Source organism: Elephas maximus, chromosome 7 (assembly GCF_024166365.1).
Source record: "Elephas maximus indicus isolate mEleMax1 chromosome 7, mEleMax1 primary haplotype, whole genome shotgun sequence".
NCBI classification, from domain to species: domain Eukaryota; kingdom Metazoa; phylum Chordata; class Mammalia; order Proboscidea; family Elephantidae; genus Elephas; species Elephas maximus.
The window spans coordinates 55,800,680-55,872,768 of record NC_064825.1 but is presented as its reverse complement, the minus strand read 5'-3'; the positions used below and the strand labels follow the sequence as shown (position 1 = coordinate 55,872,768).

The window sequence follows — 72,089 nt, the reverse complement described above, 5'->3', positions numbered from 1 at the left end:
TATGGACTCTAAAATGAATCATTTACACTGCTGGTATAGACATTGTGTACCTTTCCAACTTGTAGAAAATTCCAAATAATCAGAAATTATTCTTCTCTGAAGCAGAGTAAGTAAATGAGGTAAAATCATGACAGTAATTTATGCATTTATTCATTCATTTGATAAATATTTAGTGATCACTTGTTATGTGCCATGAACTTATCTGGCCATAAGGGATAAAACCATGAGCAAAACAAACAAAATCACTTTCCTTGGTAGATTTCACAACTAAGTAAGGAAAGACGTTTAATAAAAATAATGTACACTTATGATAGAGGGTTGCTAGGAGTCAAAATCGACTTGATGGCAATAGATCTGGATTTTTGGTTTATTATGATAAGTCTTTCTTAAAAGTATTTAATGCTGTTCATTTCTTCTAGTCAAAATCTTTGACTGCATCTCACAGATTTTGATTCCTGATTTTTTCTTCACTTTTTCTTTGGATACAGAGAGGACAGTCTTGAAGTCTTGGCTGTATTTCATTTCAGTTTTATAAGTTTTTGCTTCATACTTTTTGAAGTTTTTCTGTTAAGTGCATATACATTTCCTATGGTTATGTCTTCCTGGTGAATTAACTCTCTTATGATTGTTTATATATATATATATATTTCTTTATCCTTGCCAATACTCCTTGTCCTGAATTATATTTTCTTATATGAATATAGCCACTTCAGCTTTCTTTTAAATACTGTTTGCATGGTATATTTTTCCCATCCTTTTAAGTTTAACCTATCCCTGTTTTTATATTTAAAGTGGGCTTTTTTTCAAAAACTAATAGTTTGATCTTGCTTTTTTATTGGATTTCACTATCTTTAATTGGTGTTTTCAGACCCTTTCTATTTAAAGTAATTAATAAGGTTGAATTTATGTAAGTCTCACCTGTATTTTTGTTTGCTTGTTTATTTTACTCTTGTTTCCCCCTTGTTGCTTACTTTTAAATTTGAATTTTTTAGTATTTATTTTCATGTATCTTTTGGTTTTTGCCCGTGTCTCTTTTATTTTTTAGCGATTGTTAAACCTTGCCACTATTGCCATTTTTGGCCATAGATAATACTTAGTTGTGAAGCTGCCCTGTGCAGTGTAGAATATTTAGCAGTATCTCTGGTTTCTCCTTACTAGATACCAATAGCAACCAAAACTGTCTCCAGAAGTGACCAAATTCCCTGGGGGGACGGGGGGGGGGCAACATCTCTCCTGGCTGAGATCTTCTGCTCTAGAGATTACAATATACAAGTCTAACATTTCACAACCTACTTAAAGTTAACATTTTACCACTTCGAGTGAAATGGAAAAAAACTTACAATTTTAGGGTCCTTTGTCTCTGTATTTTTCTTTGTAGTTGTCATATGTATTACATGAAAAACCCACCAGACAATGTTATAATGTTTGTTTTCAAGAGTGATGCACAGTTTAAATAATTTAACTGTGAAATTAGCCTCTTACATTGAACCATTAAGTTATAATTACTGTTGCTCTGACCTGCCAATTTTCCCACTGTTACATAATCACTGTTCAACCTGAAGAATCGATCAATCAGTTGAGGTCATACCAGTGACCTCAACTAAGCTTAAATCTCTTCTGAGATATATAGAATATATATAAAACAGCATAGACATAGACACGTACACACAAGTGTGCGTGTGTGTGGATGTGTGTGAGGGGAGACAGATGGTATGTGAGGATCATCTACAGGCCAAGGAACCAAAGAGAGAAGAAACTAACTTCAGGGAAGGATTCAAAATGGCCAAGACCCTGATTTGAATTTGTAGGCCCCAGAACTGTGAGAAAATAAATTTCTTTATTTAAAACTTCCCACTTGTGGTATTTCTGTTTCATCAGTAGTAGGTAATTAAGACACTAGGACTCACTGGGCAGGACTAGTAGAAAAGCACAGAACAAATAAGGAATTCCCCTCTTACTCTCCAACTGAAAGGATCCTTTCTCCTTTTCCTGTGGTCAGAAATACAGGATTAGTCTTGCAGTTTTTGTTTTTGCACAACCTGTTGTATATATGCTGGAGGCTTGCCCTCAAATCAATGGAAGGAAAGAGATAGGGAAAAAATTAGAATCTCAACTGTACAAATCACTTGTTTAAGTTTGACACCCTATTTCAACCTGCCTGATTTGCTTACTTTATAGAGTACCCCAGGTAGCTGGTTTCTTTATTTTATTTTATTTTGTATTTTTAAATGTTCGCTATGGTTGGAAGTCTGCCCATATATGTATATTTATTATTTCTTTTTTTACTTTCATTTCTCTCTAGCATATATGAAATATTTTTTTTGTGTGTGTTTCTGCAATTCCAGTATAACTCTCAGTAACAACATAAAAAGAATTAAAGTGTACACAGAGCTCAATTTTCATTAAGAAGTTCTACTGTAAGCTATTTTTTAATGACTGAATAGGAAGATTCAAAATAATTTTTCCAATTTGAAATCGTTCCCAAACCATATGAGTTTGGCATAAAAATGCACTATACAGAATATTTAAAATAGAGTAAAATCAACAATGATACTCTCTATGTATCATAGCATCATTTCTGTATGTCAAGAAATGTCTGGTTATGAATTTCAGATTGGTTTAAATTTTTCTTCTTGTTCATGTCCACTCATCTTTTGCCATCTTTTCCATATTTAGAGTCTGGATATTACTAGCACATACACCTGCCTCAGCTTTGAATTGTAAAACTCTATATCTCTGTCAGACTGCACCACACACATTTCCAGCCCCCTCAAAGCTTTGTGCTCTCACAAATGTCTCTGGCTCAAGTTCTGTAGCCCCCAGCTCATTCTTTTTCTTCCAAATTGCTTACTTCATGAATCTTTCACTTCATCTATCCACTGGATCCCATTCCATCACTGCGTTTTCTTTCCATTGACTCTGCAGCCCCTTCGTTCATCTCTGTCAAACCTGTGTGCCTAAATCTCAGTCCTGCAATCTGCAACCACTTTTCTTCCAATAAAAACAGTTGCAAGACATTCACTGCATTATTACAATTGAAGCCTCCTTAACTGGGCCATCTAAAACTACATGTAAACCTTTCTTTTGTCCTTTAGTTTCCTTGATCATTTCTTCAACAGCTATTTTAAACTTGCACATGGTAGCATATGTATGCACATTCTTCAATGCTAAGCATTTTCTCTAGTCTCCCTAGAAAATTAAGACGATCATGCTAGCAGTATTTCCATTCTTTCAACTCTCATGCTAAGTAGTTATAGAAGCATTCTTACTCCAGCCTGAGGTTAATATTTTCAATGTTTGCTTTGGGTCTTATTCTTTCAAGGCTGCAGATAGCTCTCTTTATCCTACATTCATTTTCCCCTCTCCTCCTTCCCTCACCTCTCTTCTCATCTTCATCTCCATACCCATCTGCATGTCCATCTCAGTCTGTCCATTTCTCTCTTTTATTTTCAATTTCTCCCGTTATCAATTTCTCCTCATATTCTTGAGAGATGTTAACCATAATATGAAAAAAAAAATCAATATTCTTTAAATCGTTTCAATTACATTTCCATTTCCTCCTATGTCATTCAGTACTTGATGGCCAGCAAAACTGGTGTTTCTTTAGTGAATAGCAACAATTTATGTCTGTAATTATATGAGATATCAGTTTATACTTTTCTTTCAATGTCTTTCTCTGGTTTTATTGTCAGGGTAATACTGGCTTCATAGAATGAATTAGTAAGTGTTCTTTCCTTTTCTATTTTTTGCACAAGTTTATGAAAAATTGGTTGTTATTCTTCTTTAAGTGTTTGGTAGCATTCACCAGCAAAGACATATGGGCTTTTCTTTGTGGAAGTGTTTTGTTTATTGCATGAATATATTATTTATTTTTATAGTTTATTTAGATTTTCTATTTTTTCTTTAATCATTTCAGCAGTTTGCGTAATTCTAAGTATTTTTGCATTTCATTTAGGTTCATACTACCCTGTTTTACTTTTATTTCTTTAAGGTATTTAATAATGCCCCCTCCCTTTTATTCCTGACTTTAGTAAATTGATCTTCTTTTTCATTTTTTTTTTTTCTTGTCAGTCTAGGTATAAAGAATTCTCAGTTTGTTGATTTAATTTCATAGAACCAACATTTAATTTTTCTACTGTTATTCTATTTTCATTTCATTTCATTTATTTCCACACCATTATTAATATTTCCTTTTTTCAACTTTCTTTGGGTTTAATTTACGCTTCCACATCTAATTTCTGAAGGTGGAAAGCTAAGTTATTTATTTGAGATTTTTCTTCTATTTTAATATAAACATTTAGAAGTATACATTTTCTTTTACGAACTGATTTTGCAGCATCCCACACCATTTGGTATACCATGTTTTCCTTTTCATTCATTGTAAGTATTTTCTAATTTCTTTGTGATTTCTCCTTTGATCCATTGGTTATTTAAGAGTGTGTGATTTAATTTCCACATATTTATACATTCCCCAAATTTACTTAGGCTATTTACTTCTAATTTGCAAACTAAAGTAGAATTGATTCAAATAATTGTATTGTGTATAAACCCAGTAGTTTTGCCTAGTTGTTTGCCTAAAATATATAATCATTTCTGTATCCACTATTTAATTAACAATAATAATAAAGAAGACAAGCTTATACAGATACACCAAATTTCTTTTTTTTTTAAAGGACAACTTTTCTTATATTGGGCTGAAATCTCATCCTTTTATACACTTATATCCCAAATTTCAAGTTCAAGTTTCCTAGAGCCATACAATTGTGAATATGCTAGCCCAGAACATTCTTGTTATCTTTGCATGGAATGTTGACCCAGAGTAGTGTGCTTTTACCTGCTTCACTGGATAGGATAACATGAGAGCTAGAAATAACTTCATGTAACAACTCTGGTTTCATTACCCCAGAGCCTGAACTAGGCTCTTCAGGCACATGGACTGCAAAGCGAGTTCCAAATACAATTCTCCACACATCCCACTCACTAGTTTGTGTTTATGTTTGTGTATAGACAGATTTCATGAGGGACAACACAGATCTAAATAGAAAGAGGGTGAAGTAAATGATAGAGAGAAAGAATAGAATCAAATGAACAAATGAGAGCACTCATTTCTGATGACCCAGAGATCCCTAAGAGTTCCAGAGTGCTAGTTCTCCAAAATCAATATTGCTTCTTCTATCTACGACATTTTCTCCAAGATAAGTTACTTTCTGGGGCACTTACTATACTCTCCCGTTGTGTTGTTTTTTGTTCCTCCTGATTTTCTTTTCCTTCACCCTTTGTTTATCTGCATGGTTTCTTTCCTTCTCTGATCAGCTTGACATTTTACAGATTTTCTTGCAGACACAGAATTGATTGACAAATAGCATGCAGGCGGCAATTTTCTCCTGGGGAAAGTTAGAAATTATGGCTTAGAGAAAATTGAGAATGGTAGGCTAATAATAGGTAGAAGGATGGCATCCAAAATCGTGATGCATAGGTCAAAGTCAGCCTGCAGAATTATATGATACTAAACCATTGTTGTTGAGTCGATTCCAACTCATAGTGAGCCTAAATGACAGAGTAAACCTGCCTTATAGGGTTTCCAAGGCTAAAAGCTTTAGAGAAACAGACTGCCACGTCTTTCTTCCCCTGAACAGCGGATAGATTTGAATCATCCACCTTTCAGTTAGTAGCCGAGCTCTTAACCACTGCACCACTAGAGGTCAACACTAGAAACTCCCTTTTTATCATATCTGTATATCATATTTTACCAGTGACATAGGAACATCATTATCCTAGTACATAACCAAACCCACTGCCGTCGAGTTGATTCCGACTCATAGTGACCCTACAGGACAGAGTAGAACTGCCCCACAGAGTTTCCATGGAGTGCCTGGTGGATTTAAACTGCTGACCTTTTGGTTAGCAGCTGTAGCACTTAACCACTGCGCCACCAGGGTTTCCTATCCTCATATACTCTGGACAAAAATTAATATTTTACTGGTGTCCACAATCTTCTCTCACAATGAGAAAAAGAACTTCAATAATATGTTGAAAGTGAAAGTGGAAATTGCACACAAGAAACATTGAGTGTGAGTTTAGTAGCCCCTAGGAATGACTGAAGTAATGCCTGAGGGACCATTAAAAAAAAAAGAAAGAAAGAAAAAGAAAAGTTATCTTTGAGTTGATTCAACTTATAAAGATCTTATTGGATAGAGTAGAACTGCCCCATAGGGTTTCCAAGGATGTAATCTTTATGCACAGAACTGCCACATCTTTCTCCTTTAGAGCTGCTATGGATTCAAACCTCTGACCTTTTGGTTAACAACTGAGAGCTTAGCCATTGTGCTACCAAGGCTCTTTAAGGGACCATTACCTAGTCTCAATTTTGGACATTTTTAAAAGATACACATGCTGAAGGATAACATGAAAGAATTCATCAATATCTGAAAACATTTAAGTCACTCTTTCTTTACAAATATTTTCACAACTCGGTCCCGAATTTGCTTTGTCCTGACCCCATAAATGACTGGATTTAAACAAGGAGGTACAACTACATACAGATTGGCCAAGAGGATGTGAATGTAGCGAGGAACATTTTTACCAAAACGATGAGTCATAAAGGAGAAAAATGCTGGTGTGTAAAAGGCCAAGATGACACAGACATGTGAACCACATGTGCTAAGTGCTTTGAGCCTGGCATCCCTAGAAGGAAGATGGAAAACAGCATGGAGAATCTGAACATAAGAGAGGGCAATAAGGATCAAGTCAAAGATGAGGACGGCAATGGTAAACAAGCCATAGATAATGTTGACTCTTATGCTAGCACAGGCAAGACGAGCAATTCCCATGTGTTCACAGTAGGTATGAGGGATAATGTAGTGTCCACAAAAGGGCAATCGCTTGAGAAGAGGGCAGAAGGGCAAGACAAGGAGGACTGAATTACCCACTACAACAGAGGCCATGAATGCTACCGCCTTGTTGGTGAGGATGGTGGTGTATCTCAAGGGGTAGCAGATGGCCACAAAACGGTCAATCGCCATGGCCAGGAGCACAACAGATTCCATACCAGTGTAGGTGTGGATGAAGAACATTTGAATGAGACAGGCTTCAAAGCTTATCTCCCTAAGATTGAACCAGAAAATGGCTAGCATCTTGGGGATGGTCGAAGTGGAGAGGCCTAGATCAATAAAGGAGAGTAGAGCTAGAAAGTAAAACATGGGTTGATGAAGACTCTGCTCAGCCTTGATCACAAACAGGATCGTGACATTCCCCACAAGTGCTATGAGATAAACAACAAAGAAAGGGTAAGCAAACCAGACATGGAAAGCTTCCAGACCTGGGACACCCAGCAGAAGAAAGGTGGAGGGATATGAGGCAGTGCCATTGGTAGAGGACATCCTGTTGAGGACTCTTGGAGAATACTGTCTTCTTCAATATTTCTGGGAAAACACAAGGAAATATATGATGGTTGAATATAACTAGATATAATAGCATGCTGATAAAACTGTTGAGACATAATGGAAGGGACTAGGAGCATAATAAACTATCAGAGACATTCAATTTGCCTTTCACATTTAACATTACCGTGGGAATTGAGAAGGATTGAAACAGCCTTTTCTAGCAATACAATGTAGTGATTCATTATGGTATTGCGCTTATTCTTTTGTGAAGTGCCTATACCTCTATGATCATTTGTACCAACAGAAAACTCTTTCGGTGGCCAGGACTTTTCCAAAGTACTTCAAGTTACTTTGTTATTAGTTGCAAGACACTTAAGGGAAAACTCCCCAAAATGCTATGAAATGAGGAGGAGGGATTGAAATAGGAGGAAACGTGGGATGTGAAGTTCAGGAAGATATCCACCTGTGACGTTCATCTGCCTTTCGTAGTTTCCTCTTTTTAGCCATGCCTGCTCTATTTATGTGCCTTTCTAAGATTGTGTTGATATTCATTTGGCAATTAAACCGTACTTATATTCCTTGACTCACTATTTCCTCATTAGTCAAAAATATTACAATTAACCATAGAAACAACACAAAAGTCACATAAACATCTTAATAGAGGTAGAAAAAGAAAAAGCATTTAATTAAATTTAGCATCCATATATGATATTAAAAAAAAATCTCAGAAAACTATGAAAAGGAAAACTTGCTCAGTTTGGTGAAAAACATCTATGAAAAACTTATAGCTAGCATCATGCTGAGTGGTAAAGCACTGAGTGATTTGCATACTAGGATTAGGAGAAGGCAAGAATATCAACTAGCATCAATTTATTTGATATTTTTACTGGAGATTCTAACTATTCAATATGGCAAAAAAAAAAAAAAGACAAAGATTGGAATGAGAGAAGTATACTTGCCCTACTCCTAAATGGCAAGTTATGTTTATATAAGAAAATTGTGTTCTACAGCTAACCATGTAGCTTACTTATTACTTATCTGTATATCAGAATGAATATTTCTATATACTATTAGTAAACAAATGGTTCATTTTTTAAAATTTTACAAGAACATGTACAATGACATAAAAAACTGAAGTATTTAGGAATAACTACTGAAAATTATAAAACACGGATAAAGAAATGAAAGAAGGACTAAATAAATTTTCAAATGTACCATATCATATCAATGGTTTGCAAGATTCAAATTGCTCTTAGTATGTCAACTCTTTCAAAATTGGTAAACACATTCAAAACAGTTTCAGTTAATACCAATAAATTTATGTTGATTCTAAACTAATTATGTGAATACCCAAAACACCTTGGAAAAGGAATAACAAAGCTGATGTTTTATATTAAAGATCTTCAAAGTTATAAAGGTACAGCAATCAAGTCAGTGTAATTATTTCACAATGATAAGCAAATAGATAAATACCTATCTACCTAAAAAAACCTACCTACTTAAAAAAAAAAAAAACAGTGCCTACTAGAGCAGGATAAAAATTAATCAATATCTATGCTCAATTAAATTTTTATAAACACTTCAATATAGTAATTCCACGAGGATAGGTAAGTTGTCCGTCCAATGGTGCTAGTGCAACTGAATATGCCTAGGAAAACATGACCTTTGGACTCAACCTCACAACACACATAAAATATTAATCATATTTCTGTCATAGACTTAGATAAAAATATCAAACTCTAGTCATTAACATACTGCATAGAAGAATATATGTGCAACCCAGTGGAAAGCAATGGTTTCTTAAGACATAAAAAGCAATAACCAGACAAAAACTAATCAAATAGATGTCATCAAATTAAAAACTTTCCATTAAGAAAGTGAATTTAGAAGGTACATGCTGAGAGAAAATATTTTCAATCCCTATTTCTGACAATGGGCTTGTGTCAAACTTGTATAAAACATGTTCACAACTAAAGAAGCCCAGTGGTGCAGTTGTTAAGTGCTCGTCTGCTAACCAAAAGGTTGGCTGCTAATCAAAAGGTTGGCAGTTCAAATCCACCAGCTGCTCCTTGGAAACCCTATGGGGTAGTTGTACTCTGTCCGACAGGGTCACTATGAGACGGAATCGACTCGAAGGTAATGTGTTTGTTTTTGTTTTACAACTAAAAAATAAGAAAAACAAATCATAGAAAAGGAAGCAAAGAGACCTAAATTGACACTTCACAAAGGAAAATATACAAATGACATAAGATTGTCAAAGTTACTAGTCATCAGGGAATGAACAGTAAACTGAAATGAAATGTCACTAAAAGTAGAAAGAATGACAGCACCAAATTCTGGCCAGGATGTGGAGCGGTAGGAGCTCTCACACTGATAGTAGAAATTGACTATAAATTGAATATAAAGCAATGTTGGGGGATAAACAAGTCATTTCTTAAAAATTTCTCATAAACCACACCAATCATTGTATACAACAGTTGAATTCCTAGGTTTTACCCAAGATAAAATAAAACTTCTGTTTAAACTAATTGTACACAATTGTTCGTTAACAACTTTATTTTATGATTTTCCTAAAGTGGGAAAACAAACACAAATGTTCATCAAAAGATGGGTAATCACACAAATTTTGGAATATTTACCCAATGAAATTCTATTCAGCAATAAAAATACATCAACTGCAGATAACAGCAGATCGACAGCAGAGATGAATCTCAAAATAGTTATGCTAACGATGGCGGCTAGTTACAAGAGTCTATATTAACTTCTAGAATATGCAAAAAAATCTATGGTGAAAAATATCAGGTCGGTGTTTGTGCCGTAAGAGAGAACAAAAGTTCACTGAAAAGGAACACAAGAGGATTTTTTGAGGTGATGGAAAAGTTCTAAATCGTAATAGAGTACGGGATAAATGCGTATATTCATTTGTTTAAAATGTGCACTTAATATATGTGCATCTATATGTGCACAAATTTTATCTAAAATAATCAAATCCAAGCCTACAGAGAATAGAAGAGTATTTATGGTTGTTGAAATTAAGTGATGGGTACATTATAATACTCTTTTTAGTTGTATATGTTTGAAGTCCTTCATAATGAAATGCTATAAAGAAATCTACCTAGTAAGAGAAAAAAAGGTTTTTTTTTAGAGAAAAAGTGAAACTTCGATTTAACGAATTATTCAATTTGGATCTTATTTTAGCGATGATATTCACTTTGAATGAGACATTAAATAATCTCACCAAATTAATACAAAACTCCAGAATCCTAAAATAAGTACCATATTTCATAATCACATTCAAAGAGCATAAAATAAACATTTGTGAAGATCAAATATTATGTAATGACTTCCATTATTAATATGATCTAAGCTTTTTATTCCTCATATTTTCCTTCTTATACACACTCATCAGCTTCTCAGTGAAATGCTAACCATAGTACATTATTTATGACTGTTTGCAACAAGCTCATTGATAACCGCCATTCCTCTGAATGATGATGGACTGCGTAGAATTACAAAGCCAGACCAAAGGCCAGAGTAGTGTCTTAGGCTGTGCCCTACAGTTCTCTCCAAGATTTCTTTAGAGTTTACCCTTTATTTTACAAGAGTTACAGTATATATTTATTCCAAATTGAACAAAATTCTATATTACCTTTAGAAAATTCAAATCTAATGTCTGGGAGCCAACGGTTTTCTCGATGGGAAATAACCCAATTGGATGGCCTCCAGGGTGCATTTTTTTCCTCCACTTGAAATATAAACACTCTCGTTGTTCTCTTTCGTTTAATTGAATCTTTATTCTAGAAAAAGGGTCCATCAAAGACAATAATATTTGCCAAACACTCTGCTAAATTATTTATACAAATATTCTCACTCAGATTTCGTAACAACCAACTTTACATAAAAACAGCTGAGATTAAAGGAATCTAAAAAACTTGTCTAACGTAACTCATAAAAGTCAGTTGTACAGCTGGGTTTCAAAAGTGGCTTTGTCTTCATATTATTAAATCTCATAAACTTTGTTCAATATTTCTTTTGATTAAGTAGGTCTAGAAGGATGAAGTAATTCTAAGTTAAAAAGGAAAAGAGTCTATTTTCCATTGCACAGTTATTTAAAGCCTATATATCCAGGACAATTATGGAAATATTTTTATAATGTATTAACATGCTTTCACTTATGAAAGATGTTTAGCCTGGGACGAATATACAAATTCCTGGGAAATAACCCTGATACATGGACTCTGTTCGTTGGAACAAAAAACAGAAAAAAACAGGATTCTTTAAGTCAGAGTAACTTGTATTTTGTGTCACTGTACTGATGACAAGCACATTTACAGAATCTGATCCTCAAACACGCCTCAGACTCAGGTGAACTGGTACTGTCACTCTTGGTTTGTAGCTCAGAGTATGAAGAACTTTCCCAAAGCTGTACGGCTAATAAGATCCATAAACTATCTCAAAGATGTCACTCTACTGAACAACACATTGTTCTCCCTGACACAGTCTATAGTTCTGGAATCTGGTCATTCGTTATGCTCATATCTGCATTGAAAGTATATCCATCTGTTGTCTGAATGCTCCTAGTCTATAGTGTTAGCTGTCATAAAGAGACCCTGGCACTTAAATCTGCAAAATATCTTAAGTGATACTACCTGATGTGACTTCCAGAAAGTCTCCTCAATGTCCACAGTGCTGGTCTGCCCCACCTGTTAGAGCCTTCCTGTTGGGGGATAACCACAATCACAAACTATGACCTGGACTCCCTTTCCAGGTACAGCATTCTGCCTGTCCCTGCAGTGTCAGGCTGGCCCTGCTTAGGACCCCTCAAGAGGAACCCTTTATGCAGGGGATGTAGCTCCCTTGGGAAGCATGTCCTTTGCTAGTCTCTCTCGGGAATAAGAGCATTTGAGAGTTTATGCTAAGCATTACGAAGCCTCTCATCTCATCTCATTTCAAACCGACATTACTGGAAATCTATTTCCTACACTCTCCTATGATCATGTCTACTGTCCTTACTGGCCAACATAGCAGCCTATCTGGGCATAAACTCAGCTATAAGGAAGGGGAACACAAGATTGGATCCAGAAGTAAATGACTAAATGATATTTTTTTCCATTCCAGTAAGTTTACTAAGCTATGGGTGAAGGCAGTTCAACAATATATGTATTTTCAAATATCCAAAATTTCTCTTTTATGTGTTGATTCTGGAATGGGGGATTATCAGACAATATCATAAATACCACATGTAAGTAAAATTGTGCTTAAAATCATTCAAAAGCAGTTGCAGTGGTACAACAGGGAATTGCCAGAAATTCAAGCTGGATTCAGAATTCAGAACAGGGTTCCAAACAGGCGATATCATTGTTGATGTCAGATGCATCTTGGCTGAATGCAGAGAAAACCAGAGAGATGTTTATCTCTGTTTTATTGTCTATGCAAAGGCATTTGACTTTGTGGACCATAACAAATTATGGATTTGTATCCAGTTTGTAGATCCAGAACACTTAACTGTACTCATGCAGTACCTGTATGTAGACCAAGAGGCAAGCGGTCATTCGAACAGAACAAGGGCATACTGAGTGGTTTAAAGTCAGGAAAGGTGTGTGTCAGGTTTGTATCCCTTCACCATATTTTTTCAATCTGTATACTGAACAAATAATCTGAGAAAGTGTACTATATGAATAAGAAGGGGGAATCAGGATTGGAGAAAGAATCATATGCGATATACAGATAACACAACTTTGCTTGCTGAAAGTGATAAGGATTTGAAGCAGTTACTGATGAAGATCAAAGACTACAGCCTTCAGTATGGATTGCACCTCAACATAAAGGTAACAAAAATTCTCACAACTGGACCAATAAGCAACACCAAGTGTAAAGGTAGAAAAGATTGAAGTCAAGGATTTCATTTTACTTAGATCCGCAATCAGCGCTCATGGAAGCAGCAGTCAAGAAATCAAAAGACACATTGCGTTGGATAAATCTGCTGCAAAAGATCTCTTTTAAGTGTTAAAAGACAAAGATTTCCCTTTAAGTACTAAGGTGCACCTGACCCAAGCCACAGTGTATTCATTCTCTTCATATGAATTCGAAAGCTGGACAATGAATAAGGAAGACCAAAGAAGTGATGCCTTTGATTTATGGTGTTGGTAAATAAAATATACTGTGGACTACCAGGAGAATGAACAAATCTGTCCTGGAAAAAATATAGCCAGAATGCTCCCTAGGAGCAAGGATGGCGAGACTACGTCTTACATACTTTAGATATGTTGTTAGAAGGGACCAGTCCCTGGAGAAGGACATCATATGGTTAATAATAATAATAATTTTAATAGGCTAGTAAAGTTTTCCATTGGATTCTCCAGTACACAAGCTTACTCTGTTAAAGGGGATACCCACTCCACTGGAAAATCATGAAGAGAATAGACTTGAGACAAGATGGTGTGTAGCTGCTTTCTTTTGAAGACTTTAGCAGTTTTAGTGGTTCAAGAATTCTTGGAACTATTGTTATATCTCTAGGCAGGAGAGTCTATGAGAAGGGATTGACTCACATTTTTTCTCTTCAAGGCACCTCTAGTTCTACATTTCCTGTCATGGACCCAGGTACACGTCCGGGTCACAAAGAATCTGAGATGATGGTGTAAGGGTTAGGCGGGTCATCTCTACTTTTTGTTTTCCCCAGTATATGGTTGCTTACACTGATCTTCTCTAGCCACTTTTTTTTTCTAAACTTACATACCTTCTTTATCCCATTCCAATGCTAAACCCAAATCTACTGTAAATATAATCCTGGAAAAAAAAATAATGCCAAAAGAACTAGGTTTAAAATGACCATCTTTCTGAAACTGGGGAGTAGAACATTCATTGGAAAAACTAAACGGGGAGTGATTATATATTAAAACAAAGAACATTTGTCTGGACGCACCACAAATCCTCATTCCTCACTGGTTGTAATTAACAGAAAAGCAAAATTGCTTTGTTGATGGTGGTTGTGGTGGTCGTGGTGGTGTTTTTTTTTATTTTGTGTTTCTTTTTTCTAGGAAAGGGACAAAGACTTAGAGAAAGAAATGTGAAATACAGGGAAATGATTTAATGGAAAGACTCTGAGTCAGACAATATGGGTCTGAAACTCAGTTTGTCTGTTTACTGGATATGTGAGTTTGGGCAAGAAATTTAAATGGTGTCTCCATTTCATCATCTGTAAAATAAGCAGAATAAACACCTGGCACAAATATTATTGTGAAGGTTAAGAATATATATATACTTGTACAGCACTTAAAACATCCTGATACATAGTAAGAAATTCATACGTTTGTTGATAATGGCTTAGTTGTGTCATTTGTTTATAGCATGTGTGAAAATATGGAGTAGGACAATGGTATAAATTATGTGAGGGAGGAATTGGAAATGTAATATTTTAAATTACAGGCAGACCCTGGGTTATAGACAAGATCCGTTCCCAACAGTGTCTTTAAGTAGAATTGTAGGTGAGTTGAAATAGTAGCACAGAGTTCTTATTTAGCCTTACTTCAGTGCAAGAAAAAGGCTCAAAGCCTTTTCAATTATATAAAAGCTGCATGTGCTGCGAGTGAAGGTGATTGTGATGAACAATTTGTTTTGACTTGTGATTGGTTCAATCATTTCAAAGTCAGGGCAAGTTTACATAACATTAAAGGGCAAGTACAAGGCATCTATAAATTGGACATCCATACCCCGGGGACTGCCTGTAGTTATGCTGCACATATGAGGTATAATGTTATTTGAAAGTACACTCTAATACATTCAAAAATATGTTTTAAACTCTATCTCAGCCACTAAAATGTTTATTAAAATAGTAATAAATAATAAGTCAATAGAAGAAATAAAATATGTTTGGTTAGGAAAAATGAAGGCAGAAAGGAGGGAAAGAGAAAGAATAGATGGAACAATTAGGAGATAGCTATCAACATGGTCAGTTTTAACCTAGCCATATGAATCATCACATTAAATATGAATTATTTAAACAAAGCAGTCAAAGTCTGAGATTGTCAGGCTGGATTAAAAAAATAAGACTTCATTATAGATGGCCTTTAAGAATCCTTCTTTAAACATGAATACTTAAATATGTTTAAAAAACAGATAAATGTAGATTTTGCTAACAATAACCCAAAGACTGGAATATCTATATTAACATCAAATAAGAGAGATTTTGGGATAATTAATATTTTCAGAGATAAAGGATAATAAAGAAATAATTTTTAAGAAAAAATAATTTTAAATAATCTTCAATATACATGAACAAAAAAAAAATTTAAGAACTAGTGGAACTAAAGGAAAATTAGACACATTTGTAATTATACTTAGGATTTCCTAAGTGGTGAAAATTTTTAAGCTCTCGGCCACTAGCCAAAAGTTTGGTGCTGCAGACCCACACAGAGGCACCTCAGAAGACAGGCCTGATGACATATTTCCCAAAGATCACACCCTTGGAAACCCTATGGAGCAATTTTACTTTACACATATTGGGTTGCCATGAGTTGGAACTGACTGGAGGCAATGAACAGCAACACGACAATAATTATAGTTGGAGGTTTCACCTAGTATGACCAACCACACAGCTTTGCCTAGCACTGAGAAATTTCCTGGGGGCACGGAACTTCCACTGATAAATCTCGGAAAGTCCAGGGTACTCAGAGATGGTTGGTTGTTCACCTTAATTTACTCCTTTCTCAGTAATTGAACAAACATGTAGACAGGTGCTGTAGAAAACCTGAATAACATTATCAACCAACTAGACACTGTTGACATTTATAGATTGCTCCTTCCAACAACCTAAGAACATAATTTATTTTCAAGCACACAAGAAAATTTACCAAGACAGAACATCTTGACCATAAAACAAGTCTCAACAAATAAAAATCATACAAAATATGCTCTCTGACAATAAAGGGATTAAACTAGGAAACTAGAGAAAAGGTATCTGGAAAATCATCAAATATTTGTAGTTTAAATGACATATTTAAATAGCTCATGGGTCAATAAGGAAGTCTCATGGGATATTAAAATAATCTGAATAAAATGAAATTGAAAATGCAACATATTGAAATGTTGGGATGCAGCCAAAACCATATTGAGAAGAAAATTTATAGTCTAAAATGCATACATTGGAAAAGAAAAAAGGTATAACACCAATAACTTATACGTTTTCACCTTAAGAAGCCAGGAAAGTAAGGGGAAATGAAAATTAAAGTTTTGATAAGGAAAGAAATAACATTTTTAGTGTGAAAACCAATAAAATAGAAAGTGGGTGGGCAGAAGAGAAAGTAGATAAACTCAAAAGTCAATTCTAGGAAAATATCATTTTACATGATAAAATCATTCCTAGACCGATTAAGACAAAAAGAAAGCAGAGGTAAATTATCAATAGCATATCAGGAATGCAACAACAATGTTCACTTTCAATCTTTTTATTCACCATTGTATTGTCCTTCATGGAAACCCTGGTGGCATAGGGGTTAAGAGCTACAGCTACTAAACTAAAGGTTGGCAGTTCGAATCTACCAGGTGATCCTTGGAAACACTATGGGGCAGTTCTACTCTGTCCTATGGGGTCGCTATGAGTCGGAATTGACGACGGTAATGGCTTTGTTTTTTGTTTTTTTTTTTCATATTGTCCTTCATAACCAGTGAAATAAGGTAGGTAAAATAAATAGAATCTCATGCTTGAAGCAGATAATTCTAAAGAACTACAGACACTTTTATAATACTGATGAATAAATTTAGCAAGTTTGGAGAATACAAGATCCAAACTCAAAAATCAAATATATTTTATATATTTTGTTGCTGTTAGGTGCCATCAAATTGATTCTAAGGCATAGTGACCCTATGTACAACAGAAGGAAACACTGCCTGGTCCTGCACCATCCTCATAATTGTTGTTATGCTTGAGGCCATTGTTGCAGCCACTGTGTCAGTTCATCTCATTGAGGGTTTTCCTCTTCTTTGCTGACCCTCTGCTTTACCATATGTGATGTCCTTCTCCAGGGATAGGTCCCTCCTGATAACATGTCCAAAGTATGTGAGACATCCTCACTTCTAAGGAGCATTCTGGTTGTACATCTTCCAAGACAGATTTGTTCATTCTTTCGGCAGTCCATGGTATATTCAATATTCTTTTCCAACACCATAATTCAAAATTTAGCAGCTATAGCTCTTAACCACTACACCACCAGGGTTTCCCAATTTTTCTTTAGCCCTCCTTATTCATCGTCCATCTTTTGCACGCATATAAGGCTAATGAAAACACCATGGCTTGATCGGGTGCACCTTTGTCCTTAACATGATACCTTTTTAAAGAGGTATTTTGCAGCAGATTTGCTCAATACAGTGCATTATTTGATTTCTGGAATGCTGCTTCTGTTGGCGTTGATCGTAGATCCAAGTAAACCGAAATCATTGACAATTTCAATCTTTTCTCTGTTTATCGTGATATTGCTTATTGGTCCAGTTGTGAGGATTTTGTTTTCTTAATGTTGAGGTATAATCCATACTGAAGGCTACATCACAGCAACACGCAAGTCACCATATTATGACAATCTGACAGAGGCCTGGGGTTATATATTTTAGCAATAAATAATTAAAACTAGAATTTCAAAAATCAGGTCCCAATAGAAAATAAGACATGAAATACTGGGAAACATTTACAAAACATGTTCAAAATGTGTACACTGAAAACTATAGAACATTAGAGACAGAATTTAAGAAAGACCTACACAATGCATAAATGCAGACCAATATTATACCTATGGATTGGAATATCCATGTTTTGCTGATTAGATAGCACACTTTTCATGGTTTGTCTATCTTCTTTCTAAGACTGTTCTTGGTTTAGAAAATGTGTTTATTAACAAAATAAATAATAATAAATAATAATAAATAAAAGATGTTACTTTTATGTAGAAAAGTATTAATATAAATGACATCAGAAATATGGAAACAAATTATAATAAGACTGTAAAAAAGAGAAACATGGGATTTTTTTTGGAAGAAAGATTGAGATGAGCCTTGAAATATTTAGAATTACTAATTTAGAAGAAGCAATAATACGAATTATAGGAAAGTCTTCATGTTTAAAAATAAAATGAATATAAACCAGGTGTGGATTGTCCTGGATGAATTTTGTATGCCTTAGTAATAAAGGCTAGGGTGATAGTTGGAAAATTAAGATGACTTGAAACATTTACTGATAAAGGACAAAGACTAGAGCCTTCAATATGGATTACCACTGACCATAAAGAAAATGAAAATCATGACAAAAGTTGAAGAAACTGAAATTGTCAAGGATTTAATCCATGAAACCAGCAGTCAAGAAAAGAAATAAACAAAAAAATGGATTGCATTGGGCAAGCCTGCTACAAAAAAAACCTCTTCAAAATTTTAAAAAGTAAAGAGATGACTAAGGTGTGACTGACCCAAGCTATGGTCTTTTCAGTCACCTCATATGCATGCAAGAGCTGAACAAGGAAAACAGAAGACAGAAGAACTGTGATGTTGGTGAAGAATATTGACTATACCATGGACTACCAGAAGAACAAACATATCAGTCTTAGAAGAAATATAATCAGAATATTCCTTAGAAACAAAGATAGGGAGACTTTGGCTTACTCACTTTGGACAGGTCATAAGGAAAGACCAATGGCTGGAAAAGGACATCATGTTTCATCAAGTAGAGGGTTAGAAAAAATGATAAATACCCTCCATGAAGTGAATTGACATGGTGGCTGCAACAATGGGCTCCAACATACCGAAGATTGTGAGGATAGCACAAGACAGGACAATGTTTCATTCTGTTCTACATTATGTCTCTCTGAGTCAGAGCTGACAGGATTACAACTCACAACAACAAAAGAGTTGAAAATTTAAGTGGCATATGGGTAGAGGTCTTAGCATTTTAAAATTCATTATTTACACAATTCCTAGAAGAACGTCTCACATGTAACTACTGCCGTATAAGTATTGAATAAGTGAATGCAAAATAGTTTGTTTAATGCATCTTAGCAATTTTTCTGCACTGAAAAAACGAAACATTTAAGCAAGGTCATTTCATATTCAAATGTTTATCAAATATTTATTGTAACTCAGTTCAAGAATTCTTAAGAAGTGTTTATTGATGACGGGGAGATACTTTGTTGTTTTTCTTGTTTTTGCCTTGTTCCTGTGTTGCTCCTTCTTTTCCCATTTTCTGGTTCCTGAGGCTTTTTCTTAAGCTCTCAGTAAGTGATGAGAAAATTAAGGCCTCAGATGGTATGGATAACTTTGTAGAAAGAAAGAAATATTATGTCTCTAGAGTACCACCAGATTCCTGAGGGAAGTGTCCTCTATGTTATAAACCCCACTCAGTCATGATCCTTGCTGACCTGAGACACACTTCTCAGTGTCACACAACACACACACATGCATTCCTTTTCTGAAGTTCAGATTTGTGTGAGTATTTTAGCACACACTAGAAGGAGCATTTAGACACTCAACATGTTGTGAACAGTTGGTCTGTTCCTCACTGTAATAGAGAAGATAAGTAGAAGAGAAGTGATTAGCATGATAGCGATTAAATATATGGATATCAGTGCACAGTGCTAAACAAGGGATATGATGAAGAACCAAAGCGTAAGTAACTGTGTTGATGCACTCAGGGATATTTGTCCCGGTTTATGCTCCTTTCCTGACACACCAAGGTGGGCTTTGAAACAATACTTTGAAAAAACTGAAGACTCTTGTATGTAAGAAAGACAATATTGATAGAAAATTGTATATTTCTAGCTGCATTGATGTCAGCTTGATCTTGTTTTAAATCTCACTTTAGTCAATTACTAGACATATGATCAAGTTACTTAACTTCTATGAAGGAAAAATTTCATGGTGATAATACCTCATACACAGAGTTGATATGTTTACAATTATATGCTATGAAAAATGCAAATTCGTGTAAAGCCTGTAACACTGTATTACACACTAACTCTGTATTTTTGACTTGGTAATGATAGGTGCTATTATTGTTATTTTAAGCATAACCTTGTAGAATTATAGATTCCTTTTGGTTTGAAACCATTAGGCAAGTGTTGAGATTTCCAGATATCTCTTTATGGTAACCTGTTTATCTCATTCTGTTGATGCCTGTCATGCCATGAATATTATATGGGAGGAAGTTTTGTTCTTGTCCTTTTCAAGGCTATATTTCTAAGCATTTGAGTAGTGCCTCAGAAAGAAAATGTATAATGAATTTGTTGTTCGTTGATTGAAATAATGGATAACTCATTGAGCTAAATTATAAGGGGCAGTATTCAATGACTTCCAAATTCTCTTCCCAATTCACATCGGAGTTGAAATCTACTGTTCTACATGTAAGTACAGCCTGGTCTGTTTTCCTTTAGTCCATGTTATTACATTTACTTTTTATCAGCCATCATCATTAACTCATTTGTAAATTAGAGTTCTTAGGAATCAGAAACAATAACACGTTGGGAGAGATAGAACTCATAAACATTTTATTGGTGGTAGCTTTATTGAAAACGCTGGTTTTTCTGAAGTTTCACTGTAGTTTTTTTTTTTTCTTTTGCGTAGAGAAACACAAATTTCTGCCTGACCTGTTTGATTTTTATTCTTCTTTTGAGTGTTTTTAAATTTTAATGCAACACAATAAAGAAACACTAATAAAATGTCCCAAAATCCCACAACCTAGAAATTTCTATCATTCCTATTCAATGTAATTTAATACAAATTCAATGTAATTCCTGTCAGTTTTCTTGTGCAAGTATGTATTTTTCATTAAAGTTATCATACTATATATCCAAAGACAGATTCATCTAGTGATTAAATGTACTCCCTCTGGCATTTTGGATAAAAGTGACCTCACTGCTGGTTACCTGGGAGACAATGCCCCAGCTATTTTACTTCCCTGTGGTTCATTTTTATCAATTATAAAATTGGACATTGCCAGTTATAGAGTAAGAAACAAAAACATATTAAGCATTTGTTAGTATTCTGATTCTTTATAAAGATTGTCCATGATATTGAAACACTTTGTTAGTGGCTAAGTTCATCAAATGAATATAACATAATTTAATTCTGCAATCTGAAATATCTGTTGTTATTGTTATTTGCTGTCTAGTTGATTCTGACCCAGGGTGACCCCATATGTTGCCGAGTGGAACTATACTCCATAGGGTTTTCAAGGCTGTGACTTTTCATAAGCAGATCTCCAGGCTTTACTTCTGAGGTGCCTCTGGTTGGGTTTGTACTGCCAACCTTTTGGTTTATAGTCCAGTGCTTAACCATTTGCGCCATCAAAATATCCAAACAACATCCAGTTGCCCCTCTCCTTATCCACAAAGACATATAGCACAGGGACAACTTCAGACTAATTTAAAATATTTATTCATGAACATTACTTTTTTTCCTGATTTCCTATTTGTACATTACCCTAGTAGACGCAGTAGAAATAAACATTTGTGTATTTTTAGCTTTTACGTAGATTAGAGCCAGTCCAAGCTGTGTCTGTCTTATTCAGCATTCCAAGTATAAAGCCCTTACCTTCTAGTCAGTTCTGACTCCTGGCAACCGTATAGGACAGAGTAGAACTGCCCCGTAGTGTTTCCAAGGAGTGCCTGGCGGATTCAAACCACCGACCTTCTGGTTGGCAGCTGCAGCTCTTAACCACTACACCACCAGGGCTTCCATTCCAAGTATAGGCCACCCCTAATTTTTCTAGAGCCCTTGTTCACTTATATGAAGAAGTGGCATATAGCCCCCCTCTTTTTGTTTTGTTGCTTTGACTCCTTTCCTCAAATATCCCTTTAAAGTGGGCAGAGGGAAGGCTCTGCTCAAAAAGAGAGGAAACAAACTTTTGTAAATCTGTGATCTTCTTGGTGCACTGTCCCATTTAGAGTTGTGTGGGCAGCAGAAAGTGAAAAGAAGATAAAATTTGCCATCTACTGCTACCAGAGCACCATTATATAGTGGCAATATAATATTACCATACCAAAACCAAAGCTGTTGCCGTGAATCAATTCCGACTCATGGCAGCCCTATATGTTACAGAGTAGAACTACTCCATAGGGTTTTCTTAGCTGTAATTTTTACAAAAGCAGTTCACCAGGCTTTTCTTCCACAAAGCCACTGGCTGGGTTTGAACCACTAACCTTTAGGTTTGCAACTTCACAAACAGCTTGCACCATCCAGTGACCTTAGGGCCTGACAAGGTCTTTCCTTCACAATGCTGAGATGAACAGAGAAAAGCAAAAGCTCTGTTACTATGTTATCACCTTTACTTTGCAGATGACACAGTAGAGACCTATAGGGTCGCTATGAGTTGGCATCGACTCAACAGCAACGGGTTTCGCTTGGTTTTTTATAGGACAGAGTAGCGTTTCCAAGGAGCGGCTTGTAGATTCGAACTGCAGACTTTTTGGTAAGCAACTGAGCTCTTATATTTGAAAAGTTGAATACTCAGAGAAACTAGAATTGTTCTTGAGGGAAACCCATTGTCATAGAGTCGATTCCAACCTATAGAGACCCTATAGGACAGAGTGGAAAACCTGGTGGTGTAGTACTTAAGACCTGTGGCTGCTAACCAAAAGGTCAGCAGTTCTAATCTACCAGCCACTCCTTTAAAACCCTTTGGGGCAGGTCTACTCTGTCCTATAGGGTTGCTATGAGTCTAAATTGACTCGACGGCAATGGGTACACAAGGAAGAAGAGCAGAAAACAGTTAAAAAGTGTAACTATTTTATATTTTAATGGATATTATTTAAAACTCATCTTTATATATTTGATTTGGTATATTTTTACATTTTACAAAATAAAACATATGCTTCAAATCATTAAATTTTTAATATTTTTAATACTCTTTAAAGCAGAGACATACTTGAAAATTGGAATATAAATTATTTGAAGGAGTCACTGCTAACTTTTATCTTCATTGTATTTTTGTACATATGTTTTATTTAAGGACTTTTTCAAAAGCTACATAAAATTACATGGTATTTTACTTTATCTTACAAAAATCCTTTAAAAAATTCCCTTCTTAATGAATCAGTTGAACTTCAGTTTAGCATAGTAGGATGCAATAAATTACATTATTCTCCGAACTATGTTCCAGCACTATGGATGCTATTAATAAATTATGCATTCTTTGTAACTAGACTTGAAGTCTGAACGGATTTACCATCATTGCCCTGTCATGCCACATACCAATGACACCTTCTTCAAGCCGTCTATCTTCACACTAATTGGAGTTCCAGGCCTTGAATTCATGCAACACTGGATTGGGATCCCATTCTTCATCTCCTTTATCTTGGCCATGATTGGAAATAGCCTCCTCATCACCATTATCCGCACTGAGCGTAGTCTCCATGAGCCCATGTATATCTTTTTAGCTGTGTTGGCAGCAACTGACCTGGGTCTGACTCTTTGCATTACCCCTAAAATGCTGGCTATCTTTTGGCTACAGTCAAGGGAGATTCGCTTTGACTCCTGTCTAATCCAGATGTATTTCACTCACACTTTCCAGTGCATAGAGTCTGGCATTCTCCTTGCCATGGCCTTTGACCGATATGTTGCTATTTGTGAGCCTCTGAGGCATTCTGCTATCCTCACTAAGAAAGCGTTAATCAGCATTATATTGGTGGTGATCATACGAGCGTCTGTTATCATCATCATGTGTCCACTTCTAATAAAACTGCGTCTGAAGCATTTCAGAACTACAGTTATCTCTCATTCCTATTGTGAGCACATGGCTGTGGTAAAGCTGGCCGCAGAAAATGTCAGGGCCAATAAAGCATATGGATTGTTTGTGGCTTTCTCAGTCCTTGGATTTGATGTAGTCTTCATCTTCTTGTCCTATGCCTTTATCTTCCATGCTGTCTTCAAACTGCCACAGAAGGAGGCACGATTCAAGGCATTCAACACATGCACAGCCCACATCTTCGTCTTTCTCCAATTCTATATCCTCACATTTTTTACATCCTTCATACACAGATTTGGCTTCAATGTTGCTCCTTATGTACATATTCTACTGTCCAATCTTTACTTGCTTGTTCCACCCTTGCTTAACCCTATTGTCTATGGAGTAAAAACCAAACAGATCCGAAAGAGGGTTATCAAAATGTTCACTACCAAGAGTTAAAATGATACACGCTCCAGTGCTGCATTCACTCTTCATAGTGCTATGCCTACCAATTCTTGTCATACATAGTGTTATTATAATAGCCTTTGTATTTTTTAGCTCACATAGGGTTAGTTATAAGTTTAGTAAAAAAATTGCCAGTAACTCATATACCAGTTTTCAGACACCATTTCAGAACCTTGAACCCCTTTCAACATGATATTTACCATGAAAAGTTTCATTAACGTTATAAGATATATATATATAGATAGATATAGATAGATATGATATCCTCTGTCTTTGAATAAGGCTCGATGTCACAGAATGTTACCCTGAGTTTGCCTGGTTTTCACCTGGTACAACTATCATACTTGTTCTCATACTTTTTACTACTAGATTCTGAAGTATGGATGCATAATGACAGTGTTCATATTTTAATTACTAGTAAATTCCCAATTCTCTGAGATCCCATTGCTATCATAAATTTGCAAATAACGTGGTATAATATGTATGTAAATTTCTTATCTCATTTCTGATCTTTTTGTACTCACTGTGGGTTCTATATTCTTTGTTGGAATCAAATGTTTCCTGTGAAAGCAAAAACTAAATCTTGTTAAATCTTTTTTTTTTTTTTTTAATCACTTAAATTTTCTGGAAATGACTTCTCGTCATTGAAATCTTTACATTTATTCTACTCAGTGTACCCTTACAAAGTTGTGTTTTTGAGAAATTATCAAGAGATAAGAGCCATGTGTCTTTCTAGTATACCACCTAATAAGCCCATGAACATGGGAGCATCACTTACTCTCTCTGTGTTACTATAATCATTTTGCTGAGTTGCTCAGAAAGCTAATTGTTCATGTATCAGTGAACGCATTTCTCAATGCTCTCAAAGATTATCACTCTCATGTAGTGTAAACCAAAAAACCAAACTCAGTGCTGTCGAGTCGATTCTGACTCATAGCGACCCTATAGGACAGAGTAGAACTGCCCCACAGAGTTTCCAAGGAGCACCTGGTGGATTTGAACTGCCAACCCTTTGGTTAGCAGCCGTAGGAATAAACCACTATGCCACCAGGGTTTCGTCATCTAGTACATGTGCATTAAAATAATTTGAATTATTGATGTTATTCTTATCTTAAATTTCTAGAAGGCACACATTTGCCTGATTATTGGATTATCAGTTCCTGCACTCAGTGAACACTTAATGAGTGGAAATATGTTTAAAAAAAAAAAGGATGGTCAAACTGTAGTGAAGTAATGCCTCAGAATGCACATTTTATATTTTTCTCTTCTAGAAGTTCAGGATAACGGTAACATACTCTTTTTTTTTTTAATTTCTATCAACATCTTTTTACCACTGTCATTTAACTTCTCTCTTTGTCTACTCTCCCTTTGTATATAGGCTAAAAATGCACATTTTTCACAAAGCCCCCTTTAGAAGGGCTTCTTTTGCATTCTGCATATGTCTCCTAATTGCTACAGTTTGCTTACTGAACAGCTAAAATAAAATGATAAGATTTAAATCAGAAGATTCCATTTCTTATTTATATCTTATGTTTTAGAGTTTGCCTAAGCATGGTATTGGTTCTCATACCATATTTTTAGACAAATAACACACACCTCCTTGATTGCCAACTGCGCCCTCCCCACCACTCCCCAAGGTATTTTTGTAAGTGCTGCTATGCCAATTTTTTTTTATATGCTGCTGTAAAAAAATTAGCATAATATTCTTAAGAAAATACCTCTGTCGGGGGAGGGCACAGGTGGCAAACAAACGTAGAAGGCATGCATTATTTGCATACAAACACAATATTTGTCCATGGCCAATAAAAAGATGTTCAAAGTTTTCATGTGATTGTGTTTCTGTGAGTGCATGTGTTGGTACAGAGTGGGTCTGAAGGTGAAAGACTAGTTATGAAGAAGTAGATGAGTATTAAAATTCCAAGGAATGTTGACATTTAAGGGGCAAGTGTAAAATCAAACCAGGAAAAGAGACTGAGAAACATGTTGAATTCAAAGTGATAAAAAAAAATTAAGAGTGAAGAGAAAAGCACTTAAAAATGCTGGAGAGAGGCAAATAATAATGATTTTTTTTAGTAGAGGCAATTTGCAAAGGTTTAATAAAATGATGTGGATTCAATATGTTTTGTCGTGAGCTGAGAGATGAATGTTAGTTATTCAACCACACAAGCAAGTAATCACAGGCTATACCTAACATTTTGAGATGTTTAGGTGTATAGAGACTGAGGAAGATAGAGGGTAGACAGAGACAATCGAGTAAAATAAAGAACAATTACATGATTAAAAATATGAAGATATTTGGTGAGGCATGGACTAAATACAGAACACTTAGGTGTATTTAGGCCCTTTATGAGGAAATCAATTGTAGAGCATCACAAGTATCTATAATACTCATCATGAGTATTAGTGTTACTAAAATTGGCTTATCCATTCACCAGTAGAAGGACATTTAGATTGTTTTCAGTTTCTAGTATTTATAGATAAGGCTCCAATAAACATTAAAATAAATAGGTCACTATATGAACATGAGTTTTCATAGGGGATTAAGCCATAACGCGGTATCTGCCTACTGAAATTCTTTCAACCCTTCTACACACTAAACTATTGGGTTGTTGTTAGGTACCATTGAGTCAGTTCCCACCCATAGTGACCCTATGTACAACAAAACGAAACACTGCCCGGTCCTGCACCATTCTCACAATTGTTGCTATGTTTGAGTCTATTGTTGCAGCTACTGTGTCAATCCATTGTGTTGAGGGTCTTCCTCTTTTTTGATGATCCTCTACCAAGAATGATGTCCTTCTCCAGGGACTGGTCTCTCCTGATAACATGTCCAAAGTACATGAGATGAAGTTTCAGAATCCTCGATTCTGAGGAGCATTCTGTCTATACCTCTTCTAAGACATATTTGTTCCTTCTTCTGGCAGTCCATGGTTAGTCAATATAAACTACCATATCTTCCATGAAGTCTTCCTGATCAACCTGGTACAAAGTGATCGGTCCCACTTCTTTGAATCCATAATACTGAGTTTCTCACTTTTGTTGATTTGTCATAAATTACTTCTGAAGAACATTGCAATATTTTCAAAATTTTATAATAAAGTAATTATAAAACGACAATATTTATGGAAAACAATTTTTATTTTTACGTTTTACACTATCACTTAGAGTCTGGAAACTTGACAATTTGGTCAGTATTTAACTCCCACTCTTCTTTCATACTAACTCTAAATTCTGCACAAATATTGCTAGTGATTGCAGCATCCAAAGAAATATGGCATCAAATCTAAAATATCAGTCAGCATAATGTATGTTCAGAGCTGATATATACATGCAAATTAGTAGGAATTTTTTAGATAATTATTTTTATCATCATACTAAAAACAGTATTATCATCATTTCTGCTTAGAAACCCAAAAATGCAATATTAACTTCTAAAAACTGAGGCTATAAATATAACCATTTATGTTTCTTTATTTGAGATGAATTTGCAGGAAACAAATGGAAAATATATAGAAAATACATTTAACAATACAAATAATAATACTTATATAATTGAGTGGCTCTGCTTAGTTTATAAACATAATCTCTCATTGATATTCACTGTAACATATAAGGTAAATAACAGTAACTTCCCATATTCAGGTGAGAAAATGAAGATTTAAGACAATGACAAACTTGCCTTAGGACCTGCTGGTCATTATTTGTAGACCCATAAATCTAAACCAATTTTTTCTGCTTCCATAATCAAAGCTATTTATCTCTTACCTATAATGAAGGGAAAATGCTTTGAGTTGTCTACAGCAGGGTTATGAATTTTCCAAACTTGAAATATTTTTGGAACAAAAAACAAGCTATGGAAGTATATGTCAACATTTTTAGGGATATTTGGACTAGAAAGCTGTTCTATAGCTTCATAGATTTACAATACAAAATTTTAAACTAGGATATATATCTTAATTTTTCTAAAACTTACCCAATATTACCTTTGTTTGCAGTGATGCCTAACCAAAATGTGCAAATATCCACAGGCATGAGACAAAGTGACTAGCACACAAAAGAATATGGAAAACTCTCTAAATCAAAATTTAACTCTATGAATGTAGTGATCAAAATGCACATATAAGGTTCTCTGTTGTTATTTACCATATAATTGGATATTAAACCATATATTTTCAGTCTGTAAAAAAAAAAAAAAAAAAGGTTGCCATTGAGTGGATTCCAACTCATACAGACCCTATACCCATTAAATACTTACAGAAGGAAGCCAATATAAACAAGCCTTTCTGTTAAGTACAACTAAACCTAGTTACTACGACAAGGCATTTCTCTTCCCAAAAGGTCCATCTCATATGTATTTGGTTTTATTTCTCTTTCCCTCTTTATTTCTGTAATAATATTATCTTCGCATGGTCATAGATCTGCTGGGTTCTGACTCCATAGATAACAGGGTTGAGCATCGGTGGCACTATGACATAGAGATTGGCCAGAAGTATGTGGATATAGCGGGGGACCTCCTGGCCAAAGCGATGTGTCATAAAGGAAAAGAGGGCTGGGGTATAGAAAGCAAGAATTACACATACATGTGAACCACATGTGCTGAGGGACTTGAGCCGGGCTTCACGGGAAGGAAGACAGAAAACAGTATGGAGTATCTGGACATAAGAAATAGCAATGGCTATGATGTCAAACACCAAGATGGAAATAGCACCCAGGCCATAGATAATATTGACCTTGATACTGGCACAAGACAAACGAGCAAGACCCATGTGTTCACAATAGGTGTGGGGAATGACGTGATTCCCACAGAAGGGTAGTCGCAGTATGAGAAATACAAATGGAATAACAGAAAGAAATGATCTCACTAGTACACCAAGACCAATCACAGAAACGACCTTGTTAGTGAGGATGATGCTATATCGGAGTGGGTTGCAGATGGCCACGTAGCGGTCATAAGCCATTGCCAAGAGAACTGCTGACTCCATGCCAGTGAAGCTGTGGATAAAAAACATCTGGGTGAGGCAGGCATTGAAGATGATCTCTCTAAGGTTGAACCAGAAGATACTGAGCATCTTAGGGATGGTAGCTGTGGAGAGACCCAAATCAATGGTGGCCAACATGGCTAGGAAGTAGAACATGGGCTGATGGAGGCTGTTCTCAGCCTGGATCACAAACAGAATTGTGAAGTTCCCTAAGAGTGCAGTCAGGTATACAGCAAAAAAAGGAAAGCCAATCCAGATATGGAAAGTTTCTAGTCCTGGGATTCCCAGCAGTAGGAAGGATGAGGGATAGAATTGGGTGTCATTTGTAGAAACATCCTGCCTGGTAATGCATAAGTCCATGGTTCTTGTAAGTATGTGGTTGGCCAACTTTTATGGCACTAGATAGAACCCTGAAGCTTTGGAGACCTAAAGAGAAATAAGAATGTCATATGTTTGTGTAAATTCTCGTCCATAGTTAATTCACACATTTAGAAATGTACTATGTATAGGGAACAGTGAAGAAGGGATATCTCAGTGAGAAAGCTCTGGAAGAAGTTATGTAATAGATTACAATAAAAGTCCTCCATGATATATATTTATTTTTGTTAGTATCCTTCTTCTCTGTTTATTTGCATTGGCCTCATCACTTCATTATGCCTTAATAACTCCTTATTATTTCCCTTCTGTCATCATCCTGAACAAAACCATGTTCAGTTTTGACAAACTTAGGTCTTTTCTAGACCCTATACATAGTGACCTCTATTGATTCCAGTTGGTTGGATGATAGCATAGGTGTTAACACACAGCATTGGTAATAACTTGTCCATGAACACACGGACTCATTAAAATGTACCCTATAATATTAAATATCACTTTTTAAAGGATTAAAACTGGCCCATGTGTTACTACAATATACCTAACTACCACTTATCGAGGGACTACCTAATATTTGCAATTCTTTATATCAGAACCTGTGCAAATGCAATCTATAATATTTATAAAAAGGTATACGAGGACGTATTTTAGCCCTATTTTGTGTACAGGATCTGAATCTCAAATAGTTTAAGAGAATTGGCAAATAGTCAAAATGCTTAGAGTAATAGAGATTGGAAAAGAAGCTAGGGAAGAAAGAAATTAATTAAAATGGAGGGAGAATAGAGAGTGAGCAAAAAGACAATTCATGCCTTATTCATGTCACATATACACAGCTTCTCTTCTCCCCCCACATGTTCACTCAAACACAAGATCTTTTTTTTTTAACTCACATCCTTTTGAATAAGGCATATTAGTATCTTTATTATGAAGTTGAAGCAATTCAGATTTTAAGAGTTTAAAACACATGGCAAAAGTTTGAAGAAAAGACTAGATGGAAAAAAAAAAAAAAACCTGAGCGTTAAATTGTCAGGAGCAAGCCAAATCTATCATTTTCAAAGTTACCTAAATGGTTCTTACATGTTTTCATACACCTTAGTGTTTGCTAGATGGGTATTTCCAAAGCATTTAATCATCCAGTATGTGCAACTATTTTGTAGTACAAAATTATCTCTTCTGATCACTTCAGGTCACGTGAGGATTCCATGGGAGCCATATTAATTATGACCACAATTTTAAGATGATCAGGTGATTACCTAGTCATTGATATGTGGGAAGCAAAGCCAAGAAGAGTAATAGAAGGAATAGGTAATAGAAGAAACATACAATGTAGATAGGGAAGCAGGAAACTCCTAGTAGGAAATGTTGAACATTAGCAAAGCTAAGAGCAGGAGATGCTATTTGCAGAAGACACCTTGTGGAAGTTCCATAGGAACAGAAGTTTATTCCATAATTTCCTGGCCTTTTAATGGAATACTAAATATTTTTAAAAGGTGTAATGAAGGATAACAAAAGGATTCACTCATTGAGGCAAAATTTTCTGAAAATTATTAATATAAGTATCAATGACAGGCTGTCTTATTAATTAAAATTTTCTGTATTCTTTGAATGACATCTCTGAAGACCATAAATCTAGACATTAGTCTGAGAAAGTTATAAACACTAGTGTTTTTCCTTTTTTCAGCATACATATACACAGTAGATTCTCAGTTCATGGAAAATTTAGGTAACATTTTTTATGCAGAAAAGGAGAAAAATAAGAAACGGCTCTGGTTTTTTGTAAGAGATAGAAGCCTATAATCTGTGTTTGTAAGTAAAATATGGGGAAATTATGTCTCTCAATTCAGATAATTATATTCTAAAATGGGGCAGTATCTGAGCAGTTGGTATACAGGGAGAGCATTATATGAATAACCAAGCAGAAATAATTGGAAGATAATTACAGACCGAGGAAATTTTGAGGTTGTCTGTTTTATGTCATTAGCATTTAGTGAACTGACTAAATCAGAATTCTGAACATATGTCTTCCCCACTTCCCATACATTCAAAAGTATACTACTGATTTCACTTCTCCAGTATCTTTCAAAAGACTCCAGTCCTCCTGGAGCCATGAAGGTTGGAATAACCCCTGTAAGTATTATCCTGAGATAATCATTAAACCTTAAATCAAAAATATCCACCAATGTCTTCTTAAAACCAAGCAATAGTTTAGTATAAAATGCCTGCCTTAAGCATTATGCTGTTTTAAGAACTACTTACACAGGATCAAAGTGACAACAGGAGCTCAAAAGATTAGATGGAAACCTTAGGGGGCAGTGAATTTGTATTAATGGAGGAGCAATAACTCAGAAAAGGAGGGTGAGCATTGTTGCACAACTCAAAGAATGTAATCAATGTCACTAAAAAGTACTTGTAGAAACTCTTGAAGTGGTATGTTTTGTTGTGTATATTCTCAACAAAATATTTTTTTAAATAATAAAAATTACCCAAAATAGCCAAAAACTCAAAAAAAACACAAAAGTCCATCAACTGATAAACATAAATAAAACGTGGTGTACCCATACAGTGGAATATCACTGAGCAATAAAAATAAGTAAAGTACTGATATATTCTACAACATGAATCCTGAAAACATTTTGCTAAGTGAAAGAAGCCAGACACAGAGAGAATCACATATTGCAGGATTCCACTTATATAAAATGTCCACAATAGGCAAATTCACAGAGGTATAAAGTAGATTAGTGGTTCCCAGGAGATGAAGTGGTGTAGGGGATTTAGGTGTTGATGGCTAAGGAGTGTGAGATTTCTTTCAGGGGTAATAAGTTTGTTCTAAAATTGATTGTGGTGATGAATTCACAACTTTGTGAATACACTAAAAGCCATTGACTTGTACACTTTAAATTGTAAATTGTACCTTAATAAAGCTACTAAAATAAATAAATTTATCATCAGAGCAAAAAAAGAAAATGGTACATCTGTCTCATCCTAATGGGCTAGTTTAAAGCACCATCATTTCTTGCGTTGATAACAGCACAGTATTTTCTAGCGCTTCAGACCATGAGCTCTGCGGTCAGACAACTCGTGGTGAAACCCAGTTTTACTAGATTTTCATGTGTAGTTGAAGAAAAGTCAGTAACAAACATTACATTTTAGCTATGGGAACTTTCAAAGTAAATTAACATCTATATTCCTAAAGTTTTCATTTATAAAATACAGATAATGAAGATAAATAACCAGTATATCCGTTGTTAGTTTTAAAACTGGTGATATTTTAAAATCTTTATAACAAAAATGTTATGTTATCCATCATTCTTTAGAGAGCAGACAGACTGTTTCTTCTAAAACGTGTATCAAATAGATTCAGGCTGAAATCCAAATGCTTTCAGTAGTGTTAGGGTCCTTTTTACTTGTGATCCTATTCATTCCCCAAGCTTTATCCTTAGTCTTCTTTTCCCAAAGCTTGCCCCTTGTTTCCTCTCCTCTTCTATCCCTTCTCTTTCCCTTTGTCTGTCACCAAGCCCTAGAAGTGCCCCAGTGAGCTGGGAGCCAGGGAAGACTCACCAGACTGAGCACCAGGCTAGTGTCCTGTCTCCGTTTTGTCTCCCTCTCCTCAGTCTTTATGAGGACACTGCACTTTGCCTGGGAGAAATTTTCACAAGAAAATCCCCTAGAGCTAGTTTTGTAAAGGTCACAGAGTCTCTGAGGATTCTGATTTCTAATCTCGCTCTTAATCAGGGACAGAAGGCCATTAGGGAGCCCTGGTTTCTAAGTAAGGGGTCATGGTGGTGCAATGGTTAAGCACTTGGCTGCTAACTGAAATGATCACAGTTTCAAACCCCCCAGCCTCACTCCACAAGAGAAAGATGTGGCAGTCGACTTCCTCAAAGATTATAGTCCTGGAAAATCTATGGAGCAGTTCTACTCTGTTCTATATGGTCATTATGAATGGGAATCAACTCCACAGCAATTAAGGAAACGAAGGCAGAAGAGCGATGCTTCATGATCATCTTGGATATGTCCAAGGATCTTTTGTTACTCACTCTGTGTTAGAGCCAGGGCTTCTAACCTGTCCATTCTGTTTTGACACCCTGTTGAGAATTTGCATTTCCACCCCAGATATACTGAATCAGAATGTACATTTAACATTCTGTACATAATGGATATATAAGAATCACCTGGGGATCTATAAGAATTACCTGAGGATCCATAAGAATCACCTGGGGATCTTGTTAAAACGTAGATTTTGATACAGTATATCTGGGGTGAAAATGCAAATTCTCCTCAGGGAGTCCAACTGAAATGAATGAGTTTTAAACGCTGCTTAGAGCACACAGTGATTGACACAGCACATTATCTCACCATCCCTGACCATCATTTAGGGATGTGTGTTCAAGAACAAGGGCACCTGAGCAGAAGTTCTCTGTTCTGCTTGTAGCTCTATCATTTTACTAACTAAAGTGGCATTGGGTAGGTAATAATTTCTTAACTCTGCTGCCTCTCTCTCTTTTTTTTTTTTTTCCTGTCACTCCCTTTTTATGTCTGGCTAACCCATTTCTCATTTATGGTTAACCTCAAATTGCAATCATTTACTCTTCCATATATTTTAAGGATTTGTAATGCTGTGATTAAATTTGTAGATGTTTTCTAATGTGCAAAAATAACAGAAAAGTATATAATCAATCCCTATGTACTCACCACTAAGTTTAAGCTGATGTTGCAGTTTGTTTTATTTGTTTCAGCAAACACTACTTAACACTGAAAAAAAAAAAAATTTACAGGGGCATGTATGCCCCTACAGTCTTTTTCCTATTCCTTCCTCCCCAGAAATGATAACCTACCAATATATATCAAAAGTTGAGTGTATATGAATGTACCCAATTGGCAAGACTCTTTCCAAAATTGAACAATGTACTCTGCCTGGAGTATTATCCTGTCTCCCTTTATATCTTATACCTCCTTCAGTTTTTTTTTTTTTTTTCTTAAAGTCACTTTCTCATGGACTCTCCGTAGTCCTTAAATCTGTGTTACACACCTATGTGCATTTAAGTTTAGAGGGTAGCTCTCTATTTAAAGCCAGTTACCTCTTGTCCGTTCTGACTCCTGTTGACCCCATCTGTGTCTAAGTATGACTGTACTTCATAGAGTTTTCAATGGCTAATGTTTTGGAAGTAGATTGCCATGCCTTTCTTCTAAGGTGCCTCTGGGAGGACTTCAACCACCAGCTTTTCAGTTAGCAGCCAAATATTAACCATTTAATATTGGTTCTCCAGATTCCTATTTATTTACCCAATTTTCCCTTAGTCCTCACCTTGACCTACTCTGAAAAATTCAAATAAAACAAGAAAAAAGCAAGAAGCCAAACCATATATCCAGTTCAAATAATCTTGCTTATACTTAAATGCATCAGAGTATACTACCTATTTTCCCCAACTTAGAACTGAACCTGGTCACACCATAAAAAAAAGAGGCCAAATTGACTCATCCATGTGATCAATTTTGTAAGATGAATTGATAGGTCTATGAGAGAAGACTTAGCTGGCCTTGACAGATAGGATCCACTTACTTTTTTTTTTTTTTTTTGGTTTATTTCATGGGGACTTAAAATAGATCTGTTTACAAGACATGTGTGAGAAATACATGCCTTAGCCTACATTTCACAGGAAAAGTAAAACAAACAAAAACAAGCAAACCAATAAAAACTGAGTTCTCGGGCTCCTTTAAGGTATACAAGTTTAGGAACAAAATGAAAAACACTGATTCATAGGACAAGGAGGCATTAGAAAGAAGCCCACAACAGGTGCAAAGGATAGCTCAATTTCTGAGACAATCACCTGAGAGTTCTTCTCATGATTGTACAATAGAGACAAAAGTGGTGAAAACAGATAGTGATTTAAGCAGCCAAGCCTGCCTCCAATTGGCCGAATTAGTTGCACTGGCATGATTTCCTCCAGACTTCCTGACTGCCCTTAAGCACTGGGGGTAGTCCCAAGATGTCACCAACAAAGAAGCTATGACATGTGAGACATAAGGTGCTTGGTTCAGGTAAAAGGTGTGGCTATTTCTGGTTGCAGTTGTGTGAAGTGAGATGGAGCACATACCGTGCTGGTTGCTGCAGTGGTGGATGGAACAAAAAAGTGGTGAGAAAACTATTCAGAAAAACAAGGACAGAGGTTCCTTATGCAGTACATTCCTTGTACCACTCAAACCGACTTTTTCTTTTTTTGCATTATATTGGAATCCATGCTACAGCATGGGGCCAAGTTTTTGTGAAAACAAGATGTTCTCACTTGTTTTCCAAGAGTGGGAGTACCAGTCTATTTAGTCATAGAGTCTTCTTCAAGTTAGCAAAAAAAAAAAAGTAGTCTAAGAATCAAGGCAGAAGTTTAGTGAAGTAAACTGCATTCCTTGCTCATACATAGGGTAATAAGGGAGTAATTATTATTATTCATCTCCCTCCCCCTCCATTACCCATTCTAGATTTTCGTGACCCAGAGCTGGCAAGTCCAACAATCTGGGTTGTTTGCATGGTGGGTGCCACTAGTTAGGCTGTGGGGTTGGCAATTGCCCATTGCCTGCAATCATTGGGCATGGAAGCATCAAGAAATATCCCAATGATTTCCCAGAATTTCAGACATACATCTCTCTGTCCCTCTTATGTAGCAGCAATTCTGGCTTCTTATGAAAATTAGGGTTAATTACCACCACCTGTAGAGCAAATCCTTTACTTGTCTTTGTCCCTCGGTGGTGCAGATGATTTGCACTCAACTACTAACCTAAAATTTGATGGTTTGACCTACTCAGTGGCACCATGAAGAATGGCCTGGCAATCTGCTTCCATAGAGATTACAGCAAGAAAATCTTATAGATTTTCCCAGTAACACGTGGATCCTCTGTCACACATGGGTCGCAATGAATCAGAATTGACCCCGTGGCAATAGTAAGAAGTGCCCTATCAGACTAACCCATAAAACCCATTGTCATGAAGCTAGTTCTGACTCATAGCGACACTACAAGACAGAGTGGAACTACTCCACGGTGTTTCCAAGCAGCACCTGGTGGATTCGAACTGCTGATCTTTTGGTTAGCAGCCAAAGGCTTAACCACTGGACCACCAGGGCTCCACCTAATCAGACTAGGTACTAATAACAGCTTCAAGTTCCTCCTGACCCTTCCTGCATTTCTTGGTGAATGTAATCACCCCCTGGGAATCAGAATCTCTAGTCAACAAAACCTAAGGTTTTAGGGATAGGAGGAAAAACCCTGGTAGTGTTGGTGAGAAGGGCTGATCCTACCTGGAGCTCTTGTTTCAGATGCCATGCATTCTCACACACACACTGGGGACAGAGCACCACAGGTCAGCTGTTGGCTGACAGCTCCCCAATGCCTTTCCGTCCCCGACTCAGAGCCAGATTAGAAACTAGAATTCTCAGAGTCAGTGGCCTTTACAAAACTAGCTCTAGGGAATTTTCTTTTGAAAGCTCTTCGCAGGCAAAGAGCAGTGTCTTCATAAAGACTGAGAAGAGGAAGACAAAACGGAGAGAGGACTCCATCCTGGTGCTCAGTCTGGTGAGTCTTCCCTGTATCTCAGCCTATTGGGCACCATTAGGTCCTGTTGATGAACAAAGGTAAAGAGGAGGGGAGATGGAAGAGAAGGTGAGAAGACAAGGGGCAAGCTTTGGGAAAAGAAGACTAAGGATGAAGCTTGGGGAATGAAGAGGGTCACAATTAGAAAGGGACCTAATACTACTGAAAGCATTTGGATTTCAGCCTGAATCCATTTGGTGGGCATTTTAGAAAAATCAGTCTGCCTGCTGTCTAAAGAACGATGGATAACAATGTCTACAGAATATAATTTGAAGTGCTTTAAAGAGATTATCTGTTTTAACATTAACGATTAGTTAAAGGGTTGTATATCTCTATTATTTATATTTCACAGATAAAGAAATTGAGGATTATAGGTGTTAACTTCCTTGTGAAAGGTCACACAGCTAATAAGCAATTCCTGTTATTTATTTTCCTTTGACAACAGAGAAAATAGTGAAACTGGGCTACAGCACAATTAGTCTGACTGCAGACTCTTAAGCATTAGAAAATACTGTCCTGTAATCAACCAACAACAAACAACAATCAACCAAAGAAACGACTATAGTTTAAACCAATCCCATTAGGGTGGAGACAAATGTACTTATTTTATTGATCAACAGTATTTTTCTTCAAATGGATGGTTGTTATTCGGTACCATCAAGTTGGTTCCGACTCATAGAGACATATGTTCAGCAGAATGAAACACTGCCCTGTCCTGTGACATCCTCACAATAGTTGTTACACTTGAGCCTATTGTTGCAACCACATTGTCAATCCACCCTGTTGAAGGCTTTCCTCTTCTCTGCTGATCCTCTGCTTTTCCAAGCATGATGTCCTTCTCCGGGGACTGGTCCCTCCTGGTAACATGTCCAAAGCACATGAGAGGAAGTCTCATCATCCTCGCTCCTAAGGAGCATTCTGGCTCTACTCCTTCTAAGACAGATTTGTTTTTTCTCTGGCAGTCCATGGTATGCTTAGTATTCTTCACCAACACCATAATTCAAAGGCTTCAATTCAAATGGGTGGAGAAGGGAAAAGACGATTTTCATATGTCTGAATTGTACAATTCATTGAATGGTAATGATGTTTGTTTAGACAGACAACAGCAAAAGTAAAATTAAATTTAGGATTGGGTTTGTCAAAGGCACGGTGAGAAATTAAATTTTAGAAGTATTTAAGTTGTAGTAGTTTTATGAAAACGTGATTATAATTACAAGGGATGTTTCTGTATCATTTCTCATAACTCCATATGTAATTATCTCATTAAATTTCATTAAAATAAATAAAATGCAATTCCCTGTTTGAACATAGTGAATATTTGTATAATCAGAATCATTTCCGTGAATGTTTGGCACAGTGGCAAATACCAGGTCCCCAAATATATAATGCATTCTGATAAAGACCTCAGGGCTCCTTTATTTTCCTAATAGCCTATATGAATATTTGGAAAGCTCTGAGTTCTAGAATCAGGCTTTGAGACTACTGATTTGTTGTTGTTGCCCTCAAGTCAGCTCTGACTTACGGTGATCCCATGTCTAACAGAACATAATGTTGCCCAGTCCTGCACCATCTTCAAGGTAGTTGGCATATTCAAGTCCACTGTTTCAGCTACTATGTGTTTTGAGTGTCTTCTAACACAGTGGATTCATCTTCCAGTACTATACTAGACAATATTGTGTCATGAAACCCAGGGCTTATTTGGCTACTTTTCAGAAGTATACTAACAGGCCTTTCTTCCTAGTCTTAGTTTGGAAACTCTTCTGAAACTTATCCATCTTGAGTAACCCTGCTGGTACTTGAAATATTGGTGGTACAGCTTCCAGCATCATAGCAACACACAAGCCATCACGGTACAAGAAAGTGACAAATGGGTTGTGGTATTCTGTAATGATCAAATATTAAAAGAGGACCAATTTTAATTATTTAAAATGATTTTTAACATTTTGGTATAAATTTTTACCAGCCTGCACATTTATTGAATATTTATTATACATCTTGTATGTTAATCCCTGTGTACTGTTATTCAATCAACCGAAAATAATGGCCACCTCTATATTTAAGACCCTGGTGGCGTAGTGGTCAACAGCTATGGCTGCTAACCAAATGGTCGGCAGTTCAAATCTACCAGGCGCTCCTTGGAAGCTCTATGGGGCAGTTCTACTCTGTGCCATAGGATTGCTATGAGTTGGAATTGACTTGACAGCAAAGGGTATTCTTTTTTTTTTTTTGGTTTTATATTTAGGGGATAGGAGAATATCAAGTTATTCAAAATTTAAAAGGGATTTTGTTAGTGATGATGTTGGTGATTAGAGAAGATAACTAAAGAATGGAATGTTCAGGAAAAATTTTTGTGTAGTATCAGTGATAAGACTTTTTTATTAAACTAACAGAAAAGAGGATGCTAGCAAAATTGAAAGTACCGTGTAGAACATTTTATTTTAATTCACTATACAATTTTCTTTAGGGCCTTATCCTTGAGATTTCACTTATAGCTAGTGCTCTGTACATAATAAATTTCAAGTTGATGGAATTGTCTGCAGAAGAGAATGTACATAATTTTATGATGTTATTATGTTATCTTTACGTCTCTGACACTGCAGGATTATATCTGGTGCCTTGCAGACTGGGTGAGCACACATTTCTGACAACTGAAACTTATGCATTACCATATAGAATGTTCCCTATCAATGACACTCAATTCCACCCCTCGTCTTTCCTGCTGCTGGGAATCCCAGGAATGGAAACGTTCCACATCTGGATCGGCTTTCCCTTCTGTGCTGTGTACATGATTGCACTCTTAGGGAACATCACCATTCTGTTTGTGATCCGGGCTGAGAACAGCCTCCATCAGCTCATGTTCTACTTCCTAGCCATGTTGGCCACCATTGACTTGGGCCTCTCCACAGCTACCATCCCTAAGATGCTCGGTATCTTCTGGTTCAACCTTAGAGAGATCATTTTTAATGCCTGCCTCACCCAGATGTTTTTTATCCACAACTTCACAGTTATGGAATCAGCAGTTCTCTTGGCAATGGCTTATGACCGCCATGTGGCCATCTGCAACCCACTCCGATATAGCACCATTCTCACTAACAAGGTTGTTTCTGTCATTGGTCTTGGCATATTAGTGAGGTCATTTGTTTTTGTGTTTCCATTTATATTTCTTATTATACGATTGCCCTTCTGTGGGAATCACATCATCCCCCACACCTATTGCGAACACATGGGTCTTGCTCGCTTGTCTTGTGCCAGTATCAAGATCAATATTATTTACGGTTTATGTGCCATTTGTAATCTCCTGTTTGACATCATAACCATTACTATTTCCTATGTCCAAATACTCAGTGCTGTTTTCCATCTACCTTCCTATGAAGCCCGCCTCAAGTCTCTCAGAACGTGTGGTTCACATGTTTTTGTAATTCTTGCCTTCTATACACCAGCCCTGTTTTCCTTTATGACACATCGTTTTGGCCAGAATGTCCCCCACTGTATCCACATACTTCTGGCCAATCTCTATGTCATAGTGCCACCGATGCTCAATCCTGTTATCTATGGAGTCAGAACCAAGCAGATTTATGACCATGTGAAGAAAATATTAATGTAGAAAAAAGGAAAACACGAGGAGTATTATTCGATATGGATGAGATTCGGTATGCACTTTTATGGAACTTTAGGCAGAGAAATGATTTGTTATAGAAACATATTCAGTGGGTATTTATGATTGCTGCCTTCTATAAGTATTTCAATGCACCAAATTCCCATTTGTATTTCCAACTACTTTTCTTATTACTTTTGCTACATTCTCTTGACCATATTCTATTCCTTTTATTTGACCATTTTATTCGTTTCAATGCCTTTTTGATGTTTTGATATCAACAGATTTGAATGGACACATTGTTGCTAGATTAATTGGTTTTTCGTGGAGCTTTTTTTCTTCTCCCAATATAATTAAGATCATTTTTAAAGTGTCTCTTTTTTTTCAGAAGTGCAGTATAGTAGGAATACAATGGTGACTATGTTGCTTTCCTGATTTTGTTGAATTTACAGAGTTTAAAATTGATCAGCCATCTTAACTTATAAACATCCATATTTTCCTTTTAGCATTTTTTATATAATTATATTTTATTTGCCTCCCCTTACAAAAAAATAAAGCAGCATTGAATTCCTATTTAAGGCAATCTAACAGTTTTTGTCTTTTAAATGTGCTACTTTAAAAAATTTTTTTTTACTTTTAAAAATAGACTACTTATGTACATTTAAGATAGTTACTCGTGTTTTCTATCTAATATCTTACCTTATATATTTACAGTCTGTTACACCCACATGACCTGTGAGCCATTGTCACAACGATGATTTTCCATTTTAGGATTATTTTCTTATTGTTACTACAGCATACCCCTTTGCTTTGATTTTATACATCATTTTACACTTATTTTAGCCACTGTCATAGAGATCCCCACATAACTTGTCAAACAAACAACGTCTAATATAAATTAGTAGTATTACCTCTTTGGGTGAAGAAAGGATCTTAGAACAATTTTAGCCCATTTACCCACTTTCTTACATATAATATTGGTGGAGCATTTTGCTTCTTATAAAGTTTAAACCTTAAACACATTATAGTTATTGTTTTATATAGTCAGTGCTCATTTCAACGGTTGTGCATATTTACTTCCCCATTGTTACTCATTCCTCCCTGATCTCTAAACTCCTATCTTGTAACAATCTTACTCATGCCTGAGAAATAAACTTTGATACTTCCTTTGATATTATTTTGCTGGTAATAAATTTTGTTTGCCTAAAAATGGCTTTATTTCATCTTTATTTTAAAGTCATTTTGATGTTATAGAATCCTAACTTAGATTTTTGGTTTGTCCTTTCTTTAAGAACTTTGAAAATATCATTTTCTTGCATTCTGGCTTTCCTTTTTTTGGTGAGGTGTCAGGTGTCAATTTTAACGTTGCTGTTTTAAAGATAATATATCTTTTCCCTTTGTTTGCATTTATAATATCTTTTGTGGTGTGGATTTATTTGTATTTTTCTTTTTTAAGTTTTTATTCCTTATTGAATATTTTACTTAATTTCTTTTGAAAGTTTCACTAAATGCTTAGTCATTTTTTCCATAAATATTCCCCCATTCCATTTTCTATGTGTTTTCCTATTTGACTTACAAGTTCACAGATAGATTTCATTCTCTCCATTACTCTATCAACATTTTAAAATTCCCACCCTTTTGTATCTGAAACTCTAGGTACATGTTTTATAACTCATATTCTATTTTCCTAATTCTCACTTAACCTGTGTCTAATATGTGGTTAAACCAACCTGTTTTATTTTGAGATATTTTCCTAAATCCTTTATTTTACCATAGTTCCAAATCTCTGCCAATAATTTTAATATTTTATTTTCTGTAATTTAAATACATACATTTTAAAAATCTGTTTTCTCTGTTATACATATGACCTGTGCATATAAATCTATTGCTTATGTTTTCTCTTTTTGATATATTATTATTATTATTGTCTCATTGTATAACTGGATTTTTTAGGTTGTTCTAGATATGGTATATTAAAAATACAGACGTTCTTTGAGACTTAGAGGAATGTCATATTCCTTCAAAACATCTTCATTCTTGCTTTCTTGTAGAAGACTAGAGGACTCAGGTTTCCTGAATCACTTCAGCCTCTGTAGGGGCTGAACCATTTGGCATCTTCCTTACTCCTGTGGTTTAGCCCGGCAGGGCTCAGGTCCAACACCTGGGTTGTTTCCCAGATGCTGATTTCCAATTTTAATCACCCCTGTCCAATAACTCTGTACAAATTTCTGCTCAGCCTTTCATCCTCTCAACTTGCTCTTTTGTAATTGTCCATTTCCCCTAGAGATAATGGTATCCTACTTGCTAGACTTAACTCTCTGTGTTACTGTTCTCCTATAACTTGACTCTGTGATTATTTAATGCTTTTATTCCTGTTTGCCTTCAGAGACTTTTAGCTTGGTTTCTAGTTTTTTCTTGGTGTAAAAACTTATGTCACTTATCTATTTCACCATCATTAAATTATCTTCTTCTATCAAATCAGCATCACAACTATCTATATTTACTAGTCTCATAACTTATGAAGTGTTTCTGAACTGAAACATCATGGATTGCTATCACACCATGATTTTCCCCTTCTGCATTGCTCATTAGTATGTTGTTGTTATTAATTGCCTGAGCTGTCCCTGACTCATGGTAATCTTATGTACAACAGAACAAAATGTTGCCTGGTCCTGCACCATCTTCACAATCATTGGTATGCTCAGGGCCATTGTTTTAGCCACTGTGTATTTTGAGTGCCTTCCAACCAAGAGGTCTCATCTTCCAGCACTATATATCTGCTGTGATCCATAGGGTTTTTATTGACTATTTTCTAAAGCAGAAACCATGGTGGCATAGTGATTAAGAGTTCGGCTGCTAACTAAAGTGTAGGCAGTTCAAATCCACCAGGCGCTTCTTGGAAACCTTATGGGACAGTTCTACTCTGTCCTATAGGGTTTCTATGAGTCACAATCAACTCGACAGCAATGAGCATTTTCCAAAGTAGATGACTAAGGTGTTCTTTCCTAACCTGTCTTAGCCTGGAAGCTCTACTGAAACCATCAGGGGTGACCCTGCCGGTATTTAAAATACCAGTGGTATAGGTTTCAGCACGATAGCCAGAGGCAAGCCACCACAGAACAACAAAATGGCAGACAGGTGGTGGTATGGTAATATAATGAGCAGCATAATAAAAACATTACAATAAAGTTAATTAATTTAATCTCTTGTACAGGACTGAAATATTCTTTTATTTTTTTAACTTTAGAATTGAAACTTTACTTACATATAATTTAGATATACTAGATAGTGTGAGGTATATCAGGAATTATATCAAGGTACCTTTGAACTGGCTTATTTAAAAATCTGAATATACAGAGGAAACCAGCAGTAGTGTCTCTAGATAATGATACAGAAATATGTTTCTTTGAGTTTTTGCAAACCTAAAGTTTCATCAGTAAGATCCATAACAAATAATGAAAAGAAGGCTTTTCTTGAAGGGTAAGTACAGAAATTGAAGAAGTAATCTAATATTCCATGGACAAACATTTGTTGAGTACTTACAATAACTCAGGAACTATGTCCCATAGAAAGCATAAGAGGTGAAAAGGCCACAGCTGTATTAGTTTTCTATTGCGGCATGATAACAAATTACCACAACCCCAGAGTTTAAAAAAACAAAATGAAACAAACAAACAAAAAATAAAACAGCCATTAGTACCCCACAGTTATATAGGTGAGAAGTCCAGAAGCTCTGGGCTCTCTGCTTAGGGTCTCCTATAGCCAGAATCAAGGTATCAACTGGCCTGGGCTCTCATCTGGAGATTTGGAGAAGAATCTGCTCATTTAGGTTCTTGGAAGATTCTAGTTCCTTGCAGTTGTATGACTGAGGCAGGACTGAAATATTCTTAAAACTGTACTTGATGGTAGGCATAATATAGTAAAACTGTTAATTGTTGAATCGAATGTGGAAAAATGAAAGAGTATGTGAAGGCTTGAAGTGAAGAAAATGCTGTTTTATGGAGATGTCTCAGAACATTAAAAAAAAAATTTTTTTTTTTTTAGCTGTCTCAAAATTTATGGTAAATAAAAAAACATTAGTTTTTAGTGTTTTTTTTTAATGTAGCATGTACTATAGTATGTGTTGTGCAATAAGTATATTAAAAAACATTTGAACAACTCTAATGGTTACTGTTATTATCCTGATATATGAAATGAAAAAATATAAACTCAGAAAGGTTAAGTAATTTGGCTACACAAGAGGTGATACAACGCTTTATTATGATGAAAAGCTTACATTCTTTACCATGGCAAGCGTCATTTCTCCTCTTAATCAGTTTTATTACCTCCTGAAACCTTTTCTAAAGATATCATTCAATAAATGAAATACTGTTGTCCCTCAGTTTCCTCAGGGGATTGGTTCCAGGACTGTGGATACTAAAGTCTCTTGTATAAAATGGCATATAACCTACACACATCATCCCATATACTTCAGATCATCTCTGTATTACTTATAATGCTCACTACAAGGTAAATGTTATGTAAATAGTTGTTTCATCACAATTGAAGACTTGCTGTGGAAGATAGCCTTTCTTTTCTCTGACTTTCTTGAGCTCTCTGGAAAGGCTGATGCTGTGATCTTGAAGTTCTTGAATTTCTTGAAGCTGTAGAACTTTACATATAACTAGCTAGCCACCTCTTAGTAGCCTGAAACTTCTTCTAGCAATTTGCACTAAACTAAGGGTGCACACGACTCAAGTAGCAAATGAATGAGACTTAGGTGAACAATGCTCAAAGAAAAGTGCTGGAGATTGAGGATCTGTGAAATAAGAGGAGGCTACAGCAGGGTATGTCTATACATGACTTCATTCATGTGGATTCAGTGTAGTGCTCACAGCATGGCAAATTCAAGCTTTGCTCTTTGGAACTTTTTATTTCAGAATATTTTCTAATCTGCGTGGGTGCGGAACCGACTGGTGCGGGACCCCGAGGGTTGGCTGCACTTCAAACATAACCAGAGCTGTCATAATTCCTGTTCCCTCATATTTTCACTCACCGTGGAACATTGTTTTAGCCTAAGTTGAAACCTAGACATCCTTCCCAACCCAGGTCAAATGCTCAGCTTCTTTGATTGTCTACCCTGTACCTCAGCTGAATTAATTTATTCACCATTCTCCAAATGTTTGCAATCACATCCATTGCACCTTTGCTATGTTACATTTTAGCAAAATAATTTGAAACTACATAAATTCCTTGAGATCAGGGGAACTGGTCTAATCATCATTGTATTCTCAGCATTAAACTGTTTGGAAAATTGACTGATTAAAACATCTTGATTATATTGAGAGAGGAAGAAAAAAGTGCCATGAGAAACTCAGTAATCTAGCACAATTGACTGCATTCAAACCTTAGGATTAGAAAAAAATGCCATGTATCATAGAATATATGTAATGAAAAGTATAGATAAAAATGACAGATCTTGGAAAAATAAAATTATGTAGTAATGGATAACAGAAAAAAAAAACAGGAGAAGAGACTGTCATGATTTGAAAAATATGTGAAAGTTAAGTGCAGGAGACCTTTAGCACAGTGGATGTCTTCTTTGTTTTGGTCCTTCCTATATTTGTTCATACTCTCTACAGCAAATTCTCATGACTGAGCTTTCGATGTCTAATAATTTCATCAATTTTGGAATGTGTTCCCGATATTTAAACATTTCAAGTTTACTTAACACAGGCAGGAAATATCTCAGAAGTGATTAAGTTTAAGATCCACCTTATGCTGGCATTCCCTCCTTAACATAACACGAGTAAAACTGTATTTTGGAACAGGATCATACCCAAAGGTACAAAGGTCAGAAGGTCAGGAATTCAACATATATTTTGGATGGATACAATTCAATCCATAAAACAGGGTGAGGATTTAGATTTTAATAGAGTAATCAAGAAAAGCTTCACTGAGAAAGTCACATTTGAGAAATGATATGAGTTTAAGGAGCAAGCCACATGGATAAACTATGGAAGAGCATTCCAGGGGATAGCTAGTGAAAACGTATTGAGACAGGAGCATAACGGTTGTTGCTGTTGTTAGATGCCGACGGTCGGTTCCGATTCACAGCAACCCTATGCACAACAAAACAAAACGCTGCCTGGTCCTGCACCATCCTCACAATTGTTGCTGTACATGAGCCCATTGTTGCAGCCACTGTATCAATCCATCTCATCTAGGGTCTTCCTCTATTAGGATGACCCTCTGCCTTACCAAGCATGATGTCCTTCTCCAGGGACTGATCCCTCCTGACAACATGTCCAAAGTATGTGAGATGCAGTCTTGCCATCCTTGTTTCCAAGGAGCATTCTGGTTGTACTTCTTCCAAGACAGATTTGTTCATTCTTTTGGCAGTCCATGGTATATATTCAATATTCTTTGCCAATACCACAATTCAAAGGCAGTAATTCTTCTTCGGTCTTCCTTATTCATGGACCATAACTACTATGTCCAAAGAACAGCAGGAGTTCTGTGTGGAATGGAGTAGGATGAATACAGGGAAGAGTTACAACAGGAGAAGAAATCAGAGAAATAAGGAGAGCCAGTTGCAATAAACAGATGAGAATTTACTGCAAATAGATGGTTTTCCATTGGAAGGTTGAGAGTGGAGAACAATGGCATTATACGACTTATGTTTGAAAAGGATGACTGTGGTTGCTGTTTTGAGAATAGAGTATGGGGATAGATGAAGCAAGATAAGCACAGGGAAATCAAGTAATAGGCTATTTCAGAAAGGCTGGCAAGAAGTGATGATGGCTTGGACAACATTTGCCAGAGAGTAGTGGATGAAAATACTCAGATTCTTGGCTCTGTTTTGAAGGTAGAGTTAATGAGATTATATGATAGTTTTTATTTTTTTAATATGAATTTAAGGATTGCTCCACGTTTTATTTTTATTAGTAAATTAGAAATAAAATAGTAATTATTAACAATTCATAATGAAAATAAAAGGTGTCATGTGTATTTAGGTACCTTGGCATTAACAGTCTTTATTGTATAAGTGAAGTTTAAAAGAGACCAGACAGATGTGGAAAGAAAGCTATAATGAAACATTAGATATTCAGTTTTATTTTCTTTTAGTGTTTTTTTCTTCTTAATTTTTTGTGGCTTAGTGATATTTTGTAATAATAAAGATTACATATTCTCAGCAGTAGACATTCTATAAAATCAGTAATATATAAAAAACAAATGTCATTATCTGGGTATAAATAATTTACTATCTCATCAATTTAATTGCAAAAGTATTATTTTTCTTGATATTTTGCATACTGTATATAACTTTATAACATTCTTTACTTAACACTGAGTCATGTAAAATTTCCAATGCAAATAAAATATTTTAGAGTAATTTTTAAAATATCATACATATTTCTACATTATAGCATAGTTGTAAAACACAAACTGTGGAACCACACAGCCTGGTGTGAAATCCAAGTCCAACATATTAGTAGTTATGTGACCTTGGGCAAAGTGCTTAATGTCTCTGTCCCTAAGTTTCCCCAACTGTTAAACAAGAATCAAAATAGCACCTAAATCATAGGATTGTTATGAAAGTTATTTCAGTTAATATATGTAGTGTTTGGAACAGTGTCTGATACACAATGATTGTTTTAGAAGCATTTGTTATTACCTAATTTCAAATGATTTCTTTCTTTTTTTTATTAATCACAGATTTAAGATCGTCCTGGTTTCAAATAAATATTTGGCCACCTCTCTTTCACCCCTGACCATCAGTCTTTAAAGGGCATCATGGTACTTCACAGGACAGTAGAACATCTACTTACATATAGTTTTAACTAAAAATAAAACAGAAAATAATTTTCCAATTATATGGGAATAATGTAAAAGCAATAATCTTCAACCAAAAGAAGCATGGATTCTGAGATCATGAAAATAATGATATTTTGCATTTTAAGTTGAGCTTATGTGTCAGATCCAGTATTAAACTTTTGGTTTCTATTATCTCTTCTCACAACAAATACAATTTGACCCTAGATCACAGTTGAAACAATTTACAATGATACAGACCTAATTATTGCCGATTAAATACCAAATGCTTTGCCATGAAAAAGTGATACACGACCTCATCTATTCCCCTTGACCATCCTTGGTCCCCATTTCACCCTCTTTATTAATGATAGTGCTCTAACCTACATGTGGATATATAAACACAAGGTTTTATCAAACCTGTCTTATAATCCTCGCAATATTTTCCCTTCATGAAAGTCCTGTTATAGAACCTACATAAATCAGTAACTTATGTATGATGCTTCCATGGGTGGTGATTTACTCTGTTAACAGAACTAACCTCTACCTATTCAGACCCAGGAATATTTCATAGATTTGTATGTATTTGCTTGTCAACATACTTCACTTCATAGATTCTATGTTTTCTTAAGAAACCTACAGCCAATTTGGGGAGGCAAGTTAATTCTCAACCAAAGTGTACAAATAACACCAGGCAACTGAGAAATTATTTTAAAAATGACTAGACAAACCCTGCAGTTCTTTTTCCATTCCTTATTTACGGACAAATATTCTGAAATGCTGTTTCAAATCAAATTGATAATTGATATGAACAAAAGCACATCCAGAACTGACTTCTAAATCAATAATGCCTCTATAAATCATGTAAGAAACTGTTTGTTTTTTTTTTTAGTGGAGTGGATGTTTACGTTTGTATATGCGGAACTTCGATGTCTGTGAGAATGTAGCTGGAGTTACAAAGATTGAACTTGGGAATATCAAACCATGAAGGAAAGGAGTGTAGATGAAGGGAAGCATCTAAAGAAAACTGAAAAAAAGTGGTCACAAAAGTAAGAGGAAAACCAGAATAGGAGAACTTTTTATGCTGTAATAGTTATCTCTTAACATTCTGTCATATGGACCCTCACTGAAAGCAGGGACTATCAGAAAGATGTTTACCTGTGTTTTACTGACTGTGCAAAGGCATTCAATTGTGTGGATCATAACAAATTATTGATAACATTGTGGAGAATGGGAGTTCCAGAACACTTAATTGTGCTCACGAGGAACATAGATCAAGAGGCAGTTGTTCAAACAGCAGGGGGATACTGCTTGGTTTAAAGTCAGGAAAGGTGTGTATCAGAGTTGTATCCTTTCACTATACTTATTCAGTCTGTATGCTGAGCAACCAATCCAAGAATCTAGACTATATGAAGAAGAACAAGGTATCAAGATTGGAGGAAGACTCATTAACAACCCACGTTATGCAAATGACTCAACCTTGCTTGCTGAAAGTGAAGAGGACATGAAGCACTTGCTGATGAAGATCAAAGACCACAGTCTTCAGTATAGGTTACACCTTCACTCCAAGAAAACAAAAATTCTCATGACTGGACCAATAAACAACATTATGGTAAACAGAGAAGAGATTGACATTGTCAAGGATTTCATTTTACCTGGATCTACAAAAACACACATGTAGGCAGCAGTCAAGAAATCAAAGAATAATGCATTGCATTGATCAAGTCTGCAACTAGAGACCTCTTTAAAATGTTAAAAAAAAAAAAAAAGATGTCACCCTGAAGACTAAAGTGTGCCTGACCCCAGCTATGGTGGTTTTAGTCTCTTCATATGCATGTGAAAGCTGGACAATGAATAAGGAAGACTGAAGAAGAATTGATGTTTTTGAATTGTGGTATTGGTGAAGAATATTGAATACACCATGGACTGCCAAAAGTGCTAACAAATATGTCTTGTAAAAGTATAATCAGAATGCTCCTTAGAAGCAAGGATGGGGAGATTTCATCTCACATACTTTGGACATGTTATCAGGAGGGATCAGTCCCTGGAGAAGGACATCATGCTGATAAAGTAGAGGGTCAGTGAAAAAGATGAAGACCTTCAATGAGATGGATTGACACAGTGGCTGCAACAATGGCATCAAGCATAACAAGGATTGTGAGGACGGCACAGGACCAGGCAGTGTTTCGTTCTGTTGTACATAAGGTCACTATGAGTCGGAATACACTCGACAGCACCTAACAACAACATTCTGCTTAGTCCTCAGGTCTCTTGCCTTTACTTATACCTTCTTGTATCAAAATCCTCCTGATATAGCTCTTCAATATTGATCTTTGTCTGTATTGGTATTTTGTTCCATGTGACCGCCATGACTCTTGTGGAGAGTTCCTCATTTTGGGCACTTAGATCATAATGGAAAATTTTTTTTATCAAATCAGATGATCTAGTAACTCAATCAAGTTACACAGGAAATCAACTACTACATAGTTTTTTATACTTTAAAAGTGTATGAAATAAAATCATAAATGAAGGTAGGAAGCTAGAGAGAAAAAAGGGAACAAATACATGAAAGTCCAATAGAGCAGAAAATTTTGGGAAGGAGGGATTAAGAAAGAGGCAGAGAAGAAGAAGAACAACAACAAGGTGGTAAATGAAGGGAAGGAGATGCAACAAAAGAAGGAAGACGAGAATGGGGAAATACCTGGTGCCAAAAGGGAAAGAGGCAAGGCTTAGATCCCTGGGTGTTATGAATATAGTTCATGTTCACTGTCAAAATAATTATATCCACTGGTTCTCCACCTTGAGACTTAAACTCCAAAGTTTCTATTCTCACCAACTAAATGAATGAAATGAACAAAAAAGCATCTTTTCCATTAATCAGTATGTCCTTATTTCATTTACCCTTTCAAAGACCTCTCCTCCTTCCTCAGACTTACATATATTTGCTTTTAATCCTTTAGACAAAAGCTGGAGTTCTCTTTTTATTCCTTATTTCTGAAGAAATATTCTGAGCACTCTTTCACGGATCTGCTTAGTCCTGACTCCATAAATGACAGGGCTCAGCATAGGTGGAATAACTACATACAGATTGGCCAGAAGGATGTGGATGTAACGGGGAACATTTCGGCCAAAGCGGTGAGTCATAAAAGGGAAGAAGGCTGGAGTGTAAAATGCTAAAATTACACAGACATGGGAACCACAGGTACTGGGAGACTTGAGTCTGCCCTCATAGGAGGGAAGATGGAAAACAGCATGGAGAATCTGGACATAGGAAAGGGCAATGGCCGTGATGTCAAACCCCAAGATAGCAATGGTTACCAGCCCATATATAATGTTGACCCTGATACTGGCACAGGCCAGGCGAGAAAGACCCATGTGCTCACAGTAGGTGTGGGGGATGACATAGTGCCCACAGAAAGGTAATCTCAGGATGAGAAATACAAGGGGGAATACACAGAGGAAAGATCTCCCAATTACTCCAAAACCAATGAGAGATACTATCTTGTCAGTAAGGATTGTGCTATAGCGAAGAGGGTTACAAACAGCTACATAGCGGTCATAAGCCATGGCAAGGAGGACTACAGATTCCATGCCAGTAAAGATGTGGATGAAAAACATCTGAGTGAGGCAGGCATCAAAAAGTATCTCCTTGAGGCTGAACCAGAATATGCCGAGCATCTTCGGGATGGTGGCTGTGGACAGGCCCAGGTCAATGGTAGCCAGCATAGCCAGGAAGTAGAACATGGGCTGGTTGAGGCTGTGCTCAGTCTGGATCACAAACAAGATGGTGAAGTTTCCAACGAGCGCAATCAAATACACGGCACAAAAGGGAAAGCCGATCCAGATGTGGATGTTTTCCAGTCCTGGGATTCCCAGCAGTAGGAAGGAGGGTGGGTGAAACTGGCTGTCATTTGGTAGGGACATCTTCTCCAAAATGGCATATGAACATGTTGTTAGGGTTGCTATTCCACTATAGAGGAACCAGTCACCCTGATATTTTCAGATTAATCCTAAAAAGGGACAGAGATATTACTCCATCTTATGTCTTTATAAAATTAAGTTCTCAATTACCTAAAAATTAAAACTTACACACACATCATATACATATGCAGAGTTCTAGGACCTGCCAAAGACAGAGGCCCAAGAAAAAGATCTGAGCAATTGTGACATGTACCAACGCAAATTTCTCATTTTTTTTAAGCCATTACAGATAGCAGATTGTCAATCGAGTGGATTCTTACACACAGCAACCCCACGAGTTTCCGAGTAGGACTGCACTTCGTAGAGTTTTCAACGGCTGTAATCTTCTGCAAGTTGATCACCAAGCCTTTTTTCTGTGGTACCACTGGCAGAATGTGAACCACCAAACTTTCTGTTAGCAGCTGAGCACGTTAACTGTTCTAGCCACCCAGGGACCTCAGCCATTAAAGTTCACCCTCCATATTTGTAAATACTGATTGATCAAGAAATGGAATGAGTAGCATGGTATTTGCAGAAAATTAAAAAAAATAATACTAATGCCTATGTAACTACTCATTTTTTTAACCATCTTCTTCACCACAAACCTCATCTATACTGTTTCATATTGTTATATCTCTGTCCATGTACACTTTTTATGGATGTCTCAAATATTTAGATTAATATGATTCTTGATTTTTAAAATTTTAATATGACCATACTTGATCCTCTTCCATTTTATTTTATACATTTTTATTTTTACCTTATTTCATCAGTAGTATATTGATCTTCCATTACGATTGTCAATTAGGTCTCAATCCTAAACTTCAATATCACAAATTGATGAGTTACCAGTAGAATCCCTCTGTGCAAACCAAACCTCACAGTAAGGTGTTTCTCAAACCCATTAATACCTCTGGATGGATTGAGTGTTTCTGTTCTGAATACAGATATTTACTTACCTCTTGGGACACATTTAAATAAGTGAATAATAATATATTTGCTTTTAAAATTTAATTAAAAATGTATGTTAAAATGTTGAAGTTAAGCGTCAATTAATTGGTGATTCTGAGGCAGTAATCTCTAAAATGGGGTACAGAATAACCAATGAGCACAAGACAAAAACAATAAGAAAATAATGTTAGCACATTTATTTTTTCAAATTAGAAACAAATGGCTTTAAGAGGCCAAGAAACATGTTCAAGGCTCTCAAGAGGAGATTCCTTAGAGACAAAGTTACAAACTGGAATGGATGATGACCACCATACATTACCCCCTCTTGAAGTTCTTTTTGCCTAAAGAATTCTTTCGACTCTCAATAGACAAAATTATGGTTTGAAGTTTACAAATTTGAAGTTTACAAAATTTGAAGTTTAAAAGTGCAAGACGTTGACCTAGAATTCAGAGTAATGGAAACCAAACCAACAGGAAAAGAGTACTCCCCCCCCCACACACACAGAAAGACCTGTGATAGAGTATTGTTTCACTTAACCTTGATGTTGTTGTTGTTAGGTGCCCTTGAGTGGGCTCCAACCCATAATTACCCTCTGTGCAACAGAGGGAATCACTGCCTGGTGCTGTACTATTGTAATTTTCTGTTACCCAATGGTGAATACCCCTTCTATTCCTCTAGTCTCCCTTCTTACCACTCCATGTTCTTGGCAGGAAGCACACGTTTTTCAGCCATCTGACACACTCAATACTGGCTCACAATGAAAAGACTCCATTAAAATCACTCCAATTTCCATTTATTTCTCTCTCTCTGAAAACATTTCTCAAACCACCAAGCTTATCGTGATTAAGCATCTAAACAAAACCTTTTTGGGAGGTGGGGAGCCTTTTTTCTTTTGACTCAGTTTCCTTGACTTTCAATTGCACACCAAGTTTTTCTGTTCCAAGAATGTCTGTCACATTTACTTTGCCTAAAAAAAATAGGATGAAAAACCTCCAAATATTGGAAGAGGGGATCTTGCTTTACCTGGCTTTCCACTATAACAGTGAGAGCCTTATAATGACCCTCTTCAGATTTGGGACATTTTACTAGCTCTAAGTAGATCATATCTGAAGTAGATCATATGCTGCATAAATATTATAAGACAGAAAGTCCTTCATAGTTCAGCATCTTCAATATTTTCTTCACTTGATCTCCTCTTTAATGCCTTGGTTAGGAGGCTAAGTATATTTGAACCACTGGCACCTAATGTGCATAAATGAGAAAAACAACATATTAAAATTTCATGTATCACTCGATTTTGAATGTAGCCTGCTTTGGAGATGACTACATTAAAAGCTTTGAGGATCATTGTTTAAAGATGATTCATTTAAACAGTTTCGCCCTCAGATGTGTTTTTAAATGTTCTCTAGAGCGTTTTTAACCGTTTTTAATATAATTCCAAAGGAAAAACAATTTGTGTGTGTGTTTTTCCATATCTTTCTATTATTCAGCAGAGCTTAGAATACTTAGCTCCTTATCGTGATGCCAGAAGGGAAACTTCTGCTTTTTAGCCTTACTGATCAGTCTGTGGAAACCCTGGTGGTGTAGTGGTTAAGAGCTACAGCAGCTGACCAAAAGGTTGGCAGTTCGAATCCACAGACACTCCTTGGAAACTCTATGAGGAAGTTCTGCTCTGTCCTGTAGGATCACTACGAGTCAGAATTTACTTGACAGCTACAAGTTTGATATTGGGGTTTAATCAGTCTGTCAGCATTATGTATGCTTTTTCACATTTGTTGAATTTATGGAACTCTCTCTACATCTTTCACTTATGTGCAATGCAGAGGAGGTAGATAACACCATTAACCACATCTTTTTTTTTAAGCCCCTGCCTATAAACTTGAGCTGAACAATGACATGATAAGGATAAAAGAAGCTTCACTTGATGAAAGACACCTGCTAAATGATACTCAAATAAACTTTCCCTCTTTTCTCTCAGGGTAAAAGAAAAATTTATCCCTTTGAGTTCTTTGTTTTTTGTTTGTTTTGTTTTAGCTGCTTTTCTTACAATCTCCTCCTTAGTAGAGTCAGTCGATGATTTTTAAAAAGAGCACAAGTTTATCACAAAGGAAGTACTTCACGCAAATGTGTGCCATGTATGATTATGAAAGAAGAGAAAAGCAATATAGGGAGACTCAGTGGTAGCTTCAGGTAGAAAGAGAGAAGAAATAAATACCATGTAAACTTGGAGAGACTGGAATAGTGAGAGTGTAGGTCTCCTCTACATACCTGTTAACTTTAGAATTGCATTTAACAAAATTAATTAAAATTGTATTTACCTATCTCTTTAATTTTTAGGCAGTGAACTCTTTAATGTTAAAAAGATCTTATCTTATTGGCATCTTTGATACATTATCTTTTGACACCAAAATCTAGTACTCAGCTTTCCATGCTAGTTACAGAAAACATGAATACATATTTTAAGGGAATTTTTTTTAAATGAATGCAAAGTGGTCCAATTCAGTGATTACTTAACTGTGACCTTTTTATTCTGTTATTCACTCAAGTAAATAACAAAAGAAATAATTTATAAGTTTTTTTGGAGAAAAATGTATAAAATATATCCCAATTATTATAGAACATCTTCTAAGAGAGACTTAAAACTTGTATGATAATCAGTAAAGAGGGCCCAAGTTTTATTGCCTACCTTGGATATTTCGGGCAATAATAGAGGGAAGTATTTACATTTCAGGAAACAGTAAATATTTGAGATACAGGACGCCTGCTCCAAAGAACTGAAAACTCAAAATCATGGATCTTAAGAGTTAGAGAAGACAAGGAAATTTCTTAGCAAAACCTTGTGACTTCTAGAGATGTAACATGATATTTTCTAGTGTCCACATCTGCTGTACTGTTTATACAGCACCACGCCCTCTCTTGATGGTGGATTGAATCTTGATCTGCACTGCATAAAGTGGTGCTCGGAAATGTGCTAGCTATTTCTATGGTTAGTTTATACTTCCTTTACATATAATAAGAGCCTTGGTGGCCCAAAAGTTAAGTACTTAGCTGCTAAACAAAAGATTGGCAAGTCCAACTCACCCAGAGACTCCACAGGAGAAAGACCTATCGATCTGCTCCAGTAAAGATTACAGCCTAGAAACCCCTATGGGGCAGTTCTACTCTGTCACATGGCGTCATGGTGAGTCAGTATCTACTGGGCAGCACCTAAGAACAACAGCAATTTACTTGTAATAACACTAGACTTAAGACTTGAGAGTACTTATTTAGGGTTTTTGTTTTGTTGTCCTTAACTTCATCCTAATAAAAAACGATTATCAGATCTTCCTGGTTTGGAACATCTGACCTTGTAATGGCTGAACAGATACAAATTCAAACAGGAATTAGTGATATTTTTGCTGCCACATATAAACGTATCAGTTCGTTTATGTCATAAACCTAGTCTCAGACCCTATGTTCTCCTCTACTTTCTGACGTTTCTACATCCTCTCCTTCCATCTTCTCTGTCTGTCATCCTGGCTGCAGCCTGGAAAAAAGATGTAGTAGACTCACCAAGCTGTAGTAGACTCACCAAGCTGTGTACCATAAGCAATCCTGAGCCTGCCTTGGTCGCTATATTTTCACACCTAGCCAAATGAGGAATGAAGGATTTATTCTTTAGCTGATGCTTCTGGAGGAGGAGCTTCTAAACAAAACTCCCTGAGGCCATATTTGTGAAGGGCAGGCAGGCCCAGAGGTGCCTGTTTCTCAGCCCGGCTCTGAGCAGAGTAGGTGAGTGCACCAGGGAGTTCTGCCCTCCTCCCGAGCTAAGAAGGCAGACCATTCAGAATCAGTGATGCTCATCTGAGCCTATGTCAATCAAATCTACTTCTTGCCTGGAATGTGTTGTTGTTGTTGGTTGCCACCCATCAAGTTGACTCTGCCTCATGACAACCTTACGTACAACAGAATGAAACATTGCCAGGTGCTACGCCATCCTCACAATTGTTGGTATGTTTGAGTCCATTGTTGCGGCTATTATGTCAATCCTTTTCTGGAGGGTTTCCCTCGTTTTTGCTGACTCGCTACTTAACCAAACATGATGTCCTTTTCTAACAATTAACCTTTCCTGATGATGTGTCCAAAGTAAGCAAGAGGAACCTCACTTATAAGAAGCATTCTGGCTATACTTCCTCCAAGACTGATTTGTTCATTCTTCTTGCAGACTGCTGTATATTCAATATTCTTTGCCAATGCCACAATTCAAATGCTTCTTGTCTGGAAGGAAGATAGCACATAATAAATCACGAAATACTCAGCACCTCAAAGCCAGTATGGTAATATGATTGAGACCAAGAACCAAAATTAAAAATCTAGTGCTATCTAGTTGATTCCAACTCATAGTGACCCCACAGGCTTTCCAAGGCTCTAAACCTCTACAGAAGCAGACTGCCATATCTTTCTCCTGCAGAGACACTGGTGGCTTCAAACCACCAACATTTCAGTTAGCAGTCAATCGCTTTAACCACGGTGCCACCAGGGCTCTAACACAGTGGAATTTAATTGCCTATGTCCCCATCCGAGCTTGTCTGCTTTACTACCCATGTGGCATTGAGTAAGCTACTTTAATATCTCTAAGATCTAATATTCTTATAAAGGAGAAAAGGAATAAAAGCATACCTATCTCATGGTGTTTATGTAAAGTTTAAATGAGAAGTAACATGTAGTGCCCCGGATACTATGCCTTTTACACAATGAGTACATAATACCATACCAAACCAAACCTACTGCCATCGAGTGAATCCCAACTCATAGCAACCCGACAGGACAGAGGAGAGCTGTCCCACTGGGTTTCGAAGGCTATAAATCTTTATGAAAGCAGACTGGCACGTCTTTCACCCACAGAGTGGGTGGTGGGTTTGAACCACCGATCTTTGGATTAGCAGCTGAGTGCTGTGCTACAGTACATAATAAATATTAGATATTACCATAATTAGAAAATTCCCCTGGCTTTGTAGATGTTGGCCATTCATTTTATTTCAAATAAATACCTTCATGTTTTCTTCAGAGTAAAAAAAGTGCTGAGCTACCAAATACAATTTAACACGCCACTAATTCTCTGCTGCCTATTCCATTTGTATACAGTTCTACTACTAATCTGAATTTGACTTTCTTAAAAGCAAGAAAATAAAATATTTTATTTTGTATTCACTTTTCTTACTCTGACATTCTTGCCTTCATTGTATACAATTTTTTCATTTCCCTAAAGAGCTTTTAACATTATTTGCAGGGCAGATCTACTGGTGATGAATTTTCTCAATTTTTGTTTTTCTGAGAAAGTCTATCTCTCGTTGACTTCTGAAGGATAATTTTTTCTGTATGTAGAATTTTAGGATGATGTTTACTTTCTTTTGATACTTTACGTATATTACTACTCTGTCTTCTGATTTGCTTTGAAATCGTACATAATTTTAATCACTCTTTCTCCATAAAAGGCTCCCCTCTGAACTGATTTTAAGATTTTCTTGTTGTCTTTGGTTTTCTGTAGTTTAAATATGAAAAGTATAGATGTAGATATTTTGGTATTTATCCTGCCTGGTGTTATCTCGGTCTTCTGAACCTGTCCTTTGGTAAAAAATAAATAAATAAATAATTTTGGAAAATTTCAACCAATTTTACCATGAAATATATTCTGCTGCATTCTTTCCTTTTTTTCCCTCTGGCACGCCAGTTACATTTATGTTACAACTTTTGAAACTGTCACACAGTTCAATATTCTGTTTCATTATTGTTGTTATATATATATATATTGCCGTTTGGTTTAAGAAGTTTCTGTTCATATCTTCAAGTTCACTGATTCTTTCCTAGGCAAAGCCGAGCTTGCATGAAGAACATTTTTATTTCTGTTGTACAGTGAGAGGAAGGGGGCTCTTTTTTTTAATTTTTAATTTCCATTATTTTCTTTTCATTCTTTCTTAGAGTTTCCATCTCTCTGCTTACTTTATTCATCTGTTACTGAATATCATCTACTTTTTTCAAAATAACTTTATTTTTTTGAAAACTTTTTTTTATTAACTTTTATTAAGCTTCAAGTGAACGTTTACAAATCCAATCAGTCTGTCACATATAAGTTGACATACATCTTACTCCGTACTCCCACTTGCTCTCCCCCTATTGAGTCAGCCCTTTCAGTCTCTCCTTTCGTGACAATTTTGCCAGCTTCCCTCTCTCTCTATCCTCCCATCCCCCTCCAGACAAGAGTTGCCAACACACTCTCAAGTGTCCACCTGATTTAATTAGCTCACTCTTCATCAGCATCTCTCTCCTACCCACTGTCCAGTCCCTTTCACGTCTGATGAGTTGTCTTCGGGGATGGTTCCTGTCCTGTGCCAACAGAAGGTCTGGGGACCATGGCCGCCGGGATTCCTCTAGTCTCAGTCAGACCATTCAGTAGGGTCTTTTTATGAGAATTTGGGGTCTGCATCCCACTGATCTCCTGTTGCCTCAGGAGTTCTCTGTTGTGCTCCCTGTCAGGGCAGTCATCGGTTGTGGCCGGGCACCAACTAGTTCTTCTGGTCTCCGGATGATGTAGGTCTCTGGTTCATGTGGCCCTTTCTGTCTCTTGGGCTCTTAGTTGTCGTGTGACCTTGGTGTTCTTCATTTTCCTTTGCTCCAGGTGGGTTGAGACCAATTGATGAATCTTAGATGGCTGCTTGTTAGCATTTAAGACCCAGACGTCACATTTCAAAGTGGGATGCAGAATGTTTTCATACTAGAATTATTTTGCCAGTTGACTTAGAAGTCCCCTCAAACCATGTTCCCCAGACTCCCCGCCACTGCTCCACTGACCTTTGAAGCATTCATTTTATCCCGGAAACTTCTTTGCTTTTGGTCCAGTCCAATTGAGCTGACCTTCCATGTATTGAGTGTTCTCTTTCCCTTCACCCAAAGCAGTTCTTATCTACTGATTAATCAATCAATAAAAAACCCTCTCCCTCCCTCCCTCCCCTCCTCGTAACCACAAAAGTATGTGTTCTTCTCAGTTTTTACTATTTCTCAAGATCTTAAAATAGTGGTCTTATACAATATTTGTCCTTTTGCCTCTGACTAATTTCGCTCAGCATAATGCCTTCCAGGTTCCTCCATGTTATGAAATGTTTCACAGATTCGTCACTGTTCTTTATCGATGCGTAGTATTCCATTGTGTGAATATACCACAATTTATTTACCCATTCATCCATTGATGGACACCTTGGTTGCTTCCAGCTTTTTGCTATTGTAAACAGAGCTGCAATAAACATGGGTGTGCATATATCTGTTTGTGTGAAGGCTCTTGTATCTCTAGGGTATATTCCGAGGAGTGGGATTTCTGGGTTGTATGCTAGTTCTATTTCTAACTGTTTAAGATAACGCCAGATAGATTTCCAAAGTGGTTGTACCATTTTACATTCCCACCAGCAGTGTATAAGAGTTCCAATCTCTCCGCAGCCTCTCCAACATTTATTATTTTGTGTTTTTTGGATTAATGCCAGCCTTGTTGGTGTGAGATGGAATCTCATCGTAGTTTTAATTTGCATTTCTCTAATGGCTAATGATCGGGAGCATTTTCTCATGTATCTGTTGGCTGCCTGAATATCTTCTTTAGTGAAATATGTGTTCATATCCTTTGCCCACTTCTTGATTGGGTTGTTTGTCTTTTTGTGGTTGAGTTTTGACAGAATCATGTAGATTTTAGAGACAGGCGCTGGTCTGAGATGTCATAGCTGAAAATTCTTTCCCAGTCTGTAGATGGTCTTTTTACTCTTTTGGTGAAGTCTTTAGATGAGCATAGGTGTTTGATTTTTAGGAGCTCCCAGTTATCGGGTTTCTCTTCATCATTTTTGGTAATGTTTTGTATTCTGTTTATGCCTTGTATTAGGGCTCCTAGGGTTGTCCTTATTTTTTCTTCCATGATCTTTATCGTTTTAGTCTTTATGTTTATGTCTTTGATCCACTTGGAGTTAGTTTTTGTGCATGGTGTGAGGTATGGGTCCTGTTTCATTCTTTTGCAAATGGATATCCAGTTATGCCAGCACCATTTGTTAAAAAGACTATCTTTTCCCCAATTAACTGACACTGGGCCTTTGTCAAATATCAGCTGCTCATATGTGGATGGATTTATATCTGGGTTCTCAATTCTGTTCCTTTGGTCTATGTGTCTGTTGTTGGACCAGTACCAGGCTGTTTTGACTACTGTGGGTGTATAATCGGTTCTGAAATCAGGTAGAGTGAGGCCTCCCACTTTCTTCTTCTTTTTCAGTAATGCTTTGCTTATCCGGGGCTTCTTTCCCTTCCATATGAAATTAGTGATTTGTTTCTCTATCCCCTTAAAATATGACATTGAAATTTGGATCGGAAGTGCGTTATATGTATAGATGGCTTTTGGTAGAATAGACAATTTTACTATGTTAAGTCTTCCTATCCATGAGCAGGGTATGTTTTTCCACTTAAGTATGTCCTTTTGAATTTCTTGTAGTAGAGCTTTGTAGTTTTCTTTGTATAGGTCTTTTACGTCTTTGGTAAGATTTATTCCTAAGTATTTTATCTTCTTGGGGGCTACTGTGAATGGTATTGATTTGGTTATTTCCTCTTCGGTGTTCTTTTTGTTGATGTGGAGGAATCCAAGTGATTTTTGTATGTTTATTTTATAACCTGAGACTCTACCAAACTCTTCTATTAGTTTCAGTAGATTTCTGGAGGATTCCTTAGGGTTTTCTGTGTATAAGATCATGTCATCTGCAAATAGTGATAACTTTACTTCCTCCTTGCCAATCTGGATGCCTTTTATTTCTTTGTCTAGCCTAATTGCCCTGGCTAGGACTTCAAGTACGATGTTGAATAAGAGCGGTGATAAAGGGCATCCTTGTCTGGTTGCCGTTCTCAAGGGAAATGATTTCAGGTTCTCTCCATTTAGAGTGATATTGGCTGTTGGCTTTGCATAGATGCCCTTTATTATGTTGAGGAATTTTCCTTCAATTCCTATTTTGGTAAGAGTTTTTATCATAAATGGGTGTTGGACTTTGTCAAATGCCTTTTCTGCATCGATTGATAAGATCATGTGGTTTTTGTCTTTTGTTTTATTTATGTGATGGATTACATTAATGGTTTTTCTGATATTAAACCAGCCTTGCATACCTGGTATAAATCCCACTTGATCATGGTGAATTATGTTTTTGATGTGTTGTTGGATTCTATTGGCTAGAATTTTGTTGAGGATTTTTGCATCTATGTTCATGAGGGATATAGGTCTATAATTTTCTTTTTTTGTAATGTCTTTACCTGGTTTTGGTAACAGGGAGATGGTGGCTTCATAGAATGAGTTGGGTAGTATTCCGTCATTTTCTATGCTTTGAAATACCTTCAGTAGTAGTGGTGTTAAGTCTTCTCTGAAAGTTTGGTAGAACCCTGCAGTGAAGCCGTCCGGGGCAGGGTTCTTTTTTGTTGGCAGTTTTTTGATTACCATTTCAATCTCTTTTTTTGTTATGGGTCTATTTAGTTGTTCTACTTCTGAATGTGTTAGTTTAGGTAGTGTTTTTTCAAGAATTCATCCATTTCTTCTAGGTTTTCAAATTTGTTAGAGTACAATTTTTCGTAGTAATCTGAAATGATTCTTTTAATTTCATTTGGTTCTGTTGTGATGTGGTCCTTCTCATTTCTTATTCGGGTTATTTGTTTCCTTTCCTGTTTTTCTTTAGTCAGTCTTAGCCAATGGTTTATCAATTTTGTTAATTTTTTCAAAGAACCAGCTTTTGGCTTTGTTAATTCTTTCAATTGTTTTTCTGTTCTCTAAATTCATTTAGTTCAGCTCTAATTTTTATTCTTTGTTTTCTTCTGGTGCCTGATGGATTCTTTTATTGCTCACTTTCTATTTGTTCAAGTTGTAGGGACAGTTCTCTGCTTTTGGCTCTTTCTTCTTTTTGTATGTGTGTATTTATCGATATAAATTGGCCTCTGAGCACTGCTTTTGCTGTGTCCCAGAGGTTTTGATAGGAAGTATTTTCATTCTCGTTGCATTCTATGAATTTCCTTATTCCCTCCTTGATGTCTTCTATAACCCAGTCTTTTTTCAGGAGGGTATTGTTCATTTTCCAAGTATTTGATTTCTTTTCCCTAGTTTTTCTGTTATTGATTTCTAGTTTTATTGCCTTGTGGTCTGAGAAGATACTTTGTAATATTTCGATGTTTTGGACTCTGCAAATGTTTGTTTTATGACCTAATATGTGGTCTATTCTAGAGAATGTTCCAAGTGCACTAGAAAAAAAAGTATACTTTGCAGCAGTTGGGTGGAGAGTTCTGTATAAGTCAATGAGGTCAAGTTGGTTGATTGTTGTAAGTAGGTCTTCCGTGTCTCTATTGAGCTTCTTACTGGATGTCCTGTCCTTCTCCGAAAGTGGTGTGTTGAAGTCTCCTACTATAATTGTGGAGGTGTCTATCTCACTTTTCAATTCTGTTAAAATTTGATTTATGTATCTTGCAGCCCTGTCATTGGGTGCATAAATATTTAATATGGTTATGTCTTCCTGATCAATTGTCCTTTTTATCATTATATAGTGTCCTTCTTTATCCTTTGTGGTCGGTTTAAGTCTAAAGTCTCTTTTGTCGGAAATTAATATTGCTACTCCTCTTCTTTTTTGCTTATTGTTTGCTTGATATATTTTTTTCCATCCTTTGAGTTTTAGTTTGTTTGTGTTTCTAAGTCTAAGGTGTGTCTCTTGTAGGCAGCATATAGATGGATCGTGTTTCTTTATCCAGTCCGTGACTCTCTGTCTTTTTATTGGTGCATTTAGTCCATTTACATTCAGGGTAATTATAGATAAATAAGTTTTAGTGCTGTCATTTTGATGCCTTTTCATGTCTGTTGTTGACAATTTCGTTTTTCCACATACTTTTTTGTGCTGAGGCGTTTTTCTTAGTAAATTGTGAGATCCTCATTTTCATAGTGTTTGACTTTATGTTAGTTTAGTCGTTACGTTTTTCTTGGCTGTTATCTTGAGTTATGGAGTTGTTATACCTTTTTGTGGTTACCTTATTATTTACCCCTATTTTTCTAAGTAAAAACCTAACTTGTATGGTTCTATACCGCCTTGTATCACTCTCCATTTGGCAGTTCAATGCCTCCTGTATTTAGTCCCTCTTTTTGATTATTGTGATCTTTTACCTATTGACTTCCATGATTCCCTGTTATGTGTATTATTTTTTTTTTTAATTAATCTTAATTTGTTTGTTTTTGTGATTTCCCTATTTGAGTTGATATCAGGACGTTCTGTTTTGTGACCTTGTATTGTGCTGGTATCTGATATTATTGGTCTTCTGACCAAACAATATCCTTTAGTATTTCTTGTAGCTTTGGTTTGGTTTTTGCAAATTCTCTAAACTTGTGTTTATCTGTAAATATCTTAATTTCGCCTTCATATTTCGGAGAGAGTTTTGCTGGATATATGATCCTTGGCTGGCAGTTTTTCTCCTTCAGTGCTCTGTATACGTCGTCCCATTCCCTTCTTGCCTGCATGGTTTCTGCTGAGTAGTCTGAACTTATTCTTATTGATTCTCCCTTGAAGGAAACCTTTCTTTTCTCCCTGGCTTCTTTTAAAATTTTCTGTTTATCTTTGGTTTTGGCGAGTTTGATGATAATATGTCTTGGTGTTTTTCTTTTTGGATCAATCTTAAATGGGGTTCAATGAGCATCTTGGATAGATATCCTTTCGTCTTTCATGATGTCAGGGAAGTTTTATGTCAGGAGTTCTTCAACTATTTTCTCTGTGTTTTCTGTCCCCCCTCCCTGTTCTGGGACTCCAATCACCAGCAAGTTATCCTTCTTGATAGAGTCCCACATGATTCTTAGGGTTTCTTCATTTTTTTAATTCTTTTATCTGATTTTTTTTCAGCTATGTTTGTGTTGATTCCCTGGTCCTCCAGATGTCCCAGTCTGCATTCTAATTGCTCGAGTCTGCTCCTCTGACTTCCTATTGCATTGTCTAATTCTGTAATTTTATTGTTAATCTTTTGGATTTCTACATGCTGTCTCTCTATGGATTCTTGCAACTTATTAATTTTTCCACTATATTCTTGAATAATCTTTTTGAGTTCTTCAACAGTTTTATCAGTGTGTTCCTTGGCTTTTTCTGCAGTTTGTCTTATTTCATTTGTGATGTCTTGAAGCATTCTGTAAATTAGTTTTTTATATTCTGTATCTGATAATTCCAGGATTGTATCTTCATTTGGGAAAGATTTTGATTCTTTTGTTTGGGGGGTTGGAGAAGCTGTCATGGTCTGCTTCTTTATGTGGTTTGATATGGACTGCTGTCTCCGAGCCATCACTGGGAAACTAGTTTTTCCAGAAAATCCGCTAAAAAAAAATGCAGTCAGACCCCTATCAGAGTTCTCCCTCTGGCTCAGGCTATTCGGATGTTAATGAAGCTGCCTGGGGAGGGTGGGGGAGGGATCACAGAGATAGGAGAGTAGCACCTCAGAATATAGCCAGAGTTGCTTGTTGCTTGGAATGACTATTATATCTGAGATTTCTGTGGGGCACGTCGCCTATGTGTGCTGGCTATGTGGAGATTGCCCCCGGGGGGTCTGTCCCGCTGGAGTCACGGTCAGATCCTCTGTTGCCAGCCCCACGCCCAACACCAAGGTTCCCCTACTGGGATGGTGCACTCCTGACTCCAAAATCAGTCTCTGCCTCCCAGGGACTCCCCGTCCCGCCAGCCGCGTCGCCACACTGCCCCTGAGAACCGGCTGGGACACCCCCGAGGTCAGCTCAGGAGAGCGGAGCAGCTGGGACGCCGCTCTCCCTGCTCCAAGACCAGTCGCTGCGCCCCGGGACCTCCCCCACCGGCCGCATCGCCACGCAGCCCGCGCTAACTGGCTGGGCCCCCCCTGGGTCAGTTCAGGGGGGTGGAGCTGCTCCCCGCGTTTATGCCGTACCGCGCCCCGCCAAAATCCCAGCGGAATGGTTCCCCGGCCGGGACGCTGCTCTCCCCGCTCCAAGACCAGTCACTGCCTCCCGGGGACTTCTCCCACCGGCTGCGTTGCCACGCCGCCCGCGCGAACCGGCTGGGCCCCCTCCCAGAATGAGTTCGGGGGCCAGGGCTGGGCCCCTTATTTGTGCCGTCTGCCCCCCTGGGCTCTGCCCCAAATCGGGCGCTGAAGGTCACCTGACTGGTACACTGGCTCCAGGCTCTGAAAACAATCGCTGCCTCCCCGTATTTGTTCGTTCTCCATCTCTAAATCTGTGTTTGTTGTTCAGGGTTTGTAGATTGTTACGTATGTGATTGATTCACTTGTTTTTCTGAGTCTTTGTTGCAAGAGGGATCCGCGGTAGCATCCACCTAGTCCGCCATCTTGGCCCCGCCTCTCCTTGAAAACTTTTTAAATTGTATTTTAGATGAAGGTTTACGGAGCAAACTAGTTTCTTATTAAACAGTTAGTACACCTATTGTTTTATGACATTGGTTAACAACCCGATGACATGTCAACACACTCCCTTCTCAACCTTGGGTTTCTTATTACCTGCATGACTGTCCTCTCCTGCGTTCTAGCCCTCGCCCTAGGCTGGTGTGCACTTTCAGCCTCATTTTGTTTTATGGGCCTGGCTAATCTTTGGATGAAGAACGAACCTTGGAAATGACTTCATTACTGAGCTAAAAGGGTGTCCAGAGTTTCTCGTCTCTTTCAGGCCAGTAAATCTGGTCTTTTTTTATGAGTTAGAATTTTGTTCTACATTTTCCCCAGCTTTGTCTGGGACCCTGTATTGTGATCCCTGTCAGAGCAGTCAATGGTGGTAGCCAGGCACCATCTAGTTTTACTGGACTCAGTCTGGTGGAGGCCATGGTAGCTATGGTCCATTAGTGCTTTGGACTAATCTTTCCCTTGTATCTTTAGTTTTCTTCATTCTCCCTTGCTCCCGACAAGGTGAGACCTGTGGAGTATCTTAGATGGACGCTCACAGGCTTTTGAGACCAGAGATGCCACTCACCAAAGCAGAATGTAGAACATTTTATTTAAAAATTATGTTATGCCAATTGAGCTAGATATTCCTTGAGATCACGATCCTTTAGGTCCTCAGCCCAGCAATTATGTCCCTCAGGGAGTTTGGGTGTGCCTACGGAGCTTCCATGACCTCGCCTTGTACAAGTTGTGCTGGCTTCCCCAGTATTGTATAGTGTCTTACCCTTCAACAAAGTTATCACTTAATTATTGTCTATTTAGTGTTTTTCCATCCCCACCTCTCCCCTTCCTGATAACCATCAAAGATTGTTTCTTTTTGTGTATAAACATTTCCATGAATTTTTACAGTAGTGATCTCATATATTTGTCCTTTTGTGATTAACTTATTTAACTCAGCCTGATGCCCTCCAAATTCATCCATGTTATGAGATGCTCCACAGATTCATCATTGTTCTTTATCATTGTGTAGTACTCCATTGTGTATATATACCATAGTTTGTCTATGCATTCATCAGTTGATGGACATCTGGATTGTTTCCATCTTTTTGCTATTGTGAACAATGCTGCAATCAACATGGGTGTGCGTATCTTTCTTTGTGTGACAACTAATTTCTCTAGGACATATTTCTAGGGTAAACCCTGGTGGCATGGTGGTTAAGTGCTACCGCTGCTAACCAAAGGGTCGGCAGTTCGAATCCGCCAGGCGCTCCTTGGACACTCTATGGGGCAGTTCTACTCTGTCCTATACAGTTGCTGTGAGTTGGAATTGACTCGATGGCACTGGGTTTATTTATTTATTTTGGTTTGGTATATTTCTAGGAGTGGGATTGCTAGATCATATGGTTTTTCTATTTCTAGCTTTCTAAGGAAGCGCCATATCATTTTCCAAAACGTTTGTAGCGTTTTGCTTTCCCACCAGCAGTGCATTAGAGTTCTGATCTCCCCACAACCTCTCCAACACTTATTTCCTGTATTTTTGATTCTTGCCAGTAATGCCAGAGTGAGATGGTATCTCATTTTGGTTTTGATTTGCATTTCTCTAATGTTCAGTGATCTGGAGCATTTCCTCTTGTGACTGTTGGCCACTTTAATAACTTCTTTGATGAAGTGTCAGTTCATTTCCTTTGCCTATTTTTTTTATTAAGTTTTATTGAGCTTCAAATGAACGTTTACAAATCAAGTCAGACTGTCATATATAAGTTTATATACACCTTACTCCGTACTCCCACTTGCTCTCCCCCTAATGAGTCAGCCCTTCCAGTGTCTCCTTTTGTGACAATTTTGCCAGCTTCCAACTCACTCTATCCTCCCATCCCTCATTTGCCTATTTTTAATTGAATTATTTGTCTTTCTGTTGTAGAGGTGTTCGATTCTCCTGTAGATTTTAGAGATTAGACCTTGGTCTGATTTGTAATAGCCTAAAATTTTTTTCCAGTCTGTAGGTTCTCTTTTTACTCTTTTGGTGAAGTCTTTGATGAGCATAAGTGTTTAATTATTAGAAGATCCCAGTTATCTAGCTTACCTTCTAGAGTTTGTGTGGTGTTGGTTATGGTTTGTATCCTGATAATGCTGTGTATTAGGGCCTCTAGTGTTGATCCTATTTTTTCTTCTATGGGTTTTATAACTTTTGGCTTTATATTCAGATATTTGATCCATTTTGAATTAGTTTTTGTGTGTGCTGTGAGGTATGGGTCCAGTTTCTTTTCTTTTTTTTTTTTTTTTTGCAGATGGACATCCAGATTTGCCAGCATCATGTGCGGAAAAGACTGTCTTTTCCTCATCTGATGGACTTTGGTCACTTGTCAAAGATCAGGTGACCATAGGTGGATAGATTACATCTGTGTTCTCAATTCTATCCTTTCGTCAATGTTCCTGTCATTGTGCAAGTACCAGATTGTTTTGCCTACTGTGGCTGTATAGTAGGTACTGAGGTCAGGTAGTGCATGTCCTCATATTTTTCTTCTTCAGTAGTGCTTTACTTATCCGGGGCTTCTTCCCTTTCCATATAAAGTTAATGATTAGTTTTTCCATCTCTTTAAAGAATGTTGCTGGCATTTGAAATGGAATTGCATTGCATCGATAGATTGCTTTGGGTAGAATTGTCATTTTCACAATGTTGAGTCCACCTTTTCCTGAGCATGGTACGTTTTTCCATTAATGTAGATCTCTTTTGGTTTCTTGTGGTAGTGTTTTATAGTTTTCTTTGTATAGGTCTTTTACATCCCTGGTTAGATTTATACCTCAGTATTTTATTTTTTTAGGGGCTAATATTTTTTAATATAAATGGTATTGTTTTCCTGATTTTCTTTCCAGTTTTCTTTATTGGTGTATAGGAATTCAACTGATTTTTGTATGTTTATCTTGTATCCCACTATTCTGCTGACTCTTTCTATTAGTTACAGTAGTTGTCTCATGGAGTCTTTTGAGTATTCCATGTATAGTATCATATCATCTGCAATTAGGGACAGTTTTACTTCTTCATTACCAATTTGTAAGCCCTTTATTTCTTTTTCTTTCCTTATTGCTTTAGCTAGAACTTCCAGCATGGTGTTAAATAGGAGAGGTGATAAAGGGCATTCTTGTCTTGTTCCTGTTCTCAAGAGAAATGTTTTCAGCCTCTCTCCATTAGGAATGATGTTGGTTGTTGGTTTTGCATAGATGCCCTTTATTATGTTGAGAAATTTCCCTTCTATACCTATTTTATTGAGAGTTTTTATCGGGGTGTGTGTTGGACTTTGCCAAATGCCTTTTCTGTGTCAATTGAGATGATCATATGATTCTTTTCTTTGCCTTTATTTATGTGGTGGATCGCATTGATTGCTTTTCTAATGTTGAACTGTCTGCATGCCTGGTATGAATCTTACTTTGTAGTGGTTCATTATTTTCTTGATATGACGCTGAAGTCTATTGGCTAGAATTTTGTTGAGAATTTATTGCATCTATATTCATGAGAGATATTGGTCTGTAATTTCCTTTTTTTGTGGTGTCTTTGCTTGGTTTTGGTATCAGGGTTATGCTGGCTTCATAGAATGAATTCAGAAGTATCCCTTACTTTTCTTTGTTCTGAAATAGTTTGAGTAGTACTGGCATAAGCACTTCTCTGAATGTTTGGTAGAATTCTCCAGTGAAACCATCTCGACTGGAGCTTTTTTTTTTTTTGGATGGGAATATTTCTTTCTAAATTACCTTTTCAATCTCTTGTTACGGGTCTGTTCAGATTTTCGACATTATTTTGAGTAGGTAGTGTGTTCTAGAAATTTGTTCATTTCCTCTAAGTTTTCAAATTTGTTGGAGTTGGAGTACAGTTTTTCATAACACACTGTTATGACTCTTTTTATTTCAGTTGGATCTGTTGTAATGTCCCCCATTTTATTTCTTATTTTGGTTATTTGCATCCTCTCCTGTTTTTCTTTTGTCAGTTTGGCCAGTGGTTTTTTGATTTTGTGGATCTTTACAAAGAACAAACTTGGTTTTGTTGATTCTATTTTTCCTATTGCCTACTTCATTATTTCTGCTCTAATCTTTATTCTTTTCTTCTGTTGGCTGTGGCCTTTTTTTTTTTTTTTTGGCTTTGCTGTTCTCTTTCTATTTGTTCAAGTTGTATAGCTAAGGTTTTGATTTTGTCCCTTTCTTCTTTTTTGATGTGTGCATCTATTGTTATAAATTAACCTCTGAGGGCTGCCTTTGCTGTGTCCCAAAAGTTTTGGTATGATATATTTTCATTCTCTTTTGATTCTAAGAATTTTTTTATTCCATCTCTGATTTCTTTTCTTAGCCAGTAGTTTTTAAGCAGGGTGTTATTCAGTTTCCATGTAACTGATTTTTTTCCTTGTACTTCTGCTGTTAATTTCTACCTGGATGGCATTGTGGTCAGAGAAGATACTTTGTATTAACTCAGTGTTTTGGATTTTGTTGAGGGTTACTCAGCGGCCTAAGATGTGGTCTATTCTGAAGAACGTTCCACGTGCATTGGAAAAGAATGTGTACTCTGCAGCTATTGGGCAGAGTGTTCTGTATATGTCTAGGAGGTCATGTTGGCTGATTGTGTCCTTTAGTGCTCTGTATCTTTGTTAAGTTTCTTTCTAGATATTCTGTCCTTTACCAAGAGTGGTGTTGTGTGTTGAAGTCTCCTACTATAATTGTGGAACTGTCAGTTACTCTTTTCAGAGCTGTTAGAGGTTGTTTTATGTATTTTGGGACCCTGTCATTGGGTGTGTAGATGTTTATGATTATGTCTTCATGATAGATCATCCCTTTAATCATTATATAGTACTTTCTTTGTCTTTTATGGTGGATTTTATTTTAAAATCAATTTTATCTGAGATTAGTATTGCCACTCCTG

At 36.6% G+C, this 72,089-nt stretch overlaps 5 protein-coding genes across 5 annotated transcripts; 2 read left to right on the top strand and 3 right to left on the bottom strand.

Moving 5' to 3' along the window:
• Positions 1 to 6,440: 6,440 nt before the first annotated feature.
• LOC126078969 (olfactory receptor 52E4-like) lies at positions 6,441 to 7,385 on the bottom strand. Its single transcript, XM_049889828.1, has one exon. The coding sequence runs from the start codon at positions 7,377 to 7,379 to the stop codon at positions 6,441 to 6,443; it is 939 nt and encodes a 312-aa protein (XP_049745785.1). The 5' UTR covers positions 7,380 to 7,385.
• A 16,207-nt stretch (positions 7,386 to 23,592) lies between these two features.
• Positions 23,593 to 24,537, top strand: LOC126079951 (olfactory receptor 52A5-like). Its single transcript, XM_049891301.1, has one exon. It carries the CDS (start codon positions 23,593 to 23,595, stop codon positions 24,535 to 24,537), a length of 945 nt encoding a protein of 314 aa, XP_049747258.1.
• A 4,385-nt stretch (positions 24,538 to 28,922) lies between these two features.
• On the bottom strand, positions 28,923 to 31,218 carry LOC126078898 (olfactory receptor 52E2-like). The gene is made up of 2 exons (XM_049889713.1): positions 31,208 to 31,218; positions 28,923 to 29,847 (listed from the first exon to the last, which is right to left on the bottom strand). The coding sequence occupies exons 1-2, from the start codon at positions 31,216 to 31,218 to the stop codon at positions 28,923 to 28,925; spliced, it is 936 nt and encodes a 311-aa protein (XP_049745670.1).
• An 8,934-nt stretch (positions 31,219 to 40,152) lies between these two features.
• LOC126079036 (olfactory receptor 52E2-like) lies at positions 40,153 to 41,082 on the top strand. Its single transcript, XM_049889927.1, has one exon. The coding sequence runs from the start codon at positions 40,153 to 40,155 to the stop codon at positions 41,080 to 41,082; it is 930 nt and encodes a 309-aa protein (XP_049745884.1).
• A 10,773-nt stretch (positions 41,083 to 51,855) lies between these two features.
• LOC126079035 (olfactory receptor 52E2-like) lies at positions 51,856 to 52,797 on the bottom strand. The gene has a single exon (XM_049889926.1). It carries the CDS (start codon positions 52,789 to 52,791, stop codon positions 51,856 to 51,858), a length of 936 nt encoding a protein of 311 aa, XP_049745883.1. The 5' UTR covers positions 52,792 to 52,797.
• Positions 52,798 to 72,089: the final 19,292 nt, after the last annotated feature.

Coding starts and splice junctions, on each gene's coding strand:
- LOC126078969 (XM_049889828.1), bottom strand. CDS start 7,379: ATGTCCTCTACCAATGGCACTGCCTCATATCCCTCCACCTTTCTTCTG.
- LOC126079951 (XM_049891301.1), top strand. CDS start 23,593: ATGCCACATACCAATGACACCTTCTTCAAGCCGTCTATCTTCACACTA.
- LOC126079036 (XM_049889927.1), top strand. CDS start 40,153: ATGTTCCCTATCAATGACACTCAATTCCACCCCTCGTCTTTCCTGCTG.
- LOC126079035 (XM_049889926.1), bottom strand. CDS start 52,791: ATGTCCCTACCAAATGACAGCCAGTTTCACCCACCCTCCTTCCTACTG.